The sequence below is a fragment of the Lethenteron reissneri genome, chromosome 30 (assembly GCF_015708825.2).
Source record: "Lethenteron reissneri isolate LAM-NWPU_2019-01 chromosome 30, ASM1570882v1, whole genome shotgun sequence".
NCBI lineage: Eukaryota > Metazoa > Chordata > Hyperoartia > Petromyzontiformes > Petromyzontidae > Lethenteron > Lethenteron reissneri.
The window spans coordinates 7,877,594-7,949,682 of record NC_083808.1 but is presented as its reverse complement, the minus strand read 5'-3'; the positions used below and the strand labels follow the sequence as shown (position 1 = coordinate 7,949,682).

Sequence of the window (72,089 nt, the reverse complement as noted above, 5' to 3'; positions counted from 1 at the left end):
ACTTGCAATTGCTGTGGCAAGGATTGGCACTCAAGGATTGGTCTACTAAGTCATCCTAGGCGCTGCAAAACCTACAGCTGACCTCGTAAGGAGCAAAATAATTGTCTCTCGAGACACAAAGGCCTATGTATGTGTAAAATGCATTAGTACCAATTGAGCTGGTATAACTTGTCGAGGTTGCACATCACTGTTCTAAAGTGAATGCAGGGCTTCCATGAAGCTACGGCATAGAATGCATACGAACCATAAATAATTGAGTCTATATACACACTATACGATGCATGTATTGCGAGCGTAAGATGGTATTTCAAATGATTAATAATACAAAAATGTCCTTAATTTTACTTTGCCTCAAAACGCCCGTGGCATTTTCAGGAGGTTCCCGCATTTGGGAAGCATGCTCAATTTTTGGCAAATTTCATTTTGCATTTTGTGGCATTTGGGAGGAAACGGGAGTATGAAGATAAAACACACACACACGTAGCTTCTCATGGCCACCTCACAGCCCACGCCTATAACAACTGGTTGTTCCTGTGCAGTCTCTCATCTAAATACCACTCAAGTTCAAACCCCGCTTAGCTTCCAGGATTTTATTAGACCAGGTGATTCGTTCAATACGATATGAAACGGCTAATATTTATATAAAATACAAAGTGTGGAAGAGTATCGATTTCAAGCTTTCGTGACTGCAGGGATTCATCTTCTTGGTTCTTTCAGTAAAGTCACGTAGAAGGGAAGTAATAAAATAATAAAAATAAAACATAGTTAAATAAAATTCTCACGACGTTTCGGCCACAACACAAGCAGCCGTCCTCAGGTGAAGAAAGAACCAAAAGATGTGGAAGAGTAGGCCAAAAAAACTATCTATGGATCTTCCTGTCACAGATGGTCTTCCTCCAGCAGTTTCGTCCCTAAATGTAAATAATACACAATTATATTGTAGAGTGGAACACGGAAAATGCTGTAAGCATTTGCAAGTACAGTAACACTACACGATATACAATTGCTTCGTTTCGTGGTGCATAAAACATTGTGCCGTGCCACATTATTTATGGCATTAAGCTAATGGTTAGGCCTGCAGGACAGGAACAACAATGAACCCCAGACACCCAATATTTTGACACATTAGATATCTCTCTGTGGACAGGCATGCAATAGGAACTAACACTAAATGTCTACAGCATAAAACCTTGCAAACACGTGGGTTAGACGAGCTAATTGTAAGCAATATTTTTTCAAAATTGGTGACATCCAATTAAAAACTTATTCATTACCCTTCTGTGGCCAGGTGAAAGCCCCTTTATGGCAAGTATGATGTTTATTTGTTTCATATATTTTCAACATGGGGGTACTTTTACTGTTTTAGATACGGACTATGGCACCAGTGCAGAATGGCCTCATCTTGGAAAAATGATGTCACGAAGATTTTAACATCAACCCCATGACAGATGATTCGCTCTGATAACTCTCAATAAAACGTTGATGTCCGATGGCCTTTTGGGTTGTACCCTGTGCCTGGAGCTTCTCCGCTTGCGGGACACCGTGTCCTCCTACGTGGCCGTACGACCCAAACACACGTCGGGGGAGAGCTGTACAGCGCAAATGTGAAAAAAAAAACTACGCCAGTGGTCTCAATCAAATAGTACAGCGGGTGCCTGCGGGGAAACAAACCCTCGGATTGTAATTGGCAATCACCGTGTCAGTGGACCTCTCATGAAGCATCGTGCAGAGGGTCCCGCCGTGCTGTTCGATGCGGGGGCGGCGGGGGGGGGGGGGTTTCTTCGGCTGCTCCGCTGCACGCCCGGGCCTGTTCATCACACAATGCACCACCACCACCACCAAGGCCGTTCGCAACTCGAGGGGAGAGAGAGAGCGCGCACTGGAACAGAGCTTAGTGAATGGCATGCTGCATTAACACACGGTGTGTGCTTGTGGTCACATGCATTTCTTTTTTGTAGCACCCAGCCCCCAATCTCTGAGCAACCCGATTAGAGATGAGTGTAGCCTCACCCAGCCAAGGCTGATTTTTTTATTTAAACAATGTAAGCCCAACCCTGCCTGTCTCTCCCAAACCCCGTGGTGTGCACTCCTGACATGTTACAGCGTTGGCTGTCAAGAAGCTTTAAAGCATGCCAGGCGTATCCCCTGCAGGCGATAGCTTGATAATGTAATTGTTGGTGTGCATGCAGTAGCATCATAACACTTTAGCTCGTTGAATTGTATACAAAGCATATATGGTACAAAAGACCTACTGTATGACACAGTACTGCACACAAGTTACATGCAGACGCACACTGAGGTGCAAACGTGGAGACAAACACATTGACGCGATGTAAACGCGTAAAGAGATAGCCAACTGCGCTACGGCATACCTTGAGACAACGCAGAGAGATATAAACCGGTACAAAATACAAAGCTAAAACAGCACGAGTTATATCTGCAGTAGGTTTCGTAAAATGGCAACAGTAGTATAATTAGACATCGTTCTGAAAATACTGGAGGCCTACTGAAAGTGACATACATCAATTAACATAAATACCGTGAAAGCGCCGCGTCACTTAATTAAACCACGTCCCATCTCGCGCATGCAATCTGCAGCAATTGTTTTAGAGTGCTCGGCTTTTGAAGGGTTCCATGCGTTTTAATTAAACCTTCAGAGGCAGGAGCTGCAACGATGGCTCCATCAACATTCTTCATGGCAATTTAGTGTGAAAAATCCCTGCGTGGGGGTGTTGCACCTTGCAAGCAGAGCGGCAGGTCTTCTGCTGCGCCGTCCCGCTGTGCGGCGAAATACTTGCTCATGAGAAACGACGACGACACCGCAAGCACCGCCAAGACAACAGAAAAAACAAAACCACAACACGTGTGCCGAGCTGCATTGATCCATAATAATAATAACAATGAAGCTGCATTGGCTTCCAGTTCCTGAACGAATACATTGTGAAGTCGAGCTCACTGCACACAACTTCCTTGCGACAAATGAACCAACAATACCTTTGCTGATCTAAGCAAGGAGCGTAAATTGTCACGCGAACGCCGTTCTACCTCGCAGCAGTAGCAGCGGGTTGTAGCTGGCCATCGAACAAAGACAGACTCTGCATCGAGCGCTTTCAGAGGCGTTTCTGCGGCCGTCTGGAACGCTCTTCCTTTGGATGTTAGGAAGCCACTGGAGCTATGCACTTTTAAATTATCTTTGTTTGAAAACGAATTTCTTTAAAACTGCTTTTTGTGGTTTAGTTTCTTGACCTTGCCCCGCACTTCCGATTAGCACCGTTGACTACGTACGGTGCGAATGAAGTTCAACATACGTACATCGCCGCTCATCCACGCATGCTCGTTAACCCCAACTGGTAAACACGGCTCGGCCTTCATTTGGTACTCTGCTCAACATCGGCACGCTCCAAGAACAAACAAAAAATGTCCATGAAATATTTTATGCTTATACGAACGAACAAAGTCCATCTGATAAGCTGCAACAAAATCTCATGTTTGCATCATACTTCTCTGGTGAGAACTCCGAGACTTACAACAATGATGATAGAGGAGAGCTCAGCTTGTTTGATTTAATGAGGCGAGGTGCCTTGTTGTAAGAGGCAATTTTCGCCATAGAATTCGCCATTATTGCTTCGAGAAACACCCAGGAGTCACCAGAATTAAATATATTTGGTGGAAACAAACCCCTGAAATCAGCTTTCCATGGATTAAGCATTGCTTCCTCTCAATCTCAAATTCTCCTCCCTTCCCATCTTCCCTCTCCTCGTTATACATCCCTCCCCAATGTTCATGACTCTCTCGCCATATAATTCTACCTCTTAATTCCAACATCGATATCATCCCTCAATGCTCTTGCCTCCTGTTTACCTTGCTTTATCAGAATCTGTCTCAATTCTTCTCTGATATCTTTCTGCTGAAAGCCCATTTACTTGTTCTATCTGGCTATGAATTATACACACACATGAACATGTAGCTAATTAATTATATAACCTCGCGGTTAAAAGCCTGACTGCATATCAACTGACAATGTCCATATTAAAAGAAGTCCTTTGATATTATCCAGTGATGTGTTAAATTAGGTAAAGAATACAATTACATTGAGGTGTATTATCCTGGTCTAGAATCTCACTCGGTCAAACAAACTTGCCAAATATTAAGCAACATGACAGTCTCAATACGCAATATATTCTTCCCCGCTAAAATAAAGTGTGCTGTTTCAAAAGGAATACATTCAAGGACGCTGGCTAAAGTGTCGTATCTGCACGTGTCAAGAGTAATTTCCTGTATTGGTTAACACGTTTTGTCACTCGACGGTAACGGAGAAGCGTGATGGATGCTCCGTGTGTTGTCTCTCTATCTTCCACGGCTGTAAAGATAAGCCACTGAGTAAGCGCAAACGAACAAGCAGCGAATCGACTAACGCCGTGCGCAATTAATTCAGAGGAAGTGGACACACGAGCTGCGAGCGCCGCATTAAACGGAGCATTTACCGCAGACGGCCCGTGTCGCTTGACTCCCCGAGTGCATCTTCTTGGTTCTTTCGGTAAAGTCACGTAGAAGGGAAGTAATAAAATAATAAAAATAAAACATAATAAAATAATTCTCACGACGTTTCGGCTACAACGCAAGCAGCCGTCCTCAGGTGGAGACCAGGTCTGTCGAGAAGACAAATATTTGACCATACTTCACCACTCGCCACTGATGTTCGCTGTGTCTGGCAAACAAACTCAGGTCACCAGACTCAAAGTGTGAACCACTGCTTCAGGGATAAAGATTAGTTGCTTTACGTAATTTTTGCACATTTTTTTTTACATTCAACATGTATATGGTGCTATTAAGTATTACTATTTGTTCCAAAAGCCAATACAAACTCTTATATATGGCAAATTGGTTTATATATCAAGTGCAAGGCCAGGTGGCTGAACATCTCAAACGAAGCAGCATCGGCACCTTGAACCACCCAGCCAGCATTCACTGTTTTTGTTCGTTTCTTTCCAGGCAGCAAATACCAAGAACTATCATAAAACCTTGGATATATATTTATGGCATATATCTTATGCAGCTTGTGAATTTTTTTTTTCACGCTAGATTGGCTTGTTGTGGATACTTGCACAGAATAGTGCTGTGCTGCGTGTTGACACAAAGGGCGTTTGTGTGTCTGCAGAGCTTTATGGCTAAGGCAGACCGACAATCAGGGGGGTCCCTTTAGCTGGACAACCCCCAGCCTGCAGATTATATAGGTCAAGAGGTCACGGACTGGCGTCTCCCCCAATGCCTTCATGGCAAGACTTCAAGGCCAGGCATTCTTTTTTTTTCTTCGGAGAACACTCGCTCACTTGTGCAACCACCAGTAAACCACGCTGGTATACGCAAAATGTCATGGCAGAGCATTCGGCAGCATTTGCTTTGTTACACAAAACTTTTTTTTATTTCGACCGCCCTTTAAGTGGGTTCAAGATTTGTTAAAGATATCCCAGGAAAACGGCAATTATCCATTGAACATTTTTTTGGCAAGTTGGGGAGTTTGTTAAAACACCGGTGACCTTTTTACCTATTTCATTATTTTCTTCTCTTAATATTTTCTCAACGTCTGCCTGTGCGAGGCACCGGTAGCAGAGACGTAGTGTTTAATGACACAGTGGAGTGCTGTGTTCTCATTCCAAACAGCCCGGTTTGATTCTAGCCTCTACGGCCCACATTATCATCAATTTAATTTGACCCTTGTATATCTAGGACTCTCTCAAGCTATAAATAACTCAGACTACACTGCACACAGTAGCTGCTACTTCATTTAGAGACGCTACAAAAAAGGTATTACAGTTGTTTAAGCTTGTTTTGGGCATTTATCTAGTTTTTTTTTACTTTTTGTTAATATGTAATTTACTGCCTTTATTAATCCACTACTGGATGAAGGCCTCTCTACAATGTGCCGGTCACGTTGGCTGCTCGACCATATTTCACCAGTGGAGGTGGGTAAAAGACCTAGTAAACATGCAATGTTTAGGCCAACGTTGCTCCAAAAATTCTGACCACATTCCAACGTTGGCCCGACGTTGCATCTTTACTTAGGGGGTTATGGCGGCCAGGACTGGTTTGGATATCACTCACCACTGATGTTAGCCATACCCAGGAATCAATATAAGGTCCCCGGGTTCGTAACGCAGTGGACTTACCACTGTCCCAGCGCACCATACCAGTGCACGTGTGCACCTTGAGGTGTAAACAAAAGCTGTGGTCTGTACATTTGTGTGTGTTCTGAACGCTGCGGTTTTGGATTAACACTGCAATTCAGATTTCGAGAGAAACTAATGCAACATTTGTTGACTTTCAGGTTTTGTTGCAGCTAATGTGTACATTAAATAATGAATACATCGCACTTAAAAATATGAATAATGGCAGTTAAACTAGAAATATTGCCAAAAAATAACCACAAGTAACCACAAGTAAATTTACGAGGCAACTGAACCTTACACAACTATGGCGACCGGGCCTCTTTGCAGGTGAGACATTTAATGTCAGTAGACTGTCACCTGGATAAAGGATGTAGAATTATTATTTTGATTTTCTTATCATCATATTTAATTAAACATCCTGAAGTTTAAAGCCATTTCAGGCAATGCTGTAGGTTGCATTGAAATACCCTTCCTTGCAACAGTTTTCTAAAAAAATTCAGTTTATATGCATATTTACTTTCAAGAAGGTGCGACAAATTAGTGGCAAAGGAAGGTATGCATGGCAGTGCATGGGAGAGCTGGCGGGTTTACGTGCCATCCTCATGACTGTGTTTAAACTCGGCTAAGCTTGCATGCATTGTGGATTCGCAGGGATGCACGTGTAACGGGAAGACTTCGGAGACATGTCGTGGAGAGGCCTTCTTCTTATGTATCCTCTCACTGGGCACAACACAGGCCGATACACATATATATATACACAGATCTCCTCTCACTGGGCACAACACTGGGTAATATATAAACGTCTCTAAATTTCGATTTAAAGCTTTCGTGACTGCAGGGATTCATCTTCTTGGTTCTTTCGGTAAAGTCAATAAAATAATTCTCACGACGTCTTGGCCACAACGCATGCAGCCGTCCTCAGGTGAGAATTATTTTATTATGTTTTATTTTTATTATTTTATTATTTGCATTCTACGTGACTTTACCGAAAGAACCAAGAAGATAAACGTCTCTACTTTAGCTACGTACAGCCGACCTCTCTACATAGCCCCATCGCCTACATCCAACCGCACGGCTGACTGACTGGTGTGACGATGACGGCGCTGGGAGCCGTGCAGAGGATCTTCCACGCGGACGGACCACGGAGAAAGATGACGGCGAGAAGCGACGCAGCCAGGACCCGGGACCCTGCAACAACCCTGAACCTTTGGTTCCATCCCACTTCTATACCTCTCGGCGTGGCAAGGCCCCGCCTCTGACCAGGCCCACTTCCAGAACCTTCGAGCAGGTTCCCAGAGCTTCCCGACTCACCTCACCTTTCACCTTTAACCCAGATACGCCCCCCTTCTAATTAGTTGTTACGTAACCTTGCCCATACCCGTGATTACCCTTCAAGGCCAACAAGTGGCACCCTGTCATTACATCTGTATAGCTAGTTGTTGCTGGACTTAAAGGCACTTTCCATGTGTCATCGTAACGTTAAAGTGTGTGTTCACTAAGCATGCTACCGTAAAAAAATGTAACCTTACACTTTATGACTCCTATTAAAATAAGGTTTGATGGATTGTGTTATAAAGTGCATGATTTATGTAATATCAGTAAAGTGTGCTGTTTACATTACGTGTTTGTATTGTTCAGTCATTTTGTTCTGCTGTAAATAATGTTTAAAAAAAATGCTCAACTTAACTTGGAGATCTCTGTCATCATAGCAATGCCCTCGATATTTCGATGTCCGTGTTATTCGTGAATGCTGCCATTCTTAAGTTGCACCTTTCCATGCATTCATCTGTAATGGTGAAATAATCATTGAATTCAAACGAGCTTTTAATTGTACATTCATGCTTATTGGAAAAGCTTGTGCACATCACATTGCATTCATGGAACGAATTGACTGCCAAAGGCAATACAAGGTGGTCCAGATGTATTGTGACCCCATTTAATTCTCTGAAACTTCATGCTTTGTTTATTTAAAACATGATTTAATATGCAAAAGAAAACAAGTAGGGTTAAATTAATTGGGGAGCCCAAGACATCTTGAGCACCCTGTAGTTCAGCCTAAGAGATGTGCGCACTGCATCCGATTGTTGCTTTACTTGGCTAAACCTCACGTTGGGTCATCGAATGTTTTAGACCGCAATTGATGTTTGTTTGCTTTGTTTCAACACCATCACGTGCGTATGCGCGCGCTTTATGGCTTTCGCTGCAAGTCCTCTATGCGTGGCGAGGTGATGAAGGGGGGGGGGGGGGGGTCCGCTTTCCGATTGCATGATAGGTGTAATTAAAATAAAGGAAATGGTGAAAATAGCCGGCGGGCATGAAGCAGATAAAACACGGGCAGTGCTCGCGGCTACACTCCCAGCGACATGGGAGACAAACTCCCAAACTGCACTCGGGGAAATTTCGATTTAAAGCTTTCGTGACTGCAGGGATTCATCTTCTTGGTTTTTTAGGTAAAGTTACGTAGAAGGGAAGTAATAAAATAATAAAAATAAAACATAATAAAATAATTATCACGACGTGGTCCAATAACTTCCATCATCTACAACAGTGCTGTGAAGACCTTCATCCAGCGGTGAATTAACAAAGGGATGTAAACTCCCCAAAAATATATAATTGTTTAAATATTTATCTACTGTAGGTCATTGCTTCGCATGTCGGTTCTGAATAGAAGAGGCAATTAAAACAAGATGTCCTGTGGCACAGAGCCACGCGGCAGGATTACTTGCTTGGCGAGATTGTGCTCAAGATCCTTGCGGGGAAGCGAGGCTCTTGCGCCAGAACTCGGTGGGCACGCCTTGGCACATTGCACGCTTGTACATTTGTCTCTGCTCCAAACGAGGGGAGTGGGGTGTGGATGAACGCACGTATTAGTGCGTAACAAATTACCAAATGATAAAAGATTTCTGGTAAATGGGCAATTTCCAGTGCGGTTTAAACCCAGAACAAACTAAAGATAACAGGGTGGGTGGGTGGGGGAAGTCAAGCATGTCAGCACTGTTGCAGCTGGAAGATGGGCAACGGTGACAATTGATCTTCTTGGTTCTTTCGGTAAAGTCACGTAGAATGGAAATAATAAAATAATAAATAATAAAACATAATAAAATAATGTATTATATAACATTGTTGTATTATTTTATTATATAAGTTTATTTTAAGATGTTTTATTTTTATTATTTTATTATTTCCATTCTATGTGACCTTACCGAAAGAACCAAGAAGATGAATCCCTGCAGTCACGAAAGCTTTAAATCGAAAGGTGACCATTGATTTATAACCCACTACTATACATTTGCCAAAACACATTCTATCATGACGAACCCGTGGCAAACTACGCGTGGCAGGCGAGCAACATTCTTTAGACTGCGAAGAGCTATCGGGTTGTGGAAGGAAACAATAAGACCAGTGGAAAATAGTTTCAAACATACCATAATACAGTACTAAACACCTGCCTCTGAAAAAGATGCTGGAAGGTGACACTGACGGCTGCTCTGTGCTTCCAGTGTTCAGGGGCCTGCTTAAGGCGCGGCTCCGGCTAGAGCACGCCATGTACCACACACATGTCGGTGATGTGCACGTCTTCTTTGAACGCTGGGGAGCCGGAAAAGCCCCTCTCTGTACCAGCGTGGACGGCACCCTCGTGTTCACCTTCTGAAGCGCTCGCTCGTGACCACCACCACGTGACTTTTCTTTCGTGTTGTGCGCGCTGCATTTAACGCCACAGCGCGTCGATTTATAGCGTGTATTCGTTTGTTTGCTGGTGACTTTGTGTATTTCATATCGGAATCGCCTCCAGTGCTGTTGCTGCTGGAGGCAATAAAAGTTGTTTAAAAGTCAAAAGTCTGTCAAAACCCAGCATTAGAATTGGGTGCCCCACAGATATTCGATTGGCAGGTCCGGGGGGAGTGATGGGGTACGAAGTGTGGATACTCTCCCACCTCTTCTTGGTTCTTTCGGTAAAGTCACGTAGAAGGGAAGTAATAAAATAATAAAAATAAAACATAATAAAATAATTCTCACGACGTTTCCGCCACAACGCAAGCAGCCGTCCTCAGGTGAAAACCAGGTCTGTCGAGGCGACAGCGTCTGAATGAAACAGCACACGTGCTTGGAGCATATATATAAGCTGGGTTGGAAGGGGGGGAAAGGGCGCCTTGACAAAAGAATTTGCATATCAAGAGGAATTTAGCATATTTATGGGGTATGTGATTAGTACTACTTATGCCCGTGCATTATGCAGGATTAGTAGCATCAAAGGGAGGGGATATGGGAAATGCAGGTATGTGATTAGTACTACCAGCTTATATATATGCTCCAAGCACGTATACTGTTTCATTCAGACGCTGTCGCCTCGACAGACCTGGTTTTCACCTGAGGACGGCTGCTTGCGTTGTGGCCGAAACGTCGTAAGAATTATTTTATTATGTTTTATTTTTATTATTGTATTACTTCCCTTCAACGTGACTTTACCGAAAGAACCAAGAAGATGAATCCCTGCAGTCACGAAAGAAGCTTTAAATCGAAACTCTCCCACCTCTTCCGAGACGTCTGGCCCAGTATAGAAGAAGAGGTCAAACCCCTTCTAGGGGGGCGCTTGAGTGTTCCCTCTGGTAGAGGCCCTTCTGGCAGCAGTGGCGTGAGCAGGTGATTGCTGGTCTGCACCTTTAGCACTTTTTTTATTTACAGTATAGAAAAAGCTCACCAATATATTGTCATAAATGTCTAAGACACACACACAAGTGCCTCTGCTTTTAGCTTCAGTGAGGCAATAGCAATAACAATTACTTTTATGTTATACGGAGACACGTTTTTGTCGTGACCTTCACAACATCAAACGTTTGCCGGTGCCCATTATTGTTTCGTTGTTAAAAGTGACATTTGATAATAGACTGCATTATCAGAGCTTTAAATAACTTTTGTGTTCACCTGGCTGGCTTGCTGTGCTGGATTTTTATGAAATGTCTCACTGAGGTGTGGCAACCAGAATGAATACAGGGACAGGCACAGATATATTTATTTTATTTTTATTTCCAAGTATAATTAAAACATTTCAATTTGCCGATCAAGGTCAGTTTTGCGATAATTTAGCTTTATGAGATGTAATTTCAAGGGACCACAAAAGATAATACAATCCAGGTGGATGGCTAATTCAGAAGGCTGATATTCTCATCAAGGTGTCTTGTGATACAATTGAAATGTATAGAGAATCTAAATAAATGAATGACTCAAGATAGTGTGCAGATTAGAAAAAGTACTGATCCAGCATCATGGACACTTATGCTGAAAGGAAATATAATTATAATAGTAAACATATAGACCTTTGTCAATCTACTGCTGGATAAAGGCTTCTTCACACCGTGTTGGTAATGGGGATTGTTTGAACATAATTCACCACATTAGTCAGCACGGGTTGGTTAAGAGCACCAGAGCCCGTTCAGATGATACCACTTGCCAATGATGTTAGCCATGGCTGGCAACCGAACTCAGTTTGCTGGAAATATACAAAGCAAGAATATTTACTTACTGCCTCGGATGTGTTTCTTGGGCTGTGTGACGTTAATTTGAAGTTTTGTTAATGAGATCAAATACTTTACAGTCTGTGATGTAACTTAAGCAATCGAACTCGTGTGGTTTCCAATCCTTTGACGTTCAATACAACATCACAGCAGTGCTGTTATTGTAGCACATTCCATAAATGTACTTTAAACTTGTTAGTTTGTGGCAATCATCTATGTCCACATTTATCTCCCGATGGATTGAGGCATCGCGAGACTGAGGGGTGGCGACGGCTTCGGGAGGCCTTAATTCAGCAGTGGATAGATCATGGCTGCCAATGAAGATGATTATGATGATCATATCTCCTGGTTACACACATTAAATCTGACGTATTTAAAAAATAAATAAAATTTCTTTAAAAAAATATCTACATCTGCAGTTAAATGAAAGGATAAATTCCTGACTCGTGAGCCAAAATTAAAAGTAGTGTTGTGATTGAAAGTTCCGTAAAAAATAAAAATTGTCTGAATTATATCCAATGGCTATGGTATTAAACAGTTAAAGCAAATGTTGTAGGCCTTGGCCAAAAGAATGTGAACATTGCCACTTTATGCTATTTTGCCAATGTTAGTATCTGTCGTAAAATAAAAAAAACTGCTCTTTCGTCAAATATATGCCAACTGCTTCATTAAAGCATGTGTAGCATACACGTAGATATCAACTTATTTATTTCTTTATTAAAAAACTCCAACGTGTCACATCAGAGGCAAAGTCAGCTACCTATATACTGAGGCACCTTAACTTAAAAGGCACCTTAATAAGCCGGACAGGTTGGAATTTGCCATAATTAAACTGAGTCTTAGACAGGGGTGAGAGAGGGAGCATTTTCAGGAAGAGGGTTTATGCCTGCACAACGGTCATTTTATTGCATTGTTCCAATGTTGATTTAGGAAGATTGCCAATGCTCGTTTTTTGCCTCCATAGGACAAGACTTCATTCACAGACATCGCCCTTGTGTTTTAACCTATGCTCTGATCAATACACACTTTGACACTTCATACAACGAAAGTCATTAGAGCTGTCAATCAACTCAAAAGTCGAACAATGCTGTTAGTGAATCATCTAACTGCTCTACCCCAGTGGTGTAGCTGTCGCGAGTGCAGGTGGTGCAACTGCGCCAGCACCGACGGGCTATAAGGGCACCAGTCAACCAGGCTATGGAGTAGGGAAAGTTAGACAGGGGTGGGGCGGTGGGGGGGAACTGAATTTCTTGCACCAGGGCCCTTTCCAATCATTCTTCACCACTGCTCTACAATGTGTAGTAATTCAGAGACACTAGTAGGAGGCACTCTCTCTTTTATTCCGGCCTTTACAGCCATAGGGGATAACTACATACCGGGTCAGGACAGCCAACATGCTTCCAGACCCACAGCTTCGAAGAGGCGTAGACTACGACGACGGCAACACGACGAGTTCCACTCCAGATGGCAGCAGCCACGACTGTGAGTCGGAGCTCACCTTTTATCCTCCCCAGCGTGGCCAGGCTCCGTCCTCCGCCAGGCGCCAGAGGTCGCAACCGGGTACCCGATACCCGTACCCCGGGTACGGGTACCCGTTTGCGACCCTGGTGCGGCTGGGTACGGGTACGGGTAGGCCGTGAGTCACTGGTGAGTCACCGTTTGTCACTCATTTCCCAACGTCTTGTCTCTTTTCACAATTCAAGTTCCTAGAATCAACCCACCCGCGCCTGCAACATGGCTTCATCCCAAAGGTCACAATCGGGTACCCGATACCCGTACCGTGCCCGTACCCAGCCGGGTACGGGTAGGGTACGGGTACTGCCAGGTACGGGTACGGGTACCCGTTTGCGACCCTGGTGCGGCTGGGTACGGGTACGGGTAAGGAATCAAAACCCGTTTGCGACCTCTGCCAGGCGCCCTTCTGGATCCCACCAGAAGGCTCCGGGTTTCGCCCACGGGTCCAACTGGTCGAACGGGCTGCGACCCCCACTCCCATTCTCAACCAGTCCCCAGCGCTACACGCTCCAGTGACTCATTCTATGTCACTACAAATGTAATCACTTGACCAAACAGTATACAGTATCCGTTTTAATACCTTGGTGGCTTTTCCACAGTGCTGAAGTTTGGGATGAAACAGTTGGCAAGTTATATTTAAAAGCATCGCTATTAAGGCAGTTGCGTGGCCTTCTAGACTTGTACTTAAGAAAGTATTTAAGAAAATATATTCTGGATTCAATTCGACCATCTGAATCTCATCAGCAGTCAGGCTTGCTAAAGAATATACAGTATCCGTTTTAATACCTTGCTAAAGAAATACTGCTGGTTTTCCAAATGTTATTGGTGAGAGCACTCCCTCTTTAAACGATGCGATTCTAATGAAAATAAATTATCTTGCAATTTTGAGAGTGAAAAATGCTTCCGCTGTTTTTCATTACCTGTGCCAATTTGCAAAAATTATCATCTGCTACCGTCAGATAATGTTGAAATAAAATACAGTAATATATTTAACAATGCAGGCATGACGTGGTGGTGAACATAGCAAGACCCTCATAAATATAAAATCCTTTCATTACACTGAGTATGTAATGTAGTCTTCAACATTTGGCTGAAACCCTAAAGTTTGGTGGAGCTCATAAGACATGCAATAATTGACTTTTTTCGACAGGTGGTCAAATGACGGTGCAGCAACTTCTTCACCGTTAATGTGTTCCTGAGCCTAGCCCTGAAGTTTCCAACCAACTGCACGGTATGCCCAAGAGACCCTTGCCTAATTAGAAAGTTTTAATTGCAGCAGATGGCAGTGGTGACTGCTACGATTGCTGTGGTGATAACAGCGACTTCTGTTATGAACGTGCACAGCCGATGTTCACGCGTGTATCTTTAAAGATTAACTATAGTTTGCTGGTGCCGCTAAAAAACATTTGTCCGCTTTTATTTAATTTCACTCGTGATTTCCCAACTGCGTAGGCGGTGAAGCATTGGTTTATTTGAAATAGATCCCATGCTGCAGAGAGCACTTTGGTGTTATTACCGTTGTGTGTTAGCCAGCTGTCATAAAATGTGATCAGGGATTGGGGAAGCTGCTAAACTCCAAAGAGCTGTCAGGGCATGTGTAAATGTGTTATTTGAGCCATTTAAAAAATGAGTTTAATGGAACGGCGAAGCTTGCCTTCCTCATATAATGTTCTGTTTACGCATTAAAAGTTGTGCTCTGATTGAAAAAGCCACGGACTTGCCTTTTTTAAAATGGAGTGGTGGGATGGGCCAGGCAGCAAGGTCGCAGACACCGTGGGTGTCACGGTGTGTGGACTTGTAGACGTGGCTAAGAGGCACCCGTGAAATCTTAGACAAAATCGCGGTGCAGTATTTTTTAGTTTTTCTCCCTTTATTAAGGTGACATCATGCTGATGAGTGAACCTTTAAATAAACAAACAGCAGGTTCAGTACCCGGATCAATAGCCAGTTGTTGCATACATTTCATATATTTCTAGAAGTTCAGTTTAGTTAAACATATGAGAAATAGGGTTTGCCAGTACTACATATCGCATGACAGTAATTAAAGATGAAAATAAAAACGCGATTCCTTCCTGGGTTGGCAGTGGTGCACAAACAAAAACCCCCAACTCAACACACTTGTCAATAATAATAACACTGCCATAAAAGGAAGAAAGAAAAAATCGACTTTTCAGACCATGGCTCTTTTTAATAGCAGAGAACCATTTTTATTGACGAAAAATGTCGATGAATACGTAGAGTTTTTTTTTGCTAATTGAAATTAATGATAGTATTAGCAAATAACTGGTCAATGTGAGGCAGCAATCTAAGCAATGATTGTCGAGAACCAATCTCGATTAGGATTTCCCCAGCTTCCAAAAGTGTCGCTGAGCCCCCGGCCCAGAAATAGGTGTAAGTGGCAAGAGCAGAAAATGTCAGCCGGTAATACCCACCTTGCTGTCAGCAAGTATTTTGTGGGTAAATCGTGGTGTCGCATGTCCGCTACACGTGAGTTAAATGTTTAGGGGATGTGAGCGCTTGACCTGCTGTGAGTAAAAGCAGATCGAGGCTGGCGAGATAGTGACGCATAGTACAAACCGCGGAGGTGTTTCGTGTTGACGGTTCCTATTCAACACCGACCCCAAACCGAATCGGTTTAATTACACTGCAGCACTGGCTCAGCCAGCAAATAACATTGGCGTAGGCTTAAATGAGTACAAACCGCGGAGGTGTTTCGTGTTGACGGTTCCTATTCAACACCGACCCCAAACCGAATCGGTTTAATTACACTGCAGCACTGGCTCAGCCAGCAAATAACATTGGCGTAGGCTTAAATGCAATCAAATGTACACATTTAGAGTGTGACAAGGAAATGGCTCTGTAGCGTGTGTTACAAAGACGTGAATTTGTAAAAATTTGATTTTTTTTTCTGTGTGTGCAGTCAGCTACAATTTTTCACAAAGTTACGCTTTTCCGCGCTGTTAGCGTTACGCAAACATGTCATGTGACAATACCGCAAAATCATTTAAATTCATTGCCGCCAGCACATTAAATTCACATTAAACTGCCTGAGTAGCCAATAAGCCTGACACAAAATCATCATTAGGCAACATTGTGGGAAATGCCAATATCAAAAGAATGCCTCCCTCCCATATTCGTCTCGCCAGATAAAAAACGAAAATGTATTTGTTTACAAAACCCATCAGCCGCACGGCTTTCTGGGAATGCATCTTATCAGCACCACTGGTTAAACACAAGCACACTGGAGTAGTCTTGACATGCATTGTCTCATCAGCAGAGATGCTTGCTTGAGCCAATGCTGATTAACTGCCCGACGCAAATAGTCTGAGCGTTTCCTGCTTTGCGAGTGTTACAATTGCGATTTGGCACGTGGATAGGAATTGATCAAATCACCAGAGGGCAAAGGCGATGTTGAATACAAAGGCGATGTTGTATACAACATCGCTTTTGCGCTGTGGAAAGTCAATGCGTTCTCGGGCTTCACATTCCAAATTCTAGTTTTGTAAACCATCTTCTTATTCTGTCACGATGCTCACATGGAAGATGTTGCTATGGCAACCTGTAATAGCACTACTGTAACAATGTGAGCAGAGTTTTTTTTTTATCTAGCATTTGCAGCGGTTCAATTGTAGTGCATTCATCTTGCAAACATTATTGCTGGATAGTGGATACAGTTACAATAATAATAATAACTTGCAGCACTTTCTCTATCCACTGCTAGATGAAGGCTTTCCCGTGTCATACTTCACCACGCCGGTCAGTGTGGATTGGTGAAGGAGGTTGGGGAAAGGGGAAAAGGGCAGGGCACGTTCAGATTTCAATTAGGGGCCGTCCATAAATGACGTCACGCACCTAGGGGGGGGGGGGGGGGTCAGACATTTGTGACGATGTGTGACGAGGAGGGGGGGTTTGAGAAATGTGACGTCACATCAAAATGCGCAACTTTAAATAAATATAGACAACACGTTCTACTTAATTAAATATACTTTTTAATACATGTTTTCTCCTACAACATCAGAGTGCAACGCCACATTAAATAGGTACTACAATGACAATAGTTTTAAGCGATTTGAAGCATGTTTTATTTTGGGGAGGGGGGCAGAGCTTTGTGACGTCATATTTGAGGGGGGGTCTGACTTTTTGTGACGCCGTGTGACGAAGGGGGGGGGGGGGATTAAAAAATCGTCAAAAATTTCGTGACGTCATTTATGAACGGCCCCTTAACTCTGATGTTAGCCGTGGCCAGAAATTAAATACAAGTTCTAAATTTGAAGCTTTCGTGACTTCAAGGATTCATATTCTTAGTTTTTTTCCGTAAAGTCACGTTGGTAAATTTTTTTTAATTAATAAAAGTAAAATAAAACAAAATAAAAAATCACGACGTTTCGGAAGCAACACAAGCCTCCGTCTTCAGGTGGAACCGTCACAGCCACGACAGCTGTATCAAGTAAATGAGAGATCACAAGAAATACCACCCCGTATATATAATGGTTGAGGGGGGAAGGGCCAGGAACGGAACACTTTTTATTAATATGGTAAGGTGAGGATTATTTAACTTTTATTAATTTACATTTTTTACCTACGTGACTTTACCGAAAAAACCTAAGAATATAAATTCAAGTTGCCAGATTCACAGCGCAGTGCGCTAACCAATCCGCCACTACTCCTCTTCGTGTATTTCAAACTCTGCTGAACATTATCCACGTAAGAAAAGATAAAAACCTCATTGGTCTTCTGCTATTTTACATGTATTTCCCAAAAGTTGAAATGGAGAAATGTATTTCTTATATATTTTTATTTGTGTCCAAAAAAAAAATCCCCATCACATTTGTATTCAATAAATAAGGAAACACCAGATTAACCAGTTATTGTGCTGTTACTGTATACTAAACTACAGCATGTAGGACACATATTTTTTTTCAGTATCCTTTGATTTACATACATTTTAAAGGTAGAGTGTCAGTAACCTTTGCCGAAGACATATCACCCATTTCCTCGCGTGCTTTCAGGGGCTTTAACCATTGCCATACTCATTTGCAAGAGAAAATATTTTACACGACAGAGCTAACATACTTAGATATGATAAATATAACTGGCTCAATGAAGCTCATATACACTAACTTGCGAGAATCAGAAAGAAATCTTGATATTTCTGTAACTATTTGACGTTGTTCAAAGCCAGCGCTGCTTATTTAGTGGATTTCGCTGAGAAATTAAAGTATAGGAAACTTAACTTTCACAAGGCTCCGTCAGTTTCCTCTGTGCACCTCACCCCAGCCCACCTCTTTACCTACCGATTAACATTAGCAGGTAATCCATCTCCCGGGGATTAAACTATATTCTCCATAAATGTAAACGAAACTTTTATTTCATTCATAAGGCCCACTGAGCGATATAGCTCAACAAAGTGGTTCATCGTGTGGGAATTTATAGCTGCCAACTAATCTAAACGCATGTTTTTTTTAAATGTGAAGGGGAAAAACTGGAGGACCCGCAGAGAAACCCACACGACCACGGGGAGAACAGTCAAACTCCAAATATACAGATGTCATGGTAGGGATTGAACCCACGACCTCCTGTATATTAGGCGAGGTAGTTAACATCACCCAACCTAGGAAACTTGTTGATGAGCCAAAGTGTCTCCCTGTTCAGGTAAGCAAATGGGTAGCACTCATCTCTGTATGCAACCCAAAGCCAATGGGTAGAAATGGTGGAAATTACACATGCCCATGGCAGCAGACAGTCCTGTCATATTTTAGATTAGAAGTTTTTCGCGACTGCAAGGATCCATACTCTTTGATTCTTTCGATAAAGTCACGTCGATTAAAAATAAACAATAAAAATATATCTGTGATTTTCACACCTGATGATAATTGCTTGTGTTGCAATCGAAACGTCGTGATTTAATTTACTTTTATTTATTTTTTATTTCTATTTTTTTATTTTATTTTATTATTTTTCATTTTTTAACCTACGTGACTTTACCGAAAGAAACAAAGAGTATAGTCCTGTCATAGTTTGACCACTGTTAACTTCCTACAAAGTGGTACTAATTATGTTGAACCCAAAGGAATGATAGGCCGAGTACACCCCCAGCAAGAATATAAATTTACAAACCTTTTATTGCGTCTCATGCACTCCGACACATGACAACACAGTGGGAGCTTGTACAGTGTATAATGTAGAGAGCCCTTTGTCCAGCCACTGCTGAGTAAAAGCCTCTCAACTCTGTCGGTCGTATGGGTTGCTTGACTGTACTCGCCATGGTGGCAAGAAGATGCTATCTCCCTCGCCTGGTGTGCGAGAGGTCATGGGTTCGATCCAGAACTTGACGATGCATGTACATTTGGAGTTTGTGTGTACTCTCTGCCCCGTGGTGATCGCGTGGATTGTTTTTCGGGGTGCTCCGGTTTTGCGCTCCACGTTTAGAAACGAGCCTTTAGATTATTTGGCTGCTACTATCCATTCCCACGTGGGGTGATGATGCGAGCCACTTCGATGTTCTATCATGTGTGACCAGGTCGCCTCTGAAAGTAAAATTGTTTAGCTTGTTTAGTTTAGTTACCACGTTAGTCAGTGCAAGTTTGTGAAGGGGGAGTTGGGGGAAAGACTGATTAAATACAACTGCAGTAGATATTATTGAAAATGTAAATCCTTTGCGGCTGTTTGCAAACTATAAATGCGACCAAAACGTAGCTTATGAACCACACATTCTACTGTATTGAAGGTTGGATTTGCGGAATGAAAATCTAAATCGAATATAATAGATTAATAATACGTGTAAACAACAAATAGTAGTTTAAGAGGAACTATTCCTTTGTCTCAAGCGTGCTAAAACTTCGATTTAAAGCTTTCGTGACTGCAAGGATTCATATTCTTGGTTCTTTCGGAAAAGTCACGTAGAAGGGAAATAATAAAAATATAACATAATAAAATTCTCACGACGTTTCGGCCGTGATAATTTTATGATGTAATATTTTTATTATTTTATTATTTCCCTTCTACGTGATTTTACCGAAAGAACCAAGAATATGTGCTAAAACTTGTTTTAGGGAGACTGCCAGGCAACTTCAGGGTTAGAGCACTGATCCAGCACTGTTGGGATCTTGGGTACGAGCCTTGGGTCTGAGTGTCTCTCAGCTAGTTCATAATGGCTGTGTCAGAGACATCGAGCTGAGATCCTGGGGTTACAATCCGGGCAGCCACCCGCGATTAACGCGGGTTCTTAAGTGTAACGAATTAATGGTCTCAGTCCCGTCAGAAATAAATGTGGTTTTTCACTGAATTTGTCAAGAATTCTCTGGCTCTGAGAGTGAAAACAAAAGCATCTACACCACTGGAACCTCATTTGCCAGTAAAAAATATGATAATTGGTTTTTTACCCTTCTATCTGGCAACAAAACTGACACCTGAAAAAAAGTTGTCAGTTTTGTTGCCAGATAGAAGGGTAAAAAACCAATTATCAAAAGCATTTACTTTAACAGCACCCATAGTGTAGATATTAGGTCACTTGTCGGGATCTCAGCAATAGTTCTGTGAAATCACCTTCCTTTTGGGCCATTCGTTTCTTCTCAAACACGACATCTTGCACCGTTTTGCGGAGTTCTTCTTACGACATGGGCCCGAGAGATCAATTGGAACAAACTTGTAAAAAAAGACCACGACTAATAATGAAAAAAATATATTTAAATCATTGTTATTTGTACAGAATATGCTGCTGAAGACAGCGAGTGTGCAGAGTTACATTTTAAAACCCAAAGTCAATTGTTTTGTTGCTCTGAGAGACTTTTTAAAGCCAGTTCCACTGTGCAAATGAGCAAAGATCGATGTACTGCTAAATTGTTAGTGCCCTGTCAATAGACTGAAGTTCGTGGAGTTTGTGAAACGTGAGCCCTCAATGCCTCCCACACGAAGATGACATGAAAAGAGAAGCCAAGACGAACTACTTTGGAATCTTTGGCTGCCTCAATCCCCTGGCTGTCATACGAAAGCTATCGGGTTTACAAATTTCTTTTGCACATATTGTGCAGTTCCATTTTCAAAAGCAATTACTTTCAACATCGTATTGTTAACATTGTTGAAGGAGTGATTGCGGGGGATCTATTTTTTGTCAATAAAGATATCAGTGTTTTTTCGGTTGTTTTAAAATACGAATGTATATTTTGTATACCAGTCACCTTGCACTGTATGGCGCTCATTTAATGAGTATAGTTGTCAGGTTGTAGCTACTAACTTGGGTGGTTCTTACAATTGTCGTCAAGGCATTGAACACAAATGTTTCCACACAAGCCAGTATTGTGACAAATGTAATCTACAAAAGAACGTCTGAGAATCAAAATTCCTACTCCAACACAAGACGTGCTCTGTGATGTCGAGGCCACACCATGAAGCACACATTGAACGACTGCAGTCCAGGGTTTCCCGAACTCCGATCCTTACGATCAACCATGCAACGTATCTCTGCTTTTACCAGTACTCCTTCCATTCAATACAAATTAACTCGTTCCATGGTGCACAAGCCCGACGATGATTGTTAAACGCACCCCACGCGACACGCTAAGAAATTAATAAGAATACAGGGTGTTTCAATGTTATTTTTTTACCACTTCTGAGAATTTGCAACAATACCACAAGCTATGTGCCTCCGGGCTTTGGAGACCGCCTGCAGAGGGATTCCAGGCGTGCGTTGACAATGATGGCGAACAAGTGGAGACTCTTTGATTCTTTGAAGCTATTAACATACATTTGTTATCATGTTACAGTGTATCATCCGTTCTATTTCCATTATAAACGATCGTCCCATATAAGTGTAAAAAAATGTTGAAGCACCCTGTATAATAACCTCGGGTTTCTATAGCACAAGGCCTCAAAGCGCTGCACGTGAAGCTTAAGTTATGGTGAGGCTGAGTCGACCTGAATAAACACCAGGTGAGTTCATCTTCTTGGTTCTTTCGGTAAAGTCACGTAGAAGGGAAGTAATAAAATAATACAAATAAAACATAATAAAATAATTCTCACGACGTTTGTTTTATTTTTATTATTTTATTACTTCCCTTCTACGTGACTTTACCGAATGAACCAAGAAGATGAATCCTTGCAGTCACGAAAGCTTTAAATCGAAATTTAACCAGGTGAGTTTTAAGACGCGTTTAAAAAGTGTGCAGAGCTCAGATTCCCGAATGGGCCGAGGAAGGGAATTCCACGATCGCGGAGCCTCCGTGTGCGTTCATAAGAACCGATTCAAATTAAGGTTGAGATCTCAAAAAGTGTGTGTGTCTGCGCGCGTTCCATTTTGCAGGGAGCGGTGGGGTAACGGTTAGCGCTACGCTGCGCTACGAACCCGGGGACCCTGAGTTCGATTCCCGCTCACGGCCAACACCGGTGACGATTATCTGAACTGGTCCTGGGCCTCCCATCCTCCCTCCCTCCCCCAGGTCGACTCAGCCTCAAATGAGTAGTTGGTGCGGTGTGGAAACATTGCCACGAGGCAGACAGATGCGGAGCAGCGTTGTTGCTGGTCACCCACTCACGCCTCGTGTGCCGTGCCGACCTTCATAGGTGCTACTCGCTAACAGCAATTGCCCCAACAGTCTGTTAAGGCTACACGGGGGGGTCGTTGTCTTTGTATTCCACGTGACACAAACAGCGTCAATTGCTTCGTGCTTCACGTGGCACGCGTTTAACAATCGGGCGCGTGCGGCGTGGAACGATTTCAGTCGTATTTGACTGGGGAATTAATTTGGTAAACAGGGAAAGGGGTTGCGTGGTGGGTCGCGATGACTGGAGTTTGGGAGACCCTGCGCGACACCGATATACACCACACGCCGTTGTATCTTCCTTTAATTGCCCCCATGCTTCTCCTTCCACAGCCCTCTCCAAGCTGTTGCACATCCCCTTTCATTTGAGCCTCTCCCCACAATTCTTTCAGACACAAAAACGCCTCCCGATTCAACTCTCCATTTGTGGACGCCCCACACACCCCCTCCCCTCCATACAACGCATGGATGTCAAACTCCGCGCGCTACATGCCACTGGGCAGGTGGCCCGGCTCAATTGAAGACTTGGCGCGTCTCTCCCACCCCGCCACACCGCAAAGCAGAGGGGGACATTCCTCACAATAGTCTTAGCACGTGCGCCCGCGTCGTTCGAGACTCAAACAAACCCCTGACCTTTTGAACCGATGCCTGCAAGGCAAATGCTCTTAACATAACGGGTCAGTGGTAATCTCTAAAACAAGGCTCTGGTTCTAAAGGGGCACGGCCTTCTTGCCCCGTTTCCTTGCCAAAGATTGCCGAGGAATTCCCCTTGGTTTACCATGACGGGGGATTAAAAGTCGCACGAGCTGAAAACAGGGAAAAATATTCAACGCAGTTCATTTCCATGATGCCGACCCATCGCTGAATTTCAAGGGGAAATGACACGCAGATAGTAACTGGGATTTGTGAGTTTGTTTTCTCTCTCTTTGAAACTACTGCAATGGCATACTTTTGACATGAGTAATGTGGGAGATGTTAGTTTATATAAGATTGCGACTGAAAACAAACACTTGTAAGGTCATTTTTTTCTTTAAAAAAATATATTTTTGAAAATAATTATCTAATATAGTTTGACTATGTGAAAGCAAATTAAGCTTTAGATGAAAACTTTAGCCGTAGTAATTATCAATAATAACGCCACAATTGGGTCTTGCAATGACTGAATGATGGTGAGAGTTCAGTTTTGTTTTAGTAAATAGTGTAACACATTTTTGTATAGTTTTTATTGATTTTTTTTTTACTTACTTATGCAACATCTTTCAACGTGGTCATTGTGTGATGTGAAGTCAGCAAAACGACACCATTATTATTAATATTATTTAATACTGTATTTACAACAATGAACACAAATACAGAGGCGTCAGGAAATGTTTAGCAAAAATAATAATAATAGGAGAGCACACTTAATGCAGGGGGGGGGGAGAAGCCAATTCTGTAAATAAATATAAATAATTTAAATAAATAAGCAAAACAGAACCGATTGTATTTTCATGAAGAAGAAGAAAATCCCAATTGCTAAAAGAAAAATAGCTACAAGATAAGGCACACATAAGGTAAAGATAGATACATGTAGTGATAATCAATAATTAAAATGAAAGTTTAAACGTTTATCGTTTTTTAAGATACATTTTGCTTACCTAAACATCATAGGAGTATTTATTTTTTTACTCTGTATTACTTACAACTGCATATACAATATTGGTACCTTGACTTGAGGTCAATAAAAAGGTGCTTTTTTAAAGCAATGGGCAACAACGCAGCCAATTTCAAATATCAGATCCATTGGTTAGCATGACAACTTTTCACCGATGCAAAAATTCCACACAAATGTTACATCATTGTTAATAACATTGTTTGGATGATGAACAATTATACGTCACTCTTATTATTATAAGTGCACTTCTTTTGTCAAGAGATTTTTTTGTGTTTACCGTTTAATGTCTATTCATATTTCCATTCCAATTTAAGTCAAGGAAGCACACAGGACAAAATTGCATAAAAGGTACTATAAAAGTAATAAAAAAAAACAATAAAATGATGAGTGATTACAGTATCTTTGGTAAAATTAAAATGGATATCATGAAATCAGTACATTGAAAGGCCACTTTGAAATGCTGTACAACAACACACACGTACACCACGGTTTGATTGTCTCGCCTTTACACTAAATGTAAGATATATACACCGTACACTCTCATTTGATCGTTTTGTACATGTAGCTCATCACAAAACCTATTAAATGTTAAGTAATTAAACTTACAATTATTACCCCATTTGTACACAATATCCCAATTATTGGAATGCAGGACGATTACCCCTGTATCAAATGATAAACATTAAGAACTCGCTTTCAGACGTACTTCATACATTGTTTAAAATATACACGCTGACCTTGATCCAATGGACGTATATTTGTCCAACCAGCTTGCCACATGCAATGTACTGCAAAGCGAGTTCTGTGGATGTATTTGATCCACCTATGATCATGTGTGCAGCAATAGACCCGATATAAAATGTTTCACCATATTGATAGCAAAAGCAGGACACATTTACATTATAATAGAAAATATTACATTTAAAATAAACAAAACAGGTAACCTAATAACCATCTATTAAAAGTACTTTCATCAATGTGCCTCAATTTGCTGTGCAAATTGCATCCACATGAACTAAACATGCAGCTTTATTATTCGTTCAGGGCTAAAGTATGTACAGACGTGTTCACTCATTACTGTTGCAGGACGTTGATTAGTATCATGATAGTTGATGGTTTAAAAAATATTAACAAAGTGAACGAACGTGTTCCGTTAAGCATTTCATTTTTAAGATCTACAATCTTACTCCAACATTTTCGTATGCAGGGAAGTATTGCAGCTCTTGTTCATTCTTGTGCACGTGAAGTTTAGACTTCCACACGTGCAACATAACGTCTCCCTAAATCACAATTGTTTTGCTTTTCTTTCTGCTCTGACGTTGTGAAACTTCTCTCTCCGACGCTCGTTTATGTCCGCACCGCATTGGCAAGCTGGACTCGGAGGGTCTGGATGCTGGTCATAATTCTCTTCTGATGTCCGGCTAGGGTCACTCCAAGTCTTTGTAGGTCACTGTAGGAGTCACAGAAGTTCATGTTAAAATGTAAAAAGGAACAGACAATTTTCGATTTAAAGCTTTCGTGACTGCGGGGATTCATATTCTTGGTTCTTTCGGCAAAGTCACGTAGAAGGGAAATAAAAAAATAAAAATAATAAAATATTAGTATTTTTATTATTTTATTATTTCCCTTCTACGTGACTTTTTCCCGAAAGAACCAGGAATAGGAACAGCTAAATACACTCATATGGGTCACCGCTAAATTCATCACTGACTGCAGCAGCCCATAAGTAAACTCTGTTAAGTCATACTTGCTATTTATGCCCATTTATAAATTGGCTTCCTGCTTCCAAAATGCCAAGTGCTAAACTACATTTATGTCTCAGCAGTATGGACGGCATCTAAATGAGTGCTGATGTTAACATGATGTCAATGTGACTATGTCTCATTGTCCGATCCAAATGACTCACATTGACAAGTTGAACCAAGTTCCTTATGCAATCGAGTGTCAGTTTCAATATATTCGGGAACATGTCTACTATTCTTTGGTTCTTTCGGTAAAGTCACGTAGATAAAAAAAAGAACGTGAATAAAAATAAAAAAAATAAAAAAAATATTTTAATGTTATGTTTTTAAAATATTTTTCTTATTTTATTTAAATTTTCATTTTATTTTATTTTTATTATTCTTTTTCTATCTACGTGATTTTACTGAAAGAACTAAAGAATATGAATTCCTGCAGTCACGTAAGTTGAAAGTAAAAAATGTAACATCTACTGCTCTGTATAAATAGCATAACTATAATCAATCTAAGCATTACTATGCATGTGGCGTCTGTTATACATATAAAGATACATATAGAATGTGATCTGTGCAAAACATTGTTGCTATGTACTGCATGTATTGATTATTGTTCCCTCCAAAGCAACTACAGTTGACGGAATGCCACACACTAGTGCATACAATCTACTGAGACATTTCCATCAACAGACAGAAATGGAACAAAGCACATTCATGAGTAAATGGATGGCTGCTTTAAATAATTAGTGAATGATACTAAATAATTAAAAGTTGCATCCATTTTTATCCCTGGCCTCCCTTGTGAAGAAAGATTATTGTCTCGACGGATTCTCACCCGTTACAATAAACATAACTAATTAATGAGTGCAATTAATTCAGACAATATCAGCAGGCTAAAATAACGTTGGGACGTATTTCATTAAGGATTCTGCATGAAAAACAGGAGCCCCCGAACAAAATAAAATATTGGTCGGTGCCAATTCCACCGTCTTTAGCAAAAGAAACTTGAGCACGACGGTGCAGCGAGGCTTACTCCGGTGTCATCTGTGCGACGGCAGGCCACGACACCAAGCCAGCGTTGGTGAAGTTCTCCTTGTAGCGTCCCATCTTGATGTCATCCAGCCACTCCCCCACCGAGCAGAACATCGTGTACTCCGGAGCCTTCCTCTCCAGCAACGGGTTCGACAGCCTGTCGACGTGCGGCGAAAGGGCCCGATTCAAAATTATGGGCGGAATTTTTTATTTCCAATTGTTAACCATAGCTTTGGATCCCACAAGCGCCTGGAAAGATGCAGTTTCTTTTAACACTGTAGGCCACAAATAAGCATCATTGGGTTCACACCAATTTATAGGTCAGTTGAAATAAAATAAAAACTATTTAAAACGAGTATTTTTATTTTACCAGGTCAGGCTCAATGAGCTATATACCTATTTTTCAGAAGCGACCCGACCCCAAATGATAGCTCAACGAAGTGGCTCACCATCATGTGGCCGTTTTAAGCAGCCAAATACTCTAAGTGGATGTTTATAAATGTGGAGGGAGAAACCGGAGGACCCGGAGAAAAATCCACGCGAACCCATGACATCCTGTATACCAGGCGAGGTATTTGACATCCTGCCACCGGGATACCCAAATTGATTTGCGGAGCAGAGGCAGGTCACCACTATGATGAGAACATTTAGTATTTGCACCATTATATCTGACAGAAAACAAGCTAGCCTTTAGGTAATGTGTATATAGAAGGAGCCCTGCAATTGGTCGCTCACACCACTGCTGATGGAATGGCCTCCACTGAAGGGAGCTCTGTACAGAGACCATCTGGAGAGTATTTGGCCTGCTCATTTAGCTGGCCAGGCATCTTAGAATTAGGTCAGATATAACCCACAATCACGCCACCATGAATAAGCTGCCGATCGACGACCTGCAGTGCTACTCATTTGTACTGCTGGGTAGACAGAGGTGGCAAGATTTTACTTGTCCTGATTTTGTTATATCTGCTGCATCCAGAGATCTAATTGAACCAGCGACCACTCAATTGTCATCTCAGTGGCGGTCAATCATTGCACCATGGCAGCATCGAGCACTTTGCAATCACGGGGGAGGCAGTAGGCCACGCGAAGTGCTCACTCGACGCTGGACTGCGAGGTGGCGTGCAGGCTGACGGGGTTCTGCAGGAGCTTGTCCAGGTAGGCGTGGATCTGCGCGAAGTTGGGCCTCTCAGTGCGCTCCTTCTGCCAGCAGTCGAGCATGAGCTGGTGCAGCGCCGGCGGGCAGTCCATGGGCGCCGGCAATCGGTAGCCCTCCTCGATGGCCTGGATCACCTGCACAATGCAACAAAATCGTGAGCACCCTCGTGGCAGTGAAAGTCAGATATGGGGTGTGGCGTGCATTGATTGGCTATGGATATGTTCAACCGTTAACACTGAAAGGTTGTTGTAAAATGTGGCCAGAACATAGGCGAGGTTTAGCACCATGGCATAACCCGTTTGGACCATGAATCTGAACTCATTATTATTCCACTGCTGGATGAAGGCATATCAAATAACGTCATGCCTAGTATTTGTAGACTTAAAATATATTTTTTGCAATGAAGCACTGACAAAGCTAGGCTTAAATTAAAAAGTAAAAACACGCATCATTTTTATTGTACATCTAAAATGTCAGTGTGAGAGCAACCATTTATATATCGGATGCATGGCGGCAGGTAAAATATGGAATCTGACTGTTTTCTTTCTTCCTCGTTGCCAAATTAAGTTAATTTGTGAGGTGTGATGATTTCAGGCGAGTGTGGACTTTTGTTAAATTCATAAAGAGCTGTAAAAAGGCATTTGTTTGTGATTTCCTGTGGCTCTTGTTCGGGATTGTTTTAGTTTTACGTGAATACACAGAAGCCGTAAATTATTTGTAATGTCAGTCAATAATTCATAACACTGATTAATATTGGATGTTTTTTGTTGTTGGCATTTTAAAATGAATTTAACATTGTAATACATAATTCGCTGTGACACATTGAATGCAAAAGGGACTTAAATATGCAATAAGAGTAAAGAAAATAAATACATAATGTATACATTATAATTAGTAACTATCAGTACTATCATAAAAACAACAAGACCAAATTATATATATCATGCAGCATACATGCTGGGTTCATTGTATTTTTTATACGTCTGGTTTAATACGTTTATAAACCACACTACGGAGATGAATTCCAAAGGAGACCATCATCCAGCAGGAGATACATTTAGACGATGATGATGATAGACACCTTCTTGGTTCTTTCGGTAAAGTCACGTAGAAGGGAAGTAATAAAATACTAAAAATAAAACACAATAAAATAATTCTCACGACGTTTCGGCCACAACACAAGCAGCCGTCCTCAGGTGAAAACCAGGTCCGTCGAGGCGACAGAGTCTGACTCTGTCTGACTCTGTCGGACTCTGTCACCTCGACGGACCTGGTTTTCACCTGAGAACGGCTGCTTGTGTTGTGGCTGAAACGTCGTGAGAATTATTTTATTATGTTTTATTTTTATTATTTTATTACTTCCCTTCTACGTGACTTTACCGAAAGAACCAAGAAGATGAATCCCTGCAGTCACGAAAGCTTTAAATCGAAAGATGATAGACACGCTTACAATTAAGGATTAACACTCACGTCCTGGTTGTTCATGTCCCAGTAGGGCCTCTCTCCGTAGGACATGACCTCCCACATGAGGACTCCAAAGCTCCACACATCGCTGGCCGATGTGAACTTGCGGAAGGCGATGGCTTCTGGGGCCGTCCAGCGGATGGGGATCTTGCCTCCCTGCGCGCAGCAGAAACAACAACAACAACAGCTCTTATCAGCTTCCATAATGATGCTAGCCATCTGTTGAGATCCTAGGTCTTAGTGAATCGCGTATCAGAAGTATCATTCTGAGACTTCGAGTGAGTCTCAGTGAGTGAGTGTGAATCCCCACTGTGAGTCTCTAGGCTGGGTGGTGATGAGTCTCAGTGAGTGAGTGTGAATCTCCACTGTGAGTCTCTAGGCTGGGTGGTGATGAGTCTCAGTGAGTGAGTGTGAATCTCCACTGTGAGTCTCTAGGCTGGGTGGTGATGAGTCTCAGTGAGTGAGTGTGAATCTCCACTGTGAGTCTCTAGGCTGGGTGGTGATGAGTCTCAGTGAGTGAGTGTGACTCTCCACTGTGAGTCTCTAGACTGGGTGGTGATGAGTCTCAGTGAGTGAGTGTGAATCTCCACTGTGAGTCTCTAGACTGGGTGGTGATGAGTCTCAGTGAGTGAGTGTGACTCTCCACTGTGAGACTCTAGACTGGGTGGTGATGAGTCTCAGTGAGTGAGTGTGAATCTCCACTGTGAGTCTCTAGGCTGGGTGGTGATGAGTCTCAGTGAGTGAGTGTGACTCTCCACTGTGAGTCTCTAGGCTGGGTGGTGATGAGTCTCAGTGAGTGAGTGTGAATCTCCACTGTGAGTCTCTAGGCTGGGTGGTGACGAGTCTCAGTGAGTGAGTGTGACTCTCCACTGTGAGTCTCTAGGCTGGGTGGTGACGAGTCTCAGTGAGTGAGTGTGAATCTCCACTGTGAGTCTCTAGGCTGGGTGGTGATGAGTCTCAGTGAGTGAGTGTGACTCTCCACTGTGAGTCTCTAGACTGGGTGGTGATGAGTCTCAGTGAGTGAGTGTGAATCTCCACTGTGAGTCTCTAGACTGGGTGGTGATGAGTCTCAGTGAGTGAGTGTGACTCTCCACTGTGAGACTCTAGACTGGGTGGTGATGAGTCTCAGTGAGTGAGTGTGAATCTCCACTGTGAGTCTCTAGGCTGGGTGGTGATGAGTCTCAGTGAGTGAGTGTGACTCTCCACTGTGAGTCTCTAGGCTGGGTGGTGATGAGTCTCAGTGAGTGAGTGTGAATCTCCACTGTGAGTCTCTAGGCTGGGTGGTGACGAGTCTCAGTGAGTGAGTGTGACTCTCCACTGTGAGTCTCTAGGCTGGGTGGTGACGAGTCTCAGTGAGTGAGTGTGAATCTCCACTGTGAGTCTCTAGACTGGGTGGTGATGAGTCTCAGTGAGTGAGTGTGAATCTCCACTGTGAGTCTCTAGACTGGGTGGTGATGAATCTCAGTGAGTGAGTGTGAATCTCCACTGTGAGTCTCTAGGCTGGGTGGTGATGAGTCTCAGTGAGTGAGTGTGACTCTCCACTGTGAGTCTCTAGACTGGGTGGTGATGAGTCTCAGTGAGTGAGTGTGAATCTCCACTGTGAGTCTCTAGACTGGGTGGTGATGAGTCTCAGTGAGTGAGTGTGAATCTCCACTGTGAGTCTCTAGGCTGGGTGGTGATGAGTCTCAGTGAGTGAGTGTGAATCTCCACTGTGAGTCTCTAGGCTGGGTGGTGACGAGTCTCAGTGAGTGAGTGTGCATCCCCACTCTGGTTCTCAGGCTGTGCAAGGAGCGTGCGGGGGGGGTGGGGGGGAGCTGCTCACGTGGGTGGTGTAGACGGCCTGCGGATCGTCCTCCAGCCCCCGTGACAGCCCGAAGTCGGACACCTTGCACACCAGCTTGCTGTCCACCAGGACGTTGCGAGCGGCCAGGTCGCGGTGGATGTAGTTCATGTCGGACAGGTACTTCATGCCGGCCGCAATGCCCCTCAACATGCCCACCAGCTGGACCACGTTGAACTGCCCGTCGTTCCCCTGCAAGGTGAAAACCAAGGGAATGTGAATATAGCGCAGAAAAAAATACATGGTGATCCTTTTTTTCGATATCACACTGAATTTCTCATGACCCTCTTATATATTTTTTTCTAAACACCTGATTGAATATCATGAAAGCAATGGTTCCACATCTTTCAGAGGAGATTGTAGAAGCGTTTCATATGTACACTGCGATTTGAGGCACTCATGTAACAGCTTTAAACTCAAATATTGTTCTCTATAATCTATCCATATTATTACAGAGGGTGTCTATGAATGGATCACCCTGCATGAACGACCATTAATTCTCACACACAAACCTAACTGTTAACTGGGGAAGTTAGAATCTTGTGCAAGGAAGGAATTTAATTTCGTCCCAAAGGTTTAATTATACATAAGTATCAACGTTTTTGTTTTCCATTGAAATATAATTTTTAAAAATGCTGGCACGTAATAAACAATTAACATATATCATTGCATGCTGGGCACCTGTTCCAAAACGTTACACAGGCTCTTTTAATTATAACTTGGCAGTAACTCTTCGAATGATTAGACCCGCTTCTGGAAGCTATGAAAGGAAAAAGTTAAAACAATAAACTCTGCCAACCACAACCTCTCCCAAATCATGCTAAGCCAGAAAATAAGTACTTCTGGTCTCCTCCATTAAAGAAATAAAAATGAATTGCTACAACATGTTTGGCCATCGTAATTAAAATCAACGACTGCAAGGAGTTCAATGCAACACTAATTTTATATATGTTGTAATATATATGCGACTTTTTTTCTCAAACTACGTTAAATATATGCACACAGTATATCAGGTTACGTGCTGTTTCAGTACTTAACGGATGCAAGGATATGCAATCTGGTTTAGGTAAAAGACTATCCTTTTTGGTCAAAGAAAAAAGAAAGCACTCACCCTCAGGAAAGCATCCAGGGAGCCGTTTTCCATGAACTCCGTGATTATCATCACCGGCTTGCCTAGAGGGAAGGAAGGAAAGCCCATCACAAACATTGCCGCAAATAATTACTCCCGGAATGCAACTGGAGTGATAAGGAGTCCTGATGATCGATCGTATCTCAAAGTTAAACCATGACAACACTGTTAACAAAATAAAGGGCTTGTAGGCTGCTTTAAGTGAACTGACGGAGTGACGGAGCAGATAAAAAGAACGAGTAAGCATTGTTACTATCATGGCATAATTCTGCATTTTTGCTTCATGTGCTTTAAATATAAAAACAGCTCGTGTGTGTGTGCTCACTTCGGCTTAGAGTGTACGGCCGCGAGTGCTCTTTTTGCTCGCTCGTGTCGCGTGATTACATCCGTTTTTGTTCTTGTGTGTACATGTGCGCCACTCCCTGTCCTTGTCCTCGCAAGAGTGCCTGTCGATGCACCTGTATGTGCGAGCACATACGCAAGCCTAGGACTAATGTTTGCGTGGCTGTACTTATTCCAACCGTCTATAATTGCGTGCGTCTGTGTTCATGTGTTGCCCAGCAATGTGAGTGAGAATGTGTGTAGAGTGACAGGGTTCCATTTTCAGCCATGGTTAACATCAGTGGCAAATAATTGAAGCAGTAATTTTAGCTGTGACGGTCCCACCTGATGACGGAGACTTGTGTTGCCTCCGAAACGTCGTGATTTATTATTTTATTTCCATTATTACTTTATTAACTTTAATTTTATTTTTTACCTACGTGACTTTACCGAAAAAACTTAACAGTAACAGTCCTGGGCCTCCACGAGGTTGACTCAGCCTTGAACGAATTACCTGCTGCGGTGTGTAAACACCAACCACTGGGACGATGAAAGATGGCCGAGCACGATTGTGACCACACCATCCTCCCATGCACTAGGCCCAACAGCCTGAAAAAGGCAGTGCTGTTGCCAGCACTCGGCGCGTTTGTTCCCGCGCGCCCGCTCGCCCGCTCGGTGCGCTCAGCGACTCACTCTTGGTGACGACCCCCTCCAGGCGGATGATGCTCGGGTGCTCAAACTGGCCCATGATGCTGGCCTCGCTCAGGAAGTCCCTGCGCTGCTTCTCGCTGTATCCGGCCTTCAGAGTCTTGATGGCCACCGGTGCCTCGGCCTGGCCCGGCACGCGCAGGCGGCCCCGGCACACCTCCCCGGACTCGCCTGCACGCCCGCCACAAACATTCATGTTCATCCCCAGATGACCTGGCAAACCCTCACCGTGACTGCAGTCGATATCAGAGCACTGAAAGGGTCGTTGCCTAGAAACACCAGGCAGTTTAGCAGCAGCGATGGTTAAAGAAAACCTGACTGCTGACGAGACGTTAAATGTTCAAACACGTTCCTAAGTTTGCTTGCTTTGAACGCCATGCTGCCGATCAGAAGCACCCCCAACAAGCATGTGAGGCCAATGGTTTGTGCTTAAACAAAATACTTTTAGCTCTTTATGTGAAGAGACAAATATGGGGAAGGGGCATCATTGACTTTGTTATTGAGCCAGCAGTATTCAGTTCACCAGCTAGAATTGTGGTTGGTTAATTGAGATTAACTTAGTCCTCAGCAGAAAGCAATATTTGATGGGCTTAGCCCAGCCACTGATAACTTCACACATAAACCCCAATGTGAAAACATTGGGGCTTCTTTTGGGTTTTGCAGGCCAGTTGGTAAAGTGAATCGCCGAGGGATGAACTCATTAGTTTCACATTATGCGGACAGTGAAATATTCTCTCATCAGTCATCGGTCTAATCGTTGCATAAGGTAGACCGCACGAAGCATTTAGAGCAAAAGCCTGTGCTCATGTTTTTGGATGTTAAATAATGAGATAGATGTGCATTTCTGCCGCTATAGAGAGATCTGTAAAACTTATTATGTAGTTGTCAAAGCGACAGTCGCTCGTGTAGCTGGCAAAATAAAATGAAAAATCTCAAGGGAAACACAGAACCAAAAAATGTATTTACTTTTTAATGAATTTTAGTAAAATAAAATAAAACAATGCTCCCAAAATAGACGTTTGGGTTTGCTTGAGTAGCACTGAAGATTGCTTTTACCCGTGTGTGTGCGTTTCTAATTGGTGCATTTTCAATACCCTTCATCATTGCAGTCATATGCTCATGCAACGGCTTGGCTCATTACCAAGATAATGAACTCCACGGTGGATGCGGTGATAATTGAGGGAAGGAAGCTCAGGGATGGGTCATGGGGGAGGGGGGAATGGCTTCACTGCAATCGCTTCATCTCTGTGCTGTTTATTGGCAACACCGTTGCCCATTGCATCTGTATAACGACGAACAAGTAGGAAGCTTCGCCCGCATTCTATTGCTTTTAAAAAAAAATACTATAATTTTAGGAAATGTGACCAGGTAACTTTAAAACAAAAAGACATTGTAGGAGCCGGAAAAGCAGTGCTATCCAAACCACCTTTTCATAAATAAACGGACCACTGTTCATATTTATAACCATCAATACTTTGGTGAATACAGGATCTCAGTTAACTTACACTGCATGTTTATTCAAAACGTGCCTCTCAATGCGTTAATAAATGAAGTCGCACACAAGCACGTTTGTAATAGGGTTACCACCTGCCCAAGTTTTCCCAGGACCATCCTATTTTATTCTCATATGTCCCGGTATTTGTACTGCAGGGTGGAAAATCGTGAGGCCGTGAGCCTGCATGTGTGGCCACATCCAGGGCCTCACCTGATCCGATAACCTTCTCAATGGTTATCCAGGACGGCTCAATCTCGCGGGCAAATTCCTGGACGGCTTTATTGGGGTCTTCGTACGTGAAGGGGTCAACGTAGTTCCTCCGGTTGGGGAATTTCACTGCAAGGGCCGGAATGCAAACAGGGCACAGAATTAAAGGCATTCAACCCAACAGTGTTAAACAGGGTTGTGAAGATCGCAAAGCGGATGGGAATCTGGAATAAAATGGGTAGGGTGGGTGTTGAACACATGTGTTAATGCTTTTAGGAATGTCCTAATCACCCAGAGTTGGGCTTGTTTTAAATAGGGTGTAAAGGCAAACAGGAATGTAAATCAGAGCAGAGACTGCACTTAACCATTAAGCATGTATATTTAAACGTACTCCTGCTCGCAAATGGAACTTTATATTTCTGTATTTAACCATATTATATTTAATCAATTTTTTTTTCATCTCCCCTTCTTCTGCTCCGTCATCGGGCAGTCTCGTTTCCTCCGCCTGCCAAAGCCACGTACGTGCCAGACACGGCAGTATAAATGCCAGGGCAGATACAAACTCAGGACGACGCCTCTGTACGCCTCTGTGCAGTCGGTGCGTAACCGGCTCATTGTCACACCGTGCGGATATCACAAGTGCTCAACAAGCAGGGCACGCTTTGAAAGAAGCAAAGCCGGAGAAGGTTTGCGTGCTTTTATCTGCCTGCCGTGGCTGCATCAGCGTTAACAATGTCTCTCAAGGGTTGGCAGAGACACCATGGGGGTTAAATTTCAATATCCTGCATGAGGTTTCTTTTGTGCTTCACATCCACTCTGCTTGCAGGAATGTGGATATACTGTTGTCATGGAGACAAGCTGCGGAAATACACCTTTTGCAATGATCTCTTTGCATATTAAGATTGATGTCTGCATGCCAAATCTATTACCCTGTATATATATATATATTCCCGTCAGTTTATCTGAAAGCCATATATGTTTATACATATTTGCCAATTTTTTGTTTTTATTTTCCCTCTTCACCGATTTTGATGAAAAAAACCTGACAGTGAACTTTTAAACATAAAAAAAACACCCCAACGGACAATTTAGAGTCTTTGTTTTGTTATTTTGCTTGGCCGAATTAATTAATTTTAACAGCCTTACATTTCATATAAACATTTTCATCCTCAGCTAAATGCCATGCTTTCCCAGTTAACATCTATATCTGTTTTTTTTAGAGATGAATCTTGAGCTCAACGCCCCCATTAGTTCCACTGTGATGATGGTGCATTGATAAAGATGGAAGGAAGCTATTGTTGATAGTGGAAACACAGATGTCACTTTTTCATGTAAATAAACTTTAAACATAATACGTGCAGCACCGGAGCATGCCAAACCACGTGCTGGGTAGCAACCAAGTCACAATCGTGTACAGTACCCGACATCCAACGTAACTGTACAGCCCTTTGAGTCAACAGGCGGATGGGTAACAGGAAGACGGCGTACAGCGTAGAGCAAAGCCTAATGCATTGTGTCGTTGCAGCTCTGTATTCCGCCATCAATACAACGCTGTTTCACTCTGGGCCCAAAGTGAAACTCGCATCAATTGCCATGCAGCAGTGACCCACAACATACAGAGATCGTTTGTAAAGTTTAAATGATTATGATAGATCTTGTGTCGCCAATGGCGAGAACATTTATTGAGCAAGCAGAACCAAAAGTTGTGAACAATGTTATGAAACTTATTACCATATTACCTGGATTATAAGACGAACTTTTATCCTTTTTTTATTTGAAAGCAAAGTTGTGGGTTCGTCCTATTATCCGCTAGTTGCATACGTGTGTGTGACCAGATAAAAAAAAAAGTTATTGGCACGGGGCACATGTTTGAGGTGGGTCTTAATTTTCGGATCATCTTATAATCGAGGGAGTACGGTAATTGCATCCTTATCAGCGTCACCAGCCTCACTAAGCAGTGCCCTTCGAATAATTTGTCTCAGATTTCCCAAAAATATGCTGATTGCCAACTTGGGAAGTGCTTGTCAAGCTGCTTAGCAGCCCATGGCAATGCACCTGCGGGGCAACATTACCAGTCAGAAACTGGATGCAGGCAGTTTGACAATGGGCTGTTTGGAAGCACGGTAATTTGGAAATTAATTTCGATCATATTTATCCCCAATTATAGAACCCCACTGTAATGCAGAGCTGACAATGCTAAAAGCAAACATATGCCACACAGTGCCATTAAAATTCCCTGTAAATCATACCTTCTTCATTCTTAAAGGGGTAATTCTCCTCTTCATCCTTTTGCGGTGTCATGTTGCGCATTTTCCTAGAACACAGTAATAAGATACTTGCAAATGGCTCAATGCTAAATAATGCTCATGTGTTAAAACGTTCAGGGGCTCACATTCCATAGTGTTGACCTTGGATATCATCGTGGTTTGAAATATTCAGAGATTACTTATTTCCACTGAAGGTTTATTTAGATATCAATTAGGGGGTCTGCGAATTCGCACAATGTGGCCCAAGACTATTGTAAAACCAGAGAAAGAAAAATAACATGCCCTGCCAAGAATACTGTAAATAATGCCGTGTCTGTGTCAACGGAACCGAGTGTCAAGACAATCCTCCTTGCAGAAATATTTATCCAAAGAATTGAAATAGAACTCTAATAACTAAACACGAATTGACCAAATTATGGCCAACGTATGTATTGTTCTATGTTATTGTAATAACCTGGGCATGGTTAATAGTTCATTTTGAGGCTCAAAAATGGAATTAAATAGCAAAATATTATCAAAGGTTCGTTAAATTTATTTTATGAATAACGTGGAGTTTTATTTAAGGAATTTTTTTTCCAGAAAAAACAGTTAATTACTGCCAATGTTAAAGTATAACCAAAACAACTTCATCTCATTCCAGAAATTGAGGGAAGAAAAAAACCAACAACATTATAGAAGCTTCAGACCAAACAACAATATAACATTGGCCCATTGAAGAGAAGACAGATTGAATATTCGACACAGACCTAGCTCAAGCACAGCACATCACTCAGGGACTGCCGCTTGTGCAAGCGCAGAGTGCTCACCTTCGCCGGATGCAGACCACCGTGAAGACGATGAAGGCGAGAAGAATCACGGCACACACGACGATGACGGCCACACGAGTCGTATTGGAGTGTTCTGTCAAGCCACCAGAGCAACCCATTTACATGTGCATCGCCAGCAAGAGCACCACCACAATGTAATGCAACTAATATATCTAGACAAAATTTTTGTTGCATAAATTAAAACTGCGGAGGCAAATACAATTTTAAGCATTGCTTGCCGCTTTCTCTTCACTACAAAGCCAGCGATGTTATCTTGTCGACCACTTAACACGTGGTTACTAGAAGACATCCAATTGCCCATCGTTTAAAACGATCCACCTTGCATCATTGGCTGTACCTTCCGCCAGAAAAACTATAAAGCAGGATGGCATTTAAATAACAAAGGTGGTAATCTTGATTTGAAGCTTTCGTGACTGCAGGAATCCATACTCTTTGGTTCTTTCGGTAAAGTCACGTAGGTAGAGAAATAAAATAAAATAAACAAAAAATATTTTTTTTGTTTCATTAGATTTTTATACCTATGTGATTTTACAGAAACAAAGGTGGTGTTTGGTTTCCATTTGTGATCGCCCAGTATTGGCCTTGTACCCAGTGTCCATCGCGCTGTCCTGGCTGTGGAACTCACGGTACTGGTCGGTGTTGATCTCCACGGGGTCGCTGGGTTTGCCGAAGCCGGCGGCCGTGCGCGCCCGCACCTCAAAGCCGTACACAATTTTGGCCCGGAGACCCTCGATGCTGGCCGACGGCACCTTGGTGTGCAGGATGTTGTAGCTGGTGTCCCGCTGGCCCTGGAAGAGGACGCGCGGCGCACGCGTGAAGTCCACCGCGGCTCAAGCGACCAGGGCATTTGTCGCATGCACAACAACACAAGGAACCCCTCCCCCACCCCAGCCTTCTTCAGCACGTTTGGCTGTTAGGCCAATAACTGTTCGTGAGCATCTATCAGCGCTGACACTGCACACGAGGGAGTACAGTACAAAGTACGCCGATCACCTGTCGCCGCCTTTGCCTCCCCAAGCACTGGTGTCGATGAAAATCACCCCATATTCTGCTCTGATGAGTTTGTCTAAGGTGGGGGTGGGGGGGGTTATACTTGCTGTGTATGGTTATTTCCGACATATGCCAGAACTGACATTGAAATGGAAGGGATTTTAGCACATCGCTTTAATCGGTTCAACTCCAGTTATAAGGAAAGCACTGTTGCACACAAACACAAAATTACAAATATCCCTCTAAAAATGCAGACTGTTAGGCCAAGTGAGCACCTATGCAGGCTTAGCACAGTCAGTGGCATACTGCTGTGGTGTGGCCTTAACCACTCCCAGCCGCATTTGTCTCCCCAGTGCTGATGATTTCATACTGCACACGGCACTCATTTAAGTAATGGAGGCCCCTGGACCAGTTCATATATTCACCACTGAAGTTAGCTGGGGCCTGGAATAAAACTCAGGAGGGGGGGGGGGGGGGTATGCGCTAACTACTGCACCACCGCTCCTCAAAACACAAACGCAGAGCTTGGTGTGTGTGCTAATTTACATACATTTACAGAGTCATGCATACATTTAGACCAGTACTGTTCGACCCTTCACCTGCAATTCCGCAAAAACAAGAATCCCACTTACATGAAATAAAAATTTGAGGTCACCTTAGCGAGGAAGTTTTTCACACAGCAAACAGACTGTGCCAGTATCTCGAAGACTGACCATTAATTATAAACAAATATATACATAAAATAAAGCAGACAAGCTTATATTACGATGAAATATGTTTTAAAAGTGCGGTTATCAAAAGCCATAAAAGTGTGAAAATGGCAACACATTAAAATAATGCATTTAAGACCAATGTGGAAGTTTTGGGCAAATTATGCTCAAGAGAGTCTTTGTAGAGCTTCCTTGAGTGCAAGGCCTTGCCATTGCGCATGGTTTAAAGGGGACAGATATGAAGATATGAAATATTTTCAATAAACCACAGCGTGACCTTTCAAATGAATGTTAATGGGCTTTCCAAATAAATTTTAAACGAAATAAGTTTCTCGAATATAAATGTAAAATATTCCTTCTGGAAAAAAACAATTACTCATGCTCGTTCAGCACAGGCAGACTGATACTACACTGGCTTAGCTTATAATCGCCTGCATGAAAAGTACACTGCGTATAACGCACAGCATATAGAAAGAGCATGATTGTGTTTGAGGGATAGAGTGACAAAGAAAACAATGCCTTGGATACCAATGATGTTAAAAGATAAATGAGCCGAGGGAGGAACTGGGAAGTGGAGAGAGCAGGTGAAGGGGCTAAACATAACCCAGAGTATTAACAGCTGTATTCAAAGGCGGAAATTGAGTAACGTTTATACTGCACAGTGGAGGGACATGGAGAATAAGAGGTTTCATAGGCCGGTCCATATTGCCACTGTGACAGCGTGACCATTTACAGACGCGCCCGTGTTACCGCTGCTGAAAGTGTAACCATTACGTCGAATGACGGGAAGATATATGTCGGGTCAAACACACATATTTGTGTAGGGCTCTGACCCTGGGAGGGGCTCTTTCAGCGGCCGAGAGGAAGCTTAGAGAGGCGGGGCTGGAATTTTTTTGGAACCAAGGCGGTTGAGATTGCAGCATCGTGTGACAAAAATAAATAGATCAAAAAACAAACACATTGTTTCTTAGCAAAGAGGGAACTGCCGAGTTCTCCCCCCCCCCCCCCCCCCCAGGGAAACATTTCGGATAACTTCCTGCACAATTGCAATTGGCTATTTAAAGCCTGCCACAGAGCACTTGTCAATGTATTTCGATATAGGATATAGGATGCTGGACTTTATGTGCAACAATGGCATTCATGTAAAAATATTTATGCCCTCTTCTACGCTTGTATACCAATGTATACGTTTAAAATCGTACAAATGTATTTATTTATTGCATTGCAATCAACGCCATCTGAATATTACTATGACTATGATCACTGTCACTACAAAATCATTAATCATGGGTCGTAAAATTGCGTGACGACTCTGAAAATAAACTGAACAATGTATAATTTCTAAAGTTTCTAACTAACATTGTTTTACTCACATGTATATATTATTCAGCTGTAAAAATTGAGTATGGCAGTTGATGCACAATAATCAGTTGAGGCATCCCTGATCTCCAGTGACTGTCACATACAGTAAAAATAATTTAATATTTTCAAAAATGGCACTTGCCCCACTGCAATATTTTATGTAGAGCATTGTTTGCAAGAGTGACAATTACATTAATGTCAAGCAAAGACCGACAAATCATTTACTTCAAATAAATACATTTTAAAACCTTAAACGCCCTCCATCATTTATTTTGCTCTTACGACTTGCGCCAACCTCTGAGTGCAATTCGCTTTGATGTGCCCCTGTGCAGTGCTCATTCGAAGGTAGTGAATCACATGACTATGCTGCATTCAGTAAAACCTGTCTATTAGGACTCACAGTTGTTATATTATTATCGTCTGCATATCGTTCCCCGCAGCATTGGCACTCGCACAGCCGAACCTTCTTTGATCATTTATTCATCTCTCTGTGTCATGTCTAAACCCAGCGCACCATTGTGTCGCTGGATATGTCTCAATTCCTGCACCACACAACGTTAATGTCGCGTTGGGTGGCCTTTATCGAGCAGTGGAAAAACAGCGCACAGTTAACAAATTATGGCGAATTGCCCGATGATGCTGGATGCAATTACCAGCGAAACGTCGCACTCAAATTGTAAATGTTGTGGTTTCACGCTTCAACACACTGGTGGGCTAAAGCAGTGAACTATTTGTCTTTTGTCAACGTGACACTTTTTTACTGATTGGCCGTGTCGGGTGGTGGAGGGTTACGACACATTTATAAATAACGCGATCTAAACCCAAAAAAAAAAAACGTTGATTATGAAATTATATGAAAGCTACTGTGGTCATTGCACAATGTTAGTGGAGGCAGGTTTGACTTTTCGAATAACTTTGTACACATAAAGCCAGGGAAACAATTGCCACATGTCACGAAGAAAACGCAAAGGCCTGTGGGGGCTTGTGGTGCAGCGCGACCTGTGCCATTACGTGCCTGGCAGTGGAATAAGTACACAGTGCAGGCACTATCCTTGACACTTATTTAGGCCTCTCAATGCGAGGCCCCTTTTATCATGACTTCGGTTCCCAGATGAATGGCCGAACAGAATGCAGGCGTGCAATGCTAGCTTGCCAGTCTGATTGACATCTGAGTGTTATAACCGCCGAGTAAGAATCACCCTTCCCGTATGCTTTGTGAGAAGTGCAAATACACATTGTGGGCAAGGCCAAGGTACATTTCTGGCAAGCACATCGCCGCTGAGGGAAGCATGCCTCTCGCTTTGGCTATTGCAACAGTTTGAAGTCAAACATTAGACATGTTTGTCAGCTGATTGCCATGATTATCTGCTGCACTGAAATAAAAGCTATAGACTAGTGGTGGCCAAACTGTGGCCTGCAAAGCTGCATGCTCCTCCCAAGCAGTTTCCAAGCAGCTAATGTTTTACATTTCAACTTTACTTAAAATAATGAAAATCTACACATTGGGGGAGTGGGCCGGAGCATTCAAATGCTGCCAGTGGAGCCAGACATGAGTACTCCCAAGGCACTCCCACAGATTTCGAAATTCACCACTCCACAGCCAACCAGCACCACGAGAAAAAACGGCCGGTTGACTACCCCATGTGACCTGTTCAGCGTCTAGTGATTCTCGGCCATAAGAAGATTTAGTTATGGGGACTCGTAGGGTCAGAAAGTTTGACCACCTCTGCTAACCGCTTGTTTCACCCTCGAAAGTCTTAATGAATGAACAATACCTTTTCGTAGTACTTGATTTCGTAGTCCAGGATTATTCCATTTGGGTGATCTGGTTGGAACCATGACAGCTTCACGTGGTCCTTGGTTTGCATCTCGTACCACAGTGACCTGATTTTAGATGGAGCTGGAACATAGGGACAACAAAAAGCAACAGAAATATGTATTATACAGTGTGTTTATGTTAATGAGTCAGTTGTTAAAAGTATTGCACTTTTTTTTTACTCTCTCTCTCTCTTTAAAACTGGCAAAACAGCGGAATGTATTCAACATTGTTTTAAATCTATCATCACCTTTGTGGTGATAGACTGTTTCAGCAAAGCACTCCCACACCTCCATTTCCCACGTCACAAAAAAACATTTTAAGAACAGAAATATGAGAAATGCTTTTGGAAAATGGCTCAACAAACTGACAGTTTTACATCCACCCCCGTAATACCTGATCACTGCGATCACTAGCACATTCACCCATTTGTTATGACTCACACTATACACATACCAAACCAGTGGCCGCATAATAAATGGCGTTTTTGGGGAGTTGTAAGATTCCAAAAAAAATTCTCCAACTTTCATAAATGTGGATGCAACCTCAAAGCAAACTATCGGCGAGATTTGGCGTGATTTCGTTTGCTGTTTTAAGTAAGGCAAAGCAGATTTAGAAGCCATATCTCTGTGTGCCTATCACATTTTTCATGCATATCAGATTTACATGACTTCAATTATCATGAATTCTCTTTTCAGGTGTTTTTATCATTAGTGTGTCGTTTGACACGCCCAGGTTGCCATGGCAGTTAATATTGCATGCCACTCTCCCCCGTTGTCACAGGCCAACATTTATGGCCATCAAAATCAACATCATTTCCGTCAAACCAAGCTCCTTATCAACAACGAATTTCCCGTTCTCGAAAAGCTATTTGATTCGAACAATCTGTCCATGCACAACGTGTAATTACACAAGAAGAAGACGATAAACTTAATAAGAAAAATCACACTGAATATAGAGATAGCTTTGTATTGCAACACTAAAGCTAACATTTACAGCATCTCAAACACATTGCTTGTTTAACATTTCTTTCACATCCACTTAATATACTGCATGTGTCCGTGCATTCTCTTTGTTAAAATCGCAGCAACCTAGATTTCATTCCCAGCCAGACGACTCATCGTGGGTCTCCCGTCTAGGTCAAATCAGCCTTTTACTAGCACCTGGTCCTATACAAATGTTTGTAAATAGGAGCACTTGGGAGACAAAGGTGGACAGGCATGGTGCCACCCCCTCTTGGGTCACACTGACCTTAATAGGTGCTCACTAACAGTATTTTCTCTTACAGTCTGCAGTTTGAGTCTATACAGGGGTATATTTGCCTTTTGTACGCATGCAGAGTGCTTTGTTACCACAATTCTATTGACCTAGGTTACAAGTGGAAATTGGAATTTGCACCTAGCCTGGGCCTCCCTTGGGTTGGCTCAGCCTAAATTAAGTAATTTCTGACGGCGTATTCTCACCTGGTACAATGCCAATCTTACCAATAAAAACCACTCGCAAATAGCATACGCACAGAATATGAATTTGAATAGAGTGGTGATTGTTATCTTCATTTGTATTTGTGGACAAAAAAAATCAAAATCCCACCTTAACCCAGTAGTGCTGCAGTATAATTACACTCACGTGTTACAAGTATTCAAGGTGACGAACAAAACCCCATGATGAGCTTTTCTAAGGTTGGATATGTTAAATCCCTATGCAATGGTGCCAAATAAAACACATTATTCACTACAATTATTAAGTAAATGGAAAATCCATATATAGTAGTAGCAATAACAATATTTTTGTATTGTACACCTGCTAAGTTAAGATGCTCCCATACGGAAGAACAATGACTGGCACATATACAAGACGACAGAGTATATATATGCAGTACGGCATATAAAGGATTTGCACCTTCAAACAATCAAGCCGCTGACAGGGGCCGTCTCGCGAAATATAGGAAGTGCGGATCTGCGCGGGATCTGCTTTGGCTGTATGTATGTTGCACTTCTTCTTGGTTCTTACGGTAAAGTCACATAGAAGGCCCAAATTCCTTTAAATCCCTTCTACGTGACTTTACCGAAAGAACCAAGAAGATGAATCCCTGCAGTCACGAAAGCTTTAAATCGAAATTTATGTTGAACTTCTTTCACACCTTACATAACCAACTGCACTGAGGCTGTCATCTCAGTTGGGGGGGGGGGGAAGGGTGGCTCTTTTGAGTGATGACACCTCGAATCTCCACAAGCTATGACAGGCCGGCCGTGAGTGGGGGACAGCTGCAGGCTCAGGACCGCACAGACAACAGGCCCCGACAAGACACATCTCTTTCGCGACGCCCCACCAGTGTACCGCACCAAAACCACGGCCTCGCCCAGTGAATGAACACCCGACTCTGCCCTCCCGCAACCTGTCTTGCATTCCCCCTCGAGCCAAGTTGGTGGTGATAAGTCACGGGTGGGTGAACGTCTATAAACGAAGCAGGTTTGGGCTTATCTGCTTCGAAGCGTAGTATATGTGTTTTAGATACACCTAAAATAAAATAAAAAATCTTATTTTTTTAGAGACAATCTTTTACGGTGAAATGTGGGATCACTTTTTACATTATATAATAATGTGACGTGTCCTCATGCGAACACAAGTGACGGTCGCCCGATGTCACGTGGCGCCACTTTCTTTTTGGTGGAAAAGCGTGAAACGCGATGGAACGGAAGGCGACGTCCCCTCTGGTGATGTCGTACTTTCAGATCAATCCGCAACAAAGCCAAGGAGATTCGGCTCATCAGAAATGTTACATCCAAGGCCCGATGTTTCAATAAATAGGCCAAAAATATGAAACACATCCCTAAACCATAGCGAGCAGTCGCGGGCTGACCTGTATGAGGAGAGGCGAATATACGCCGAGAGGAAATGGAAGTTTACGACAAAAGGAGTTTGCTCTTGCCCGTAGTCACTTTGTTCTCGTGGCTTTTTCAACAGGTTTTACATTTACAATGCACGCGCCGCGTTAACGCGACATTTCATGCCGCTGAATAAAACCACGCGCAGCAACTACCTTGCGTTTCGCTCTCGGCACACCCTAAAACCCTTAGCTAACATTGCATTTCCCGCATTCATGGCGATTAAATGCCACGCCCCTTGCAGGCAGCAAGATTACAGGGACCCACGACTAGTCACAGAGCGTTTTTCGACAACTTATTTTAACGCGTAAAAAAAAAAAACTCATTGCAGATATGCTTTTGCACAAGAACTATGACTGCCCCCAAGAAGCGCTGACGCCGCTGAACTAAGATTCCATCATTCTTCCCCAATTTTGAATTAATAGAGGGCGTCAAGCACACGTTTAGTCGTGCATGATGGGGAAACGTTCAAGCTGGCATCAGGTAGGTGTGGAGCTGTGGAGGATGGGGGGGTGGACGTGGTGTCACGTTTCCTGTTCGCCAGCTCTTTAATCATTTCTTCAGACGCCCGGCTGCCAAGGATGGATAAAAAAACCCAGGCCATTCTCCATAACTCCTTTCAAGCATAAAATAGAATGTGAGATGATTATTTATATGCGAGCATTTGTAAACGAACTGCCACATGTCTGAAACTGGTATCGGGTTTTCTGGATATTTACAATTGTATTGTAGTCATCTGGTTTTTTTGTACGTTCCAACATGGTCTAATGCCTGTTAAGTGAAGCTGCAGATGACATTTATTACGTGCAATGAAACACGAACCAGAATACACCCTGGGCACGGAGATTATATTAAGCAGCATCTTGACAAGGAAGTTTACATTGGGAAACAAAAACTATACTCTGTTGTATACGACGTCTTTATATTGTATACAGTACGTATACAGCTTTGTTGTAAATCCACTGTTGGATGAGGGCCTGCCCAAGCCATGTGGGTGGTGGGAGTTATTTGACCATACTTCACCACGCTGGTCAGTGCGAGTTGGTGAAGGCAGGAAGCATAGACTTGTGAGCGTAATGGAGCGCATCATGGGCTCGCGCTGCACTCTCCGCTGCTGTCCACAGCGTATTCATAGGTATGGTACATGTTTGTGTAATATGTACACACAATGCACTACACATCTTTAAACAAAAACAAAACTTCGCTGTATACTTCTACGTTTTCTAAACACAATATATTCCACAAACAGAGGCTCATTCACAGGGATGTAAATTTTAGACACGACCTGGAACTCGGCCTAATAAAATAATAATTGTCCTCACGGAGTTATCACAGCTTAATTATCAAACCCTTATGCTGGGGGGGGGGGGGGCTCCTACGATCCACATTTCACCACACACTTCACTACGCCAACATAAACACGCTCTGTCGCATTTTCAGAAGCAGATGAAGCAATTCACAAGCGCTGCTTAATCAGGCGCCTAAGTAAAATGCACACCTTGTGTTGGTCAATGAAGAGCTGTCCACGACTTTCATCAAATTCGACGTGAAATAATATTCTTTAATTACTTCAACCCAATCCAAGCCATACTATCTTGATCGACCTATACCTTATCCCTTTTTTTAGCTTCATCCAGGAAAAATAATTTTTCAGGAGGATTTTTAATTGGTAAGTTTGGCAAATTCCATTTGTTTTGCACATGGGACGGAAAGCATGCAGATGAGTGGATAAGACCCAAAGCCTACCCAGATGGATTCAGAACCCACTTGCCAAAATACCATCTCCTGGCGACCTCACAGTTTGGGAGTTTGAAAACTCTGTCATCAACTGACCCTTGCCTCCAGAGTTCTGGATTACACACATATCAGCCTCTTAAGTCCAGGCATCTAAGCTGCTCTATCAACAACGTTGCCTCTCCATCAGAGGTCGCACCCGAGTTTTGATTCCTTACCCGTACCCGTACCCGGCCGCACCAGGGTCGTAAACGGGTACCCGTACCCGTACCCTACCCGATACCCAGTTACCCGTACCCGGCCGGGTACATGTAGGGTACGGGTATCGAGTACCCCATTTGCGATCTCAGGGATGAAGCCATGTTGCAGGCACAGGTGGGTTGATTCTAGGAACTTGAATTGTGAAAAGAGACAAGACGTTGGGGAATGAGTGACAAACGGTGACTCACCAGTGACTCACGGCCTACCCGTACCTGTACCCGGCCGCACCAGGGTCGCAAACGGCTACCCGTACCCGTACCCGGTCGGGTTCCCGGCCGGGTACGGGTAGTCGGGTATCGGGTAGAGTACGGGTATCGGGTACCCGGTTGCGACCTCTGCTCTCCATTAAAAGAGGGGAATAAGTTTGAGACTGTCAAATAACAAAAAGAGCAAGGCAACAGGGCTTTTGGCAATGAATCTCGCATTGCGAAATTCAGCCATAACCCCGGGGGGGGCAAGAGTGAGGAGGACTTTAATTCCTTTCACAAATATTAAAAAGGACAACCACACCCTTCAGAGAGTATGCCGACACATGCCTGGAGAGTGTGTCAAATAGGAAATGGTTCGCAAACTTGCCAGAGATTGAAAGCAAGGTTCACGCATGTATTTGTAGCTGTTTGCCATGCACCAAAGTGAAATCTTACAACCTGGAAATCCACCTATGCTGATATAGCAAATCCAGTTCAACTCCGAAAACAGTTGTGGGCTACACATATGGGAGAGTGAACAGTTGTCTGCAAACGTGCAGAGTGCACACGGGTCCAGGTAGCATCTAAAATACACACGTGTTCATCATTATCAGCGCTGACACACAAGTGAATTGCGATGATTTGGGGTAAGTGAGGGGGTAGTGTCCGTACACAGAATTGTCATCACTATGTGAGCATTAGTGGTAAGAGAGCTGGCCACCACCAAAGGCTGATAAAAAATCAAGTCTGTGACCTATAAGCAATCGAATCCTATCATTGTCACCAGCAGCAGACTGAGTTGCTCAAATTGGACACCAAGGACACGCAAGAATGATGATGGAAGGGCAACTGAGCTGTCACTATCGTGCACACACATGGCACACTTTTGCCGCGTTTCTTACAGGGCTTTGGCTAGACATGCCGCATGAAGATCTGATAAAATCCCAGGTGTTTGCCAGCATCTCATGTGTTACTGTTTCAAATGATTTTGCTGTGAGCTGTTGAAGGAAATGCACGCTGTTAGGTGTTTTGGCATTTACTTTGTCCTTCACATACTCACAACATCACAATCACGCAAATCAAGCTGCTGTCGAATTATAATGATGTTTTAACGGTTGATTGCTCCATGGACGCACTGTTTACTGCAAGGTGGCCACACTTGCGTTTCTGAAGCCCACCGGGCAGGTGCTTGTAAATGCTAAAAGTAGGGCATGGGAAGGATGTTTACATGTTTACACCGTCACAAAGGTTGAGGTTCCTGTTGTTAGACGTGCCAATCATTGGGAGGATTTTGTAAACACTCCTGTGAATGAGGCTTCTCACCAAAACGTGATGGATGTGTGTGTAAACAGTGTGCAACACAATGCCAAAATGGTTTCCATGTGTGTGCTCTCACTTCTTACAAGAGCACTCTTGTTTTCTGTACCCAACACGAATGTTTATAAATTCATCCCGGCATTTGCATTAGCTCTTAAAGTCAGGTCTTACGGTACCGCTCATGTATCCACAACCTCCCGCGCCTTCCATAAGTCTGCTTTGCCTAAACATTTCAAAGATATTTTCCAGAAATGCATTTATTTATTTAACTATCGCAGTGTTTGCCCATGCAACGGGAAAACGCTGTACGGTACACGCTCGACATCCTGGATACAACAAAAAAAAACCCTACGTATTTTCGTCACAACATATGCGTGGAGCAAATTATGCTCAAATAAAACCGATTTAACTTTCTACAAGGGCAGGCAACGCAGGATCTTGCACATTACTCGTGTTAGCTTCACACCTCGACCAGCTGCTCACCCATCACCCACACCCCATGAGCAGACTAAGGCACACCATGAAACCTTAATGCCCATTAACCCTCCGTTAAACCGTAGCCAATGTGTCCCATTATTAATTAATTTGCAGCAATAACTAAAAATGCCCCGCGTCTACAACAAGTTCCGTAATTTATTCCAGCATTAAAGTCGGCTACCCGTCGTCGTGACGACCACATTATCAACTCGCGCCGCTCTGCTCAAGAGTTTAAAAGCGTTTCCATACTCCGCAAAAAGGCCCATGCTCAGTGTGACATCCATATTTAATTTCCAGATATGGTATAGATCCAGAAAAAACATCGTTAATGAAATACAGGCTCATGGGAAGGTACTAAAAAAAATGAGATAATTATGGACCATACAAGCCAAATGGACATATTTGAAATATGTATTTGACAGCATGGCAATTTCATTTTACAACACTCGCTTGAATAAACATTTCCCCCCTCCACCCCCACTTAATTGATACCTGCAGTGAGGTAGCCGACACGAAGGTGGTTTGTGTGTGGGTATGAGATATGGCCAGGCTGAAATAGAATGCATATTTACAGCCTTAGGCGCACACTAACAAAGTCTCCAGTCATCGCACGAGTCCAACAAGGCACGGTCATGGCGAGCTACTCGTTGGGAAAGGCGAAACAGAAAAGTCTAGCCATCCTACTCAACATTCTACACTTTGTATCTACACAACGCTCGCACGGCGCACTCAGATCCAGAAAGACACGCACAAGTGCATTCATAAAGGGCCCCGCTTCCTTTTTCAATGCAAGCATCATTTCAATGGTTAGAGCAATGCCGTGCACATACCAAGTACGCACGTAGCCACTTTCTCACGGCGTGTGACTCCATCTACGGAAGATTATCACCTTCGAACAGCTAATGCTGCAAACAAGACCCAGAGAGCTCACTGGATGGTCCGAACATTTCTTTACTTTTCAGCTTAGCAAGCGAGAAGAAAAATCTAATTTTCACATTGTAAAGCCTGGGCGATGGATCACGGTGCAATTACGTGTTTTGAGCGAGTAGTTCATCACGATTAAATTGCCCCTCAAACAGCCCCACCTTCAACACATTTGCTGAAAAAAAGAAACCCAGAATGCATTTAATTGCTAGCAGCCACTCAGTGTGGTTGGCCAGAACTGGGAAATACTGCGGTTACAACACTGAAAAGTGCAATTTGAGATTGCCAAAAGATGGTATTTTTATAATTGAGACATTTGTGACGCAAATACGAATAGTATCTTCTCAACTCATATACACGTGTAACATAAATGCATGTCCGATTATTACTTTTGGCTACTTACAGTGTGAAAGAAGTTCAACATACATACAAATAAACGTAAATGCACTGCACTTGCTTATTGAATATTTGTGAAGAAAAATTTAGCAACGAGGCTATTGCCATCAGAAATACTCGATGCATGATCTTAAAAAAGCATAAGAGCAAAATAAATAATTGGTCCAAGTTTTGTTTTCCACATACAACATGATACAAGAAGTCAAACCTGCCATATTATATAGCGTCTGCATATACTTCCATATATGGCTTGTAGGCATATAACAGAAGCATCTATTGGTCAACTAAAATAGATACCTATGTTCCCGATACATGAACAGAATCTTGCTAGCAAAAGTAAAGTATTTTCAATTTGTGCAAATTGTACGTAAAACTATACGGTAATAGAGTGATGAAAACAATGCAAACGGTACAGTTAAGTGGAGCCTAAGTGTAATCGATTCCTGACCCTGAATCAAGATAATTCACCCCAACTGCAGTGGGGGTGCATCGTTACATTCATAAAGTCCTGAATATACGACTACAATACGACTTCGTTTTACAGCGTGTCTAAATACGTCACGGGAAACATACGTATAAACCTTGTGACACTGAGCAAAGAATACCAGTGGCATATGCACGGCGTCGTACACCTATCACGGCACGGACGCGGTGATCCTCACCGGCCTGGTTGGTGGTGAGCGACACGGACACGGCCTTGGGCGGTGCGGGGCTGAGCCGCGAGACCCCGTTGAGCGCCTCGATGCGGAAGGTGTAGTTGGTGTGCGCCAGCAGGTGCGCGATGGTGACGCCGGGCACCGCGAGGCCCTCGCGCCGCGGCAGGAAGCGCACGCTGTCCCCGCACGGAGCGCACGGCGGCAACGCAGCCGTCCCTGTCGTCGCCGCTGTCGTTGACGCCGTCGCGGCGGCGGCGTCCCTGCCCCCGCCGCACGTCTGGCACACGAGGCGGTAGCTCACGTCGCCACGGCCCCCGCTGTCCTGGGGAGGGCTCCACTCCAGGATCACCGACGTCTCGTTCACGCTCGAGATCACGTTGCGCACCGCCGACGGGGGGCCTTGTGTCAAGAGCAAATCGTTACACTCACGTTAATAATATAAAATAACAACAACAACGGGCAGCGCTGAATCAAGAAATTGTCGGACGAAGGCGTTCGCATGCTGCTTTGTTTTTGGGGATTGTTTGACCATACTTCACTACGTATGTATGTATGTTGAAGTTCTTTCACACTGTATGTAGCCAACCGCGCTAATCGTAGGTGTGGGATGAGTGACTCTATGGGAACGCTGGGGTCTATTGAGGTTGCACAGTGGCCAGGAGATAGCATCGAAGTATTGGGTCCTTGAATCTATCCATGCAGAGCTTTGAACTGTTATTAGCACGGTTGGCTTCGTACGATCCGAAAGAAGTTCAACATACATGCATACGTACACACACTATGCCCTTGGTATGTGTAAGATTTCTCCATTTACTCTGCCAAAACACTTTTTTATGGAATTTGCCAAAAGGAGTCTCATGCAAAAAGAGTCTTAAAACACACTGATGCTTTTATGGATAAATAAAGGATATTATTACGTGTATTATCTTGTACTTGTGTACATAGGGACATTTACATTCCCCTACTTGTGTACCTAGAAAGGCCTCAATGGACACGTCGTTGTATCGCCATGTCACAATCAACCCAAACGAGAACACAGCTATTTTTTGACTTTAATAAAAGTTTAGAGTCCTTCTCAATGAGGATGTGTGCCAACAGCCACTCTCAGCAGTGCCCTGTGTCTCTTTGCACTGGTTTACACGTCCCTTTAAACGCATCAGTATCAGCTGTTCCCATCGTCTTCTTTTATGTTTTTACGGTATTGTGAACCTCAGAGCAAAGTCGACACAGTCGCCTTTCATTGAGCATTGTGCAACTACCACGACTCCCTTAGCAATGGGACTTCAACATTCAAACTTGCGTAACGCATTCACAGTTATGCGTGTTCACTTTGTGTGTCTGTTGCTTTTTTTTACCATCCGTATACATTGGGTTCTTTTCACAAAGGCGTTATCAAATATTTGTTTAACATTTAAACACGAAATAATGCCAAAGCACTGCATATTAGGGGGTTGGGCAGTTGAGGTGGCATTTGTTGAGCCAGTTACATAGAATGTGGATGGGGTCGATTCATACAGCCGCTTGGCACATTCTGTTGGGGGAACTTCCATAGTGTGCCATCAGACTTATACAGGTTGATACTAAAGACCCCCTGACATCACTCCCGACATTATCCCACTGCATGCTAGTGCCGCAGTAAAACTGTGAAAAATGTCGAACTGCCGTGATGCAAGCACATCTCCCATGAGACTCAATTCATCTCATCAGGGTCTCACTCATATAAAAAATACTTTTCACACGCATTTCCAATAGTATAGATATTTTTTAAAGTCTATGTCTTGACACAGCTGGGCAAACGTAAGTCACCACATTCACCATTGACGCTGCTTTATACCGGTAAAAAAAAGTGAGTGGGCTTGGGCAGTCACGTGGTTAAATGGGACAATGATGGGCGGCGAAGAATAATGATGGAGAGTGGCAGCTGCTCGTGGGAAAGTGGACATGGAGCGGTGAAATCAGCTGACGTGCGAGCGTAACAACCCACTAGTTCATGCTGTTGGATTGTTACAACGCAGAACCACGAGCGATGACGTATGGAGACCTTCATCCAGCAGTGGATCCATCATCGTTGATGAAATTACCGTAAGAGTACTTAGTAGGCGGAAGTTATGGACAACGGCGCTTCTTCACGACAGATAGAGAGGGCAGAGAGATTGGCTGGACAGTGTAGTTGGGCCGGCGGTGTCACTTACGTGTACACGGAGAGCTGACAGGGTCAGCTTCTGCCCTGTAGTATCCCGCTTTGCATCCGCAGTGCGTGGACGCGAGTCGAGTGGTGAAGCTCTCCGGAGGACACAGGTCGCACGGCTGCCCTCCCGTCGTGTTCTTGTAGTAGCCGAGTCCGCAGGCTGCAGGCACACGGCACACCACACAACGCTAATACATGAGCCACTCGCAACACAACGCTAATACGCTCGCCACTCGAACGCAACACTAATGCGCTAGCCACTCGCAATGCTCCAAGCGAGGCACTTCTGTGCTCCTTTAATTAAAGGACGGAAAAATATTCGAGAATATAATTAAGAAAGAAAAAAAACACATTAACTTCACACTAAATAATGAAACATACAGCAGCATAGATTTCCACAGCTGCGCTCTATGGCTCTGCGGTGTGCCTTTGGGTCGGACTGTTGCATTGCTTGAAGCTCAAGGAGCTGTGCGAAATGTCGGGCATCGTGCCGACCGATACGTGGGCCACAACCCGAAAGCACTCTGGAGAGGAGTTAAGCAACAGCGTATGAGATTAAAATATCAGTTTGGCATGGACTCGTAGCAGAGTATGCCCACGGTTAAAATACGATGACAGTCATTTTACTGCGGTAATTGCATCTCAGCATGTAGGGCTGCTCTAACGACCCTGACGCACGGGACCACGGTGAGACGCAGACCGAGGGGAACCTCTTAATCCGTCAGCTCCTCAAGCAGCCGTGCATCGTGGATGACCTCACCAGGGCTACACATCATCATCGTCGTAACCATCGTCGTCATCATCATCATCATGCGCCCGGTACTGGATAGACATGCGTGTGCGGTGGCAGCAACGCGCGGAGAGGAGAATCTCAGCATGTCTAGTGGGACTTACTAAGTTATATGTTGTAATTACCACATGTGTATGATGCACTCAACATTCCACCAATTGTAAATATGTGATTTAAAAGCTTCAAAAAATCACGAGCACACATTTCTGTTTTGCTGCCTGTCATGTGGAAACATAGATTTTCCACTCCAGGGTAGGAGCCGGAAAAAGAATGAGCACCACTGGTCATTGGGCAGGAAGACACCTTGATTTGTTTCCATTTTAACGTGCAGTTCACGGACTAGGTAAAGGTGCAGCCCTGCAATTACTTGCTGATGGGACTACTAACGGAAGGGCCTCCACTAGAGGGAGTCACAGAGAGAACTTGGTCTACTCTTCCACGCTGACCAGACGTCTTGAAATTGGTGGAAGTAGCCACACGTTACCCACCGCACATGACCTGCAGATTGATTGAATGTGGTGTTAACCAAGAAATCTTGCCTGGAGGATTTAATAAATCTGACCATTGTTTCTACTACTGTACCACGGGATCTATGTCCATTGTGCTAACCATCACACCAAGGCAGCATCCACGCGTAGAGTAAAATTTAGTTCCATTCATGACAGTGATTCATTGCAACCAACACGCATGCAATGAGCATTGACTAAATGCTGTAAACACATTTTTTCAGTCTACCCAATATAACAGAACTTGCACACTTCAATATATTAACTTCACCAAGAAGGCATTAATAACTTAGAATGCAATAACAACACGTAGTTTTGCCAATTGATTTTTAAAAAAATATATATATTACTTGTTGGCAAAATCTTGTTCGGGAAAAAATAAAAAAGACTGAAGAACACATTAAATGTGCCGTCCTGGTAGAATACAAACCATAACCTGCACGCTGATCCCTCTTTTTCATTGGGAAAACCCCATAGTTGGTAAATCAGGTTCGGTGGAAACACTGGGGGGGGGGGGGGGGGATTTATGTAGCATAGCAGGAAAATGTGACCGGGATCCGGAAAGGTTTTGTAATCGCTGGCACATTTCAAGTCCCTGCAGCCCCAGACGAGACAGCTCCGTGATCACTGTAGCAGGAACTCTAGCGGGGCGCACTGGCGCGGCGCTGTGGAATGTCCTGCGTTATAGACATTCAACAAACGCAGCTCGGCAAGTGCACTCGAGGTATACGACGAAGGAGAACGAAGACAAAAAAAGGATTTCGCTCAAAAAACCACGACATCTGCTAATTCCCGGAGCTTTAGTGCACGGCGATTAACTTTGGGAGAGGGTGGAGACATTCTTAGTTTTGTTTTCTCAAGCGCCGAGGGTGCGTTACTAACCACCTTGACACATAATGAGCTTTTCTCGACTCGAAGTCTTTCTTTTGATGCCCCATTCTTTCAAGGATGCTCGGAGATGCCAAGTCATTCTGAAAAGCCGAGTGCACAGGGCTGTTCCGTGACCACTTGTTTCATTATACTGCTTTGCTACGGCACGTGAACCTTGAACACACCTGTAGGCGTGCTTGCATTTCAAACCTTTAACCGGTCTCATTGAACAGCTCTCACGATCACTGGTACCCTACACTGGTTCTGTAAATATTAAACACGAGTTTATAGCCACGTGTCAATCCAATGCTCTGGAGGGTGAAGGCTTTGCCATGCCACCATCAGTCAATGAGGACTGTACGACTAAAATTCACCACAACTTGAGCAGGACTGGTTGGTGACTTAGGGTGCCCAGGACGAGATCAGATATCACTCGACAATGATGTTAGCCATGGCAGGGAACTGAAATCCGATTGCCAGGTTCACATCATTGAGCATTATTTAATGATGTATGTATTACAGTAATCAAGACTATTTAGTCATACGAACAACACGTTGACGTGTCAAGGCATTTGTATGCCACTAGATTAAATTTAAGATAGTCTTTTACTATGATTGGAACACCTATATTTTTGGTATAAAATGAAACAGGTTGTACGAGAACCAATTAATGTTATTCTTACCCAAGCAATCAGTGCCCACCCAAACCAACTGAGGAAGGGGATCTCATGTAAAATTTGTGGGTTTCAGTGCCCCCCCCCCAAAACCTCCAAGTGTTCCCACTGCCTAAAGGGCACAGTGACTCTACCAAAGCCTTCGTTGGGATGTTTTAAAGGGGAGCAGCTCAGGGATCCGTTTGGCCTCAGATATTGTGTGAACACAGAAATCTTCTGGGGCATCGCATGGAGTCGCATTGAGAACAACATTGCCCGGAGCCAATGTTGTATTCACAATGGAGTGCGCTCTCATTGTCCACGAGACATTACTACTGCCCTTTTGACATCTCTGAATAAGAATTGTCATCCGCAATCTCAACATCTTGCTCTTGATCGAAAAGTACAGTGCACGGTAAAACTACGCTGGTAAACCTCACATTTAGTGAGGCTCTGCTGTGAAAATAATAGCAGATTGAATACTGGTTAATTGTCTTGCACGTGATTTTGGTACGTACAATGTATGCCTCCTTATGGCTTAAAATTCACTACACTGGATAACACATACCCACCTTAGAGGAATTATTTGAGCGCATCAAGTACAATACAGTACTCTCAAAGCCACAGATTACAGTAGAGAAAGGGCCTATATTAAACACTGGACCAGAATAAATGTTGTGCACATTCGTATAAGAAAGATAAACTTAGGTTACATCTTCAAAGTGAAGGTGTTAGTTTAGCTACACAGTATTTATAGCGTTGCAGTAGTATAGCATTTTCCACCATTTATGATTGCAACAAAGTATTCCCAAATCAATTCAGATGCAGCAGTGGATTTTTTTAAATATTATTTTTGGAATCTTACATGCAGACGCTACACCTGCGGAAGCCAGGTCCATACATCCCGGGACAAATTGTATTTTTCCTCCAAGGAAAGGCGCAAGATGAAGGAGTGTATGCTTAGTTGCTCTAACCTACCCGTCTTAGGTCTCATACCGAGGTCATCAAGACAGCTAAGATACTGGCTGACGGATGCGTTCATTTTCAGGGCCTTATTTGTTAATGTGTGGACATTTGATACGTTTGTCTGTGAACTTGATTGGAAAATGCACGCCGTCTGCCCAAGGTTGAGAAAACAAGGTGGGGAAAGGAAGTCACCGAAACTATTTCCTTGGTTTGTATGTGAGCTTTGCTCGGCTTGAGTACACGATTTTCACACCCACTCTTTTCGTTCTTGAGGCGAGGCATGTTTGCTCAGGCCAATGTTTGCTCAGGACCACCAGAGGTTATGTCATGTTGAAAGGATGGCCGCTCCTGAAAACCTCAACCGTCTGTAATGAATGTGACGTGCTTTGAACATTATACTGAAAGGGCCACATATTTTTTCTTAGTTTGCAATTGCGAAATAATCCCTATAATTTGAATACATATTCTCTTTTCATAAATATATGGCAAAGGCTGTTGATTTCCATTTTTCTAACAAATAAATCAATAGTTTTCATTATCGGGCCAGCAAAGATATAGAGCTTACAAAGACAAGTGATGCCTTGGCTTGCAAAACATGAAGCATGTCCGTTGCATTTCCTGATAATACATACCAACAATAAACTTTAGTGGTTTAAGTCCTAAAACTCTATGAATACAGATTGTGACCTTCAGGACAATCATCTCAACACAGCACTGTAAGTTGAAATTGGTAAATATTTCTTACTGACGATAACACAAAACTGTAAACATATTTTTTGAAAGGGAACACTATGACCTTGAAAAAAAATTCCCATTCCCATTCTTTTTTTTATCAAAGGGCTCCATTGAATCTCACAAATTCAAATAAAATAACTATCAAAGGTCACTTCTATGCTACACAATGCCAGATTACATTACTACTTTATTCTCATAGATATGATTCATAGGATTTTTTAAACTACACTTTTTTACAAACATGTTTCTTTTCAATGGAGGAAAAACTGCAGTACCGTACAGGCTAACAATGTGTTATCCAGAAAGGCCTTAGATATGTCACGTCTTGATTTGCCATCTGCACAATGTCTTATTGCACTTTACCAGCGTCCAACGTCAGCAATGAGTGCTGCGTATATCGTGTGCGCAGAGTACGTGTTAACTTTGGCAGATTTTGTATGTCACAGAAGTTCATATACTCAAATTCGTTATGCAAAGAAAAGTGGAAGTTAATTAAAAAAAATTAAACCGTTTTAAGCTGCCCCTTAGGAAATACTACATTCCAAGAGAAAGTATGTGTTTTGCCATTTTACAAGTGACTGTCCCCTATCATTGAGTGTCCAACCACATTCTGTCAAAGCTGGCTTGTGTGAGGTTAACCAATCTAGTAACTCCTCCCAGCGGCACGCTGCCCCGAGCAAAGGTAATTCTTAAAATTAATAATCCCACGACCGTCATTCCTGAGGTTTTCTTGACTCATGTAATATATCAGCTCAGAGTCAAGTCTTTGACTCCCAACTGTCACTCACCTTAAGCATTTTTAACTTCATCGTGGGGAATTTCAATGCATGCATGAATCATGCTTACTGTAACACTATCATTACAGGTTACACATGCAGCATCGCAGGACTAAAACACGCCACCACATGGAAAGAATCTCACTTACATTGAACACTCAATGTTTCTCTGGCACACAGCGATTCCACCCATCAAAATTGGTTTACGCCCTGTGGACACTCGAGAAAACACACCCAGTTCACGGAAGCACAAAGCCATCAAAGGGGTTTGCACCGACACGATTGGAATTTCAAAATTGCTTTTTCTCCTCCAAAGCAGCTCACCTCGGCACTGGCTGCCCGCAGCCTCGTAGCCGGCGTGGCACACGCACAGCCCGATGGGCACGAGCCACTCGCCGTCCGTGCTGCAGTGCATCCTGGGGTCGGCCGCGGCCACGGCGTTGGGCACGCACGAGCCGCGCACCTCGACAAGCGGCGACGACAGCGCGTTCGCCACCGTGTCGGGGAAGCGGGCGAGGTCGCGCACCACCGCCGGGCACTTCTTGTAGTAGACGCGCGCCGACACGAGCGCCACGCACGCGCCCACGTCCTGGAAGGCCAGGTAGAAGCCGGGCCAGGAGAGGGGCGGCAGCTCCCGCACCTCCGTGTTGAGCTTGAGCACGCGGTCCTTGACGTCCACGTTGTCGAAGTTGCTGTCGGCCGCGATGGTGCCCACCTTGGCGAAGAGGCTCTCGTCCAGGTTGGCGCTCGAGCCGGAGTCGGCCTCGTAGTAGAAGAGGTTGAAGGTCTCCTTGCAGGTGGAGGCGACGCCGGCCATGCTGCCGCAGTCGCGCAGCGTGAACTTGATCTCCACGTAGACGCGCTGGGCCCGTTCGCGAGCGATCCAGCGCGTCCGCAGCCAGTTGTTCTGGTTGGGCTTCACCACGTTGCACACCTGGTAGGCTTGAATCAGCGCCGTTTGGTTGATCTGGATGGCCATCTCTTCCCACTGTTGAATAAAATACATTTAAACAAAGTTCGCAATGTCAATCCAACTGTTTATGCAATATGCCATCCCATTCGTTTATATGAATTGCACTGTTTTAAAATGTCGCACGTTATAAAATTACCCATTTTGTGTATTTTTTAAATTTGGCCGAGAAGAATTTCCAACATAGCAAGTTCCTTACTCTGATGCTTGCACCAGGAGGAAGTGATTGCTCTCGCTGGAATTCTGGAATGTCGCATTTGAAAGACATTTTCTAATTTGGGTCATTATACCAGCAGCATACAATAGTCTGACAAATCAACGTTGAATGAACGTGAAACAAACCCACACCCCACCCCTACATCCTCAGTGAACGGTATTGAAGTAAACCTTTCTTCCTGTTTTATTGTTCGTAAGCCTAAACAAAAGACGTCCTAAAAAAAAACTAACTGCAAGTTCCTGAAAATTCCCCCAACAGCCCAACAAATTCTCTCTGGTCAGGAAACAATACAGTGCTTTTCCTGCCAAGCTTATGCCCTCTGCAAGTTTGTACAGTAGTCATTTTATAAGCTCGACAGATTTGCTGATAACCGCCTATCGTGAATACATTAGCGAAACCTTTCCACGAAACCGAATGCGTTATTTGAATCCTTGGTCACAAAACTGATCTGTAATTTTGCATCGCCACTAACCGTCCACTGCTCCCAACTCTCCCACTCATTTTGCTACCTCCAATGAGGAATTGAAAACATCCTGCTCAAATGAGTTCGCGTCCCTCTTCCTTCCTCCCTTCTGGGTTCCCCATCCGCCCCGCACGACTGCACTCACCCCAGTGGTGGGCGTTGCTTCCCATCCGAGTTGTCCGAAATTTTTTGTTGTATCCAGCAAGTTCACTGAAAATGCAGAACAATTCCAAACATGCACACACAGGAGCACAGACGCACATTACATACCGTTTGTTCATTTATTTGAAAAGGAGAAGCGTGCCATGACAGATTTGAATGCACTTTATGAGCTTTTTTCAAGTCATGGGACATGACTTGAAAGGCGATTTGCAAGTAGAAAAATCTGGTTATTGGACACTGGTTCGTGGTTTCATTATTTCCTCGTTAAATCTACACATGCTATGATGCATCTGCCTTGCAGTGGGAGGTACCCCAGAAGATTATTCAGTGTACACCTTCGCCACGGTAATTACAGGTTCATTGCTCAGTCAGGTGTGTTGATTGAGGCAACACGTGCTCATTAATCCTTACAGGCGCCCAGTCCTACAGCTATTGGTGGTGATTATCCTAAAACAACGCACTAATCCTCTAGGGCATGGTCCTTTGAAAATCAGTATGGACCTCTCTTGGTCCGGGTGACTATTTCACACAAAATCCCATTAATTAAAAGGAATAAACAAAAATCGGATTTTGAAAAATTAAAGAATCATACAAGTTGGGAAAACCTCGTAACTGCCTGCGCTTCCAAGTACAAGATGGTCCAGATGTCTTGTGCCCGCCACCCCCAATGAATTGATCCCTAACATTGTTTTACCTTTGCTTATTCATTTCTATTTTCACACCCAATGGTTTCCAATAATATTACGTTTTAGAGGATTAAATGCGGGTCACAATACATCTGGAACACTATGAACAGTCCTCCATCTGACTATTTGCATCTCCGTTTCTTGAAATGAATTCTGAAAAAGCTGCATTTTGCCCTGCCTCGAGCAAGTACTGACCTCCCTGCCTTTATTTACCTTAGACCACCATGGGATTGTCTCCGTCGTTTATAATGATGCCAAAGCAGCAAAATAAAATTACACAAACCGTTTGACAGATCAAAAACCAATGCATGCAAAATTAACTGTTACCATTGTACTCTATGAAAATAGATTAAACCCTTTTTTTGTTATAAATGTAACCGTTATGTAACACTACACAGCATACAATTTTTATTAGAGCCTTTGATTTTGTAATGAAGCTAAGGAATGCAAAGTTAGTTGCTGGCCTTAACCAATTAAGAGCAAAGTTCGCTGGAATTAAAGGTCACAAAAGCGCACGGAATAATAAAATTTAACAGGCGAGTTTCCATTCCAGTTTCCAGGGGTAAACTATCCACGCAATATATATGGAATGACTTTACATCAGAGCCTTAGTTTCATACTTTATACAGCATTTATTATATTAATAATAATAATAAAGGCATTAATATGGAGAAACTCGGTGGCTTTCTATTTCACTCAGGGTCTCTCTCAATGTGTAATTTAGTTTTTACAGCAACTTATTCTCAGAAACACGAGTGAAAAATTCCACAATTATTTTGCTGAAATGCATTTTACAGCGGCTTCCATATATACATACATAATTGAAAATCACAAAATAGTATTGTCCACATTTTGAAATGCACTCATCTGCAGTATTTACTGTAATGAACAATACCAATTAATTTCACGAAAGTCAGCTCTATATTGTAGGTGGTAATTACATTTTCCAGTTGATGATCCGAGTTCCATTTATATTTCTGGCATACTTTAAAATATCTAATGAGCAAATGGCAGGGCAAAGTAAAAAAAGAAAGAGGGAGTGAGATAAAGGGCCAGATAAAGACGGTTTCAACATCACACCAGTGCCTCTCGAGGTACGATTAGAGCATCAATGAATGGCACTTCATTTGAGCAAATGTGATCCGGGAAAGCGAAACAGGCATGAGCCAAATTTGCAAAGGGTATAAATTCTGCATTGGGTCTTTGATGGACGGTTTTCTCCCTTCACTGACTCACTCGCTTGACAAGTCTCAACGGGCACTCGACACCAGATCCCGATGTGGCTTTCATCCCCAGATCACAACACAAAACCTCAATATGCGCACGTTACTATTTGTGGCATACCATGCAATCATTTAACACAAGTCACGTGTTACAAGCACACGACACTGTGGAGTGGCGGGTGAGCAATGGTGCAGTGGTTAGCGTACTGGGCTCTGATCCTCAGCGACCCGAGGTTGTTAGAAGCTAGATCCTCGGTCACGGCTAACACCAGTGGCGAGTGATACGTGATTCAGGTTTTCGCCTTCCCCTCCCCCACTCCCTCCACGCACCTTCACCAACCCGCATGGTGAAGTATGGTCGGCAAACAACCCCTATGACTGACACAGTGTGCTGAGCCGGGTCTTCATCCAGCAGTAGATTGACGTTATTTACAGGGGAAAATGAATAAATAATTTCCACCACGAATCTAAAAGAAACATTTAAAGTACAGGATGGTCCAGATGTTTTGTGACTCCCAATTCGTTGATCCCTAACATGTTTTTTCCTTTGCTTATTGATTTCTGTTTTCACACCCATTGGTATAGAAACACATGAAGCGTCAGGGAATGAAACGGGGGAGCAACTTCATCTGGACTCCCTTGTACAATGCATCTATACTTGGCATGTCAAAGACACATTACGCAGATTTATTTTCAAGTTTACAATACCGTATACCCTGGCTGCTCAATAAAAAGCAAGTGGAACAAAAAAGTTAAGTATCGATGTAGGTTTAAATTGGTACGTTCGTGCCAATTTAAACTACTGCATATCACGATAACGTAAGCCTTTGAAAAAAGCCATTATTTGTGATAATCACGTGAAGAAAAAGAACCTCTTCACCTGGATTGAGCCAAAGAGCCACGGATGGCCATGCGCCCGAATTTCATTGCAGCTTAAATTATAACGCGAAATCTCTCACATTCTCACGCGCCCGCAAGCGTCGAATGTCCGTGTCCTTGCTAACGGCCTCCGGCGGAGGAAGAGGAGACCGTGTCCACGTGCGTTTACGATTCGCCATCAGCCATGTCCAATCCACTGCTGGATGATGGCACGCAACAACCCACCTAGCAGGTCAACTGCATGCCGACCAGTTTCACCGCTACATATCCGAGGCGCGTGAGTGTACTGCGTTTAATAAGCCCCCAAAATAAGTAGTATACTGCAAGTAACATTAGTAAAATAGATTGCCGTGGTGAGTGTGTGTGTGTAGATCAATAAAATGATGTGTAATATATGATATAAACAGGTTATGATTATTTTCGTTTGGTCACAATTGCAGGTAGGATGAACAACAATGGTATCAAAGGACGGCATTTATCTAGAATGCACATGCATATTCTTTGGGTCTTTCGGTAAAGTCACGTAGATGGTTCAAAGAAAATAACAAAAAGCTCATCCTGATGTCGATCGCTTGTTTTGTGATCGAAACGTCGTAGTTTTTACAAATCTTCTATGAACCATCCACGTGACGTTACCGAAAGACCCAAAGAATATGAATTCCTGCAGTCACGAAAGCTTTAAGTCAAGATTGAATACACTCGTACAGAAAACGAAGCCTCGTGCATACGCATCACCTGCCTGGCTTAAACAGATAACAATCACGGAAGCAGAGTTAGAAAACTGTATCAGTTTAGCCAGATACCACTGACAATGTTTTGTGTTTAGTTTGCTGTACTCCCCCCCCAACACCCCCGATTCGCACGGTTGGCTACGTACGGTGCGAAAGAAGTTGAACACACGCAAGGCTTGACACAATGCGGTAGGTTGGACATCAGGGAATACAGCTATGCAGATTACAACCTGTGCAATAGGGTACATTTCTAACGATGTTAAGGTAGCAAATTAATGTAGCACGTAACATTCAGCTGCTGAGATCGCATCATCCATTGGGGCAAATGTGACTAACATCCCGCTGTCAATTATAATGGTACTCTTAACCGCTGGAGCTCTATTGTTGAACTTTGTACATTATTACGTGTTTACTTGGCGAAAGCGCATTCAATTAAGCATGACCGTACTGGTGATTTTTTTGTATATTTACATCGTATATCATTGTATTGATACCCCCCCAAAAAAACCAAGCCTGGATGGAACATTGGCGCAATGCGCTATGAACTCCTCCTGCCAGAGTTGGATTACCAGGTCCTAGCCCCCCAACACCCCAACTTCCCTAACAAGGCAGTGACCAGCGTGGTGAAGTATGATCACACAAGCTCCCCCGTGATCAACCTTGCGTGCGAAGACTTTAATCCAGCAAGTAGCTGCACAAACCGCTGACATTGCTCCGATAATGATTGCGCATTTCGTGTGAGAGACGTCAACAGTTGCGAGTACTGCAATGTTTAAAGCGCAGGCGATTATGTTCAGATGACAGACGATGATGACGACTGTGAGGTCAGTAGCAGTGATCGTGATGATGGTGACGGAGTGATGCGCCATCAAACACGTACCTTCATTCGGAGGGTATGCGTAGCAGCAAGGGCTGGCGAGAATTACAACAGCGATGGAGAAAGAATGCGTGATGAAGGAAGAACGCATCATCTTTGCTGGAGGAGGCTTGGGATTTAACTTCCACGCGACTGCTCGGACACTTAAATCGAGACTTGTCTAATTGACTCTCGCCGGGGAACTCCCCCAGTCAATCAATCGGTCTGAAGTTAAGATGGGGACCCTTCTTAACACGAGAGACCACAGTGGGGGATCTTCAAGTGACGGTGACAATGGTGGTGGTGATGGGTGGTTCGTCTGTGCTGACTTCTTCTTATTGGCGGTGGTTCTTGGTGGTCGGACAAGTGGAAGTGTGGTGGTGGTGGTGGTTGTGGCGGTGGTGTCTTCTCGTGTGAGCGAGCTTGCTTGGCGAGTAAGCCGAGCCGCGCACTGGCGCTGCTGCCTTCTTGAGCGAGCGAGGGTTTAACCCACGGCGTCACCACTCGCCAGTGACTGAATGAATGAATGGAATGATGGGGGCGTTTCACTCCCATTGGGGGCGGACGTTCCAAATATGGGCAAAGACACTCCCAGTTAGCCCCCGTCCTCCCTCCACCCCATCTGAGTCTGGACCCACAGGCAAAGATAAAAGACCCCCTCCCCCCCCCATATTAGCCTAGACGAGAGGTCGGCAACTCAACAAAAAACTTTTTTTTTAAATAAGTAAAAAAAAACCCTCAATACTGTATTTCAAGAGCCGCAATGCATATGAATAGGAGACGGTGGTGCTTAATAAAGAAATAATGTCACGGACTGCCATGGTCAACTGGACTCCCATGGTCAACTGGACTCCCATGGCCAACTGGATTTCCATGGTCAAATGAACTCCCATAGTGAACTGGACTCCCATGGTCAACTGGATTTCCATGGTCAACTGGACTGCCATGGTCAACTGGACTCCCATGGTCAACTGGACTCCCATGGTCAACTGGACTTCCATGGTCAATTAGACTTCCATGGACAAAAAGAGCCATATTTTTCTTATTCGGAAAAAAAACTCAACATTTCAAGAGCCGCATGCATCTCCGGAGCCAGAGGTTGCCAACCAGTATTTGGCTGCTCTACATTACCACACGATGAGCCACTATGTTGAGCTATCATTTGCAGCTAAGTTGCCTATGCAAAACAAGTTATACAGCTCAATGGGCCTTACCTGGTCAAATTAAAATAGTGTTTTCGTAACAAATAATACTACAGTTGAAAGGGTAAAAACCTATTACTATATTTTGCCACTGGTAAAGGAGGTCTCATAGTGTAAATGCTTACCCCGAGCTCTCAATACTCTGATAGTGCACTGTCTTTGAGTTGTACGCCTTTTGGCGTCATCTGGTCCAACACCAATGGAGACTAGGCTCTAAGAAAAGCTGTCTCGGGTGTGGACCGATCAACTTCAAGGACAGTGTATATCATTATCATCATCAGAGTTGTTTCTTTTTGTTTGCATTTTGACTGCTTGTGTTGTGATTATTGCAAACATGATGCCTTGTATAAAGGTGTCAGTTTTTCTACCAGTTGAAAGGGTAAAAACCTATTACTATATTTTGCCACTGGTAAAGGAGGTCTCATAGTGTAAATAATACTAAAGTTTAGTTATGTATTATACACCAATGATGACTCAAGATTAATTGCAGAAATGACCACTGATTTACACTGGGAGAATGGGAACACTGCTATACACGTTCCTCATATTAATTATACAGTTATGAGTGGGCAGTCTAGTACACTGTGTTGCACGTGCTGTAATGTGAATTGTAGGTGTGTACACTGTATTATTTTAGTTGTATCCGCTGTACGTACGCATGTGCGTGTCATAATAATAATGTGTGGAAGTCCAGACTGCTGCATTGCAGATCCGCAAGTCTTAACTGCCCTTCCCTTCCTTGTTTCGACAACAATCGGAGCCCTCTGCAGTGGATTACTCGGTATATTATCCTAAAACCGCATCCCCTATTACATGTTGTGCATTGTGTGTGCATTCGACGCTAGTAAATGTCTGCAACACGCTATGGGATTATCTATTGTGAATTGAGTTCTGTGTTTTGGGGTTAGACAACTTCCAAAATAATTCTTGGCATATATACAACAAAATAAAGCATATCTCACTATTTCTAGATTTGAAGCTTTCGTGACTGCAAGGAGTCATATTCTTAAGTTTTTTTCGGTAAAGTCACGTAGGTAAAACATTAAAATTAATAAAAGTAAAATAAAATAAAAATCACGACGTTTCGGAGGCTTGTGTTGCCTCCGAAACGTCGTGATTTTTATTTTATTTTACTTTTATTAATTTTAATGTTTTACCTACGTGACTTTACCGAAAAAATCTAAGAATATATCTCACTATGTATAGTCCACTAGAGCTGTAGTTTGATGTTATTTTATTTTTAAATGCATGGACTGCAAAACGGATCTAAAACAAAGCTTTTGTGTCAGTATCCTGTTAATTTTCAAAGTTGGCTGACACAGTCCGAACGGACGACGGAAAATATTTCATCTCTCGCTAGACAAAGCGCTGCTTGTTGAGCATCACGATTTGGCTCGTTGGCCATGTTTGGAATGTGGTGACATAAAACACTGTGACTTATACATACAAATTTAAACCAAATCTGACTTGAATCTTTACATGGTATTTATTAAGAAAATGCTTTATGTAGTCATTTACGGAAATGTAGCGGATTAATAGACTACGCAGGATCATAATTATAACATTGATAATTCGTGATATTTCAAGGCGTCTAATAGATACATTGAAATGTTCAGTTCGTGAATCATCTGACATTTGGAAAAAGACTCGAGCGAGGCACAGCAGACATTTTAATCATTTGACCTCTCTAGCCAGTATCAAAATATAATAGGTTTTCCCCTTTCTGGCTATAAAACAGCTCTTAAGATATTAAAACACCAAACTGAACCCTTTTGCAAGGAATCATGTCTGCATTAACCACATATACTTGTGGTGAACATGCAAACAAAAATATACTGTGGTAGTATATACATTTACGTTTTATTGACAGCAATGGGAAAACCTATTCTCATATGTTGATACAGGCAAGGGAGGTCCCGAGCTCTCAATGCCCTGAGAATGGCATTGTTTTTGTGCTGTTCGCCTTTTGGTGTCATCTGGTGAGGTCTCACACTGTTTTGAGACGAGGTTCTAAAGAAAGCTGTCTCTGGTGTGGACCAATCAGTTTCAAAGACAATTCATATACTACCACAGCGTGCTTTTTTGTTTGCATGTTCGACAAAAGTATATGTGGTTAGTGCAGACATAATTGCTTGCAACAGGTTTCAGTTTGGTGTTTAAACATCTTAACACCTGTTATATTGCCAGAAAGGGGAAAACATATGCTTACAATCATACATATATAAAAACATTCGGAGATTATGATGTTTTACTAATGTTCTGTATTTTCAGGAATGGGAAAATACAAGAATAGTTAATCAACATGCAATAAACGACATCTGTTCTAATGAGCCACTTAAAAAGGGCTTTCGACTAGATCCTCCAATGTGAAAGTAACCAATTCTCTCAATACACATCGCCATCTAGTGGTTAATTATCACGAGCCATCAACTTGGCCTTGGAGCCAATTGCTCTCAACTGTGGCGAGTGATGTGAGTACGTACTGTAACTCTGTAAGTGCTGTATTGTAGGTACTGTTGCTTTAACACGTACATTACACCAGTTTGTATGAATCTAATCAATTTGTTTTTACCTTATTAGTATTCTTGGTTGTAGCGGCAATGCTAGTAGCTACCCAGCTTATATATAATTTCACATCCCCTGTTTTTTAAGTGCTTGTAACATTTTCTTGGTTCTTACGGTAAAGTCACGTAGAATGGAAATAATAAAATAATATGTTTTTTATTTTTTTACTTCCATTCTACGTGACTTTACCGAAAGAACCAAGAAGATGAATCCCTGCAGTCACGAAAGCTTTAAATCGAAATTTGCTTGTAACATTGTGTTAGCGATTAACACAATAGTGGACACTGCAAGTTAAACATGCAATGGTCATGTGAAGTTGTGGTCGGTGTGACGTGATGCATGATCAACAGTGCGTGGTTGTGATTTTTTTTGTCGCCCTGTAACCATGCGCTGCAGTCACAACAAAACTATTTTATTTTCCAGGTGAAAACCACTGAGCTATTCGCTCTTTTTCAGAGGTGACCAGGCCACATAAAATATCTCATTCGCGGGGCATATATCATACGTGGGAGTTTACAGTCGCCAAAAATCGAAACGCACGTTGAGAATTGTGGAGGGCAAAACCGGAGGACCTGGTGAAAAAAATCACGAGAACACGACAAACTCCAAATTTACGACAAGCTTTACACATTTACCATTCTCTTTAGTTCTTTCGGTAAAGTCACGTACGTATAACATACAATTAATTTTTTTGTTTTATTTTAATTTTATTTTATCCCTGACTTTACCGAAATAACTAAAGAGTATGGATCATTGCAGTTACGAAAACATAAGATCTACATATACCATTGCTTGCACGCTATGCTGTAACAGAGCTGAAGCTTATGTATTTTGTAGGCCTCGGCGATTTTCAATCAATCCCCATTGGGGCCGTCCATAAATGACGTCACGCGATTTTGGACGATTTTTACCCCCCCCACCCCTCGTCACACGGCTTCAAATAAGACGTCACAAAGCTCTGCCCCCCCCCCCCCAAAACCATATTTGAAAATAAAACATGCTCCAAATCGCTTTAAACTATTGTCATTGTATTTCGATTTAAAGCTTTCGTGACTGCAGGGATTCATCTTCTTGTTTCTTTCGGTAAAGTCACGTAGAAGGGAAGTAATAAAATAATAAAAATAAAACATAATAAAACAATTCTCACGACGTTTCGGCTACAACGCAAGCAGCCGTCTTCAGGTGAAGAATGGGACACTACCAAACTAGGAGCTTATATATAAGCTGCATTGGGGGTTGAAGAGCGCCTTAACAAAAAGAATGTGCATGTGAAGAGGGATTTAGCATATTCATGGAAAATGCGTAGGCGTTGGGCGGGGGGGTGTCAAAGTCATATTATGCCCATGCATTATGCAGGATCAGCAGCAACCAAGGGGGGTGCAGGGATTAGCAGTAACAAAGGAAAGGAATGTTAATGATATGTAGCTGCAGTTACTCAACAACACGTAGAAAACTAAAGTATAAACTACATAAAAAACTAAAGTATAAACTGCATCGCACCATCAGTATACTTACTATACTCTATAATAAGCTGAGTTACTAACAGCAAGTAATACATTACAATTTTACCTCGTAAAAATTCTATAATATGCTTCCATCTAAACCTTATTCTCTTACATCACACGAGCATATACCGTACTATATACTGCCATAGATAAACCCAACATTAAATTATATACTGTATTGCTGTAAACCAACCTATATCTTATACATGTATAAGATATAGGTTGGTTTACAGCAATACAGTATATAATTTAATGTTGGGTTTATCTATGGCAGTATATAGTACGGTATATGCTCGTGTGATGTAAGAGAATAAGGTTTAGATGGAAGCATATTATAGAATTTTTACGAGGTAAAATTGTAATGTATTACTTGCTGTTAGTAACTCAGCTTATTATAGAGTATAGTAAGTATACTGATGGTGCGATGCAGTTTATACTTTAGTTTTTTATGTAGTTTATACTTTAGTTTTCTACGTGTTGTTGAGTAACTGCAGCTACATATCATTAACATTCCTTTCCTTTGTTACTGCTAATCCCTGCACCCCCCTTGGTTGCTGCTGATCCTGCATAATGCATGGGCATAATATGACTTTGACACCCCCCCGCCCAACGCCTACGCATTTTCCATGAATATGCTAAATCCCTCTTCACATGCACATTCTTTTTGTTAAGGCGCTCTTCAACCCCCAATGCAGCTTATATATAAGCTCCTAGTTTGGTAGTGTCCCATTCTTCACCTGAAGACGGCTGCTTGCGTTGTAGCCGAAACGTCGTGAGAATTGTTTTATTATGTTTTATTTTTATTATTTTATTACTTCCCTTCTACGTGACTTTACCGAAAGAAACAAGAAGATATTGTCATT

At 43.0% G+C, this 72,089-nt stretch overlaps 1 protein-coding gene across 1 annotated transcript; it reads right to left on the bottom strand.

Annotated features, from left to right (window-relative positions):
* Positions 1-24,083: 24,083 nt before the first annotated feature.
* On the bottom strand, positions 24,084-66,457 carry LOC133349485 (ephrin type-A receptor 4-like). The gene is made up of 17 exons (XM_061562979.1): positions 65,979-66,457; positions 61,563-61,627; positions 60,092-60,755; positions 54,476-54,631; positions 52,290-52,682; positions 43,405-43,529; positions 39,193-39,355; positions 38,547-38,640; positions 37,723-37,787; positions 35,477-35,602; positions 33,757-33,942; positions 32,725-32,786; positions 31,596-31,805; positions 29,780-29,929; positions 28,250-28,443; positions 27,155-27,310; positions 24,084-25,835 (listed from the first exon to the last, which is right to left on the bottom strand). Exons 1-17 carry the CDS (start codon positions 66,067-66,069, stop codon positions 25,733-25,735), a joined length of 3,003 nt encoding a protein of 1,000 aa, XP_061418963.1. The 5' UTR covers positions 66,070-66,457; the 3' UTR covers positions 24,084-25,732.
* Between the last annotated feature and the right edge of the window lie 5,632 nt (positions 66,458-72,089).

Coding starts and splice junctions, on each gene's coding strand:
- LOC133349485 (XM_061562979.1), bottom strand. CDS start 66,069: ATGATGCGTTCTTCCTTCATCACGCATTCTTTCTCCATCGCTGTTGTA. Junction 39,356..43,404: donor AAATCAAGTACTACGAAAAG/GTATTGTTCATT, acceptor GTCCTCTTCCAG/GGCCAGCGGGACACCAGCTA. Junction 31,806..32,724: donor CCCTGGATGCTTTCCTGAGG/GTGAGTGCTTTC, acceptor TTCACCTTGCAG/GGGAACGACGGGCAGTTCAA.